This window comes from Pleurodeles waltl, chromosome 1_2 (genome assembly GCF_031143425.1).
Source record: "Pleurodeles waltl isolate 20211129_DDA chromosome 1_2, aPleWal1.hap1.20221129, whole genome shotgun sequence".
NCBI lineage: Eukaryota > Metazoa > Chordata > Amphibia > Caudata > Salamandridae > Pleurodeles > Pleurodeles waltl.
In genome coordinates, this window is record NC_090437.1 from 555,391,514 (window position 1) to 555,463,602 (window position 72,089).

Genomic DNA, 72,089 nt, shown 5'->3' on the forward strand with positions numbered 1-72,089 from the left:
ATTTCAAGAGGTGTCAAGAGCTGCCATGATGATGCACACAGGGAATGCCAGTGGAGTCCATCTCTGGTTCAGGGACCGCATTGAGGTCACCTCCAAAACTGTATGACCATCAGGGAGCATCGTTATCACCTCCATGATTGTATTGAGTAAGATGTCAAGTGCTCTGAGGAGGCATAAATACACATGAGATTCAATGCTCAGCCTTCCACACTGCCTGCAAGGGTAAGGTATTTGCCCTGGGCATCGAGCAGTGTTCGGGTAATTGACCTGGGGAAAGAGCAATGAAAGAGGATCACTACACGTGGGATTTGTTAGCATAATCAGCGTGATACACCCTGTCATATCCTTGTTGCAACAGGAATGGGTAGTGCATGACCATCAAATGCATCACTTGCATGATGGAGGAAAGGAACCAGAGGCCATATTGCAGCACAGTGGAGCACTTAACATCGTCTCATAGGCTGTTAACGTTCCACAACATAATTTGGGAAACCGCCATGATGAGGTAAGATACAAAAGCGAAGTGCAGTAACAAATATCAGGCAATAAAAAATGAGAATATACAACAAAGAAAACCTAATGCCCCCAACATCACCCCACCCCATACTTCATCCTGGGAAATCACCCCTGAAATTTTAACAGAACTCAAAGCCAGCATAGAATTAGATGTGGTGTGGTGGACCCTTCCTTAGCGTAGGATATGTAACATCCAACATTCCACAGTAATGCAGAGTTTACAAAGTTTCCCCTTGTGATGATTGTCTATCAGCGCTGTCACAACATGAATTCTTAAGGTGGCACAGACCCCTCCAGGGTCAAAATCCCTCCAGCCACACCATAACCTGGCAGCAGATCTGAGCCACGGGTTGGTGGCACAGATGTGTCAGAGTTTGGAAGGGTGAGCCCACATGAGCGTTGTGTTGCTTCCAGCGGGTGTTGACCCTCTTCTACCTCAAGGCCGTTGCAGAAGCCACAGCAGAGGGGAGAGGAGAGTTTGAGCCAATCCCAGGCAGACTCTGGAGTGTCAAAGAAGTGCCTTTTATTGGCATAGATCACTTTGAGCGGGCAGGAAACAGGAGCATGTAGGAGAGATAAGGGCCCTAAGCTTTCGTTTAACTGGTTTGTAGGAACAGAGCTTCACTTGCATTTCCTTAGTGTCATCCAGGATGATGAGAATCCTAGATTCTTGGCATCTCAGGTCCAGGAGGAACTGAGCTTCCTTCAGGAGAAAGTCTCTATCTTTGATGATGAGGATTTGGGTGATTATGGTCATAAGCGATTCTTGAGGAGGCGGTACAGGCGCGAGTGCCCTGTGAACTCGTTCAACTGCAAACCAGTGGGAGAGTTTGCCCTCAGGCATCCATGATCTGATCCATTGCTCCAGGAATTCAGCAGGTTGCATCAACTCTGCATCTTCTAGAAATCACACAAATCGGAGGTTCTTGCGCCCAGAGCAATTATCTGCATCCTTTGCATGGTGGAGGAATTCAGCCATCCGCGAAAGGAGATGAGCAACATTCTCTTTCTGGTCAGCACCTGAACGGCAAAAGTAGAAAGACACCGTGTGAAGATGTCTGTGAGGAGGGGTTTGATTGTTTATGTGTGAAAGTGTCCCTTCCTGCACATAAACAATCATTTAAAAATGACTCTTTGGCATTTAATTGCCAAATTGCCGTTTGTGATTGTTTATGTGCAGGAAGGAACACATTCCCACACATAAACAATCAAACCCCCCAACGCAGACATCCTTGTACGATGGTGCAAGGATGCCTGTTTTGGCGCTAGGCAGCTCAATCAAGCACCAGCACAACGGAAAAAGGAGGGCTGCACCATATTCTAGTAAAAATGGCACACCAATGTGTTTCTAAAGTGACGCAGCGTAGCGCTGCCAATTTTGGCACTGCACCGCGCTACACAACTTTTTTGTAAATCTGGGCCTATGTGTCTCCAGAGGAAATGCATTCAAGCTGAAGGCAATGATGGTAGATTTAATATCTCATTTGTGTCTTTAGCATTTTTTGCAGCTTGTAACTAACTCAAGTGTGGAAATCAATCACAATCTCCCCTCCCCTGCTGAAGATGACAAACAACACTAAGCCATTAAATCTCCCATATGTCCAGTTGTTCTGGGGAGCGGAGAGAGATTTACTGGAGTACAGGATACTGTCTCCCAATCTATATACTTATCACCAAAGAGTATGCTATGATCAACTCCATTCAGTCACTGACTGAACTCAGTTTTAAACAATGGCCCTGCTGTGTTTTATGTTCGACCATCACACGCCCAATTGGTGTCATGCTTTATCTTCAGATCTCTTCCTGGTCCATATAAACCAGGATGTATTCAACTGTTTTCCAGGAACCCCTTTGGATATTCCTTTCAAGGGGGTATACCAGAGAACACATGGGAAAAATAATACCTAAGGTTACCCCAGTATCCCTTTGTTTGGGTGTCTGTGATATGTTTAAAATCAGGCTTTGTGGGGGTCTTAAGGTACTTTAGTTCTTAGGAGCTGGGGTGGGGGTTGGGATAGTTTACTAGTTTATTTTTTAAGGGCTTAGGCTGGGTGGGGGCTCGGGGTAGTTTACATATTAGGGGGCAAGGTTTTAGGGCTCTGGGCAGGTGGGTGGTGTTGTGGTAGTTTTGGTTTTTGGGTGAGGGGTTGGGGTCGTTTTTATTAGGGCTCAGGGTGGGTGGTAGGGCTGGGGCAGTTTATTTGTAGGGGTAGGGAATTCGGAATAGGTTTTTTTAGGGCTCAGGGCAGGTGGGGGGTCGGGGCAGTTTATTTTTAGGGGTGAGGGAGTCGGTATATTATTTTTAGGGGTGAGGGAGTCGGGATATATATATATATATATATATATATATATATATATATATATATATATTTATTATTATTATTATTTTTTAGGGCTCATGCTGGGTGGGGGTATCGGGTAGTTTACTTTTATGGGGTGGGGTGTTGAGATTTTTTTTTATGTTTAGGGTGGGTGACAGAGTACTTTATTTTATAGGAGTGAGGGTGGGGGTATTGGGATAGTTTATTTTTTATGGTGGGTACGTGGGCGGGGTAGTGTAGGTATTCGGGGTGGGGGTAGTTTTGGTCCTCAGGGTGGGGGAATGGTATGATAGAGCAATGCATGCCGTTTTGCATGTCGTTTCCACACATAAATTTAATTGGTGTGCTTTTAGAAAAAAAATTTTTGTAAAGGCATGTGTGATAAAAGGCATGCGTGGAAACAACTCAGTCATTGTTCCGGCCATGTTATTAAGGCACGTGTGGTTCCCCACGTTAACTGAGAAAAAATTGATAATCATGATATCACACACATATCACAAAAATATTATGAAATATGATAAAACAAAAACCATTTATGTTATGGAGAATGCAATAAATATGCACATGCCTCTTAAAATGCACACTTCAAAAAGGACAATTAAAAAACTCATGACATTTAGGAGTCATTTCAATAAGGATTAGAAATTGAAGCATATTATGGCCTTCGAGATGCTACAGAAGATTGATGTTTTTGTTATGTATTTCATAATCACTAGTTTACCGCATTAGGTTCTATACAAATGTTACATATATACAATTAATTGATACCTCAGAAAATCACAGGAAATAAAAAAATCACCCAATTATAATGATGAAAGGAAATGATAAATAAACCAAAATATAACTTTTACAAAAACAAGTGCTTTAAGGTACCATTGCAGAGAGCTACAATATCTGCTCATCAATAAGCAAAGTCTCCAAGGAGAACCTTATGCTTCAGAGTCACCTAAAGACATTTGTAAAAACGTGTAGTTCACTAGACATTGAAATGCATTACAGCATTAATCACTTAACACTGATTGATTGACTTTGCTGTAAACCAAAGTCAAGAAATAAGTTGAATTATAAATGGAACAATGTGAATACCTCATGAGCTTTTAACCATCCGAAAACCTTTCTACCTGAAACATCCAAACATTTGTGTAAAATACTAATTATGGGCATTAGCCCACTATAAAGTTATTAGCACTCAAAAAAGTTAATGTTATAAAATGCATTTAACCCCTTGGGTGCGGCCCTCGGCCACTGGCCTACGCCCGCACTACCTCCCTGGTGCGGGTCACGACCAGTGGCCGACACCAGGGAGGGGGTTAATAAATCCTCAGGTGCGTCGCACCCGAGGATTTATTTATTTATTTTGTTCTCACCAGGAGACACAGAAGCTTTTCCGTGTCTCCCCCCGCCCCCCACCCGCCCCTTTGTGACTGACGTCACTTTGTTGATTTCCCCATCGGAGCAGGAAGCGGCTTGCGGCTGCTTCCTGCTCCGATGGGAAAAACAGCCCCAAACGGCCTTCCCCACGTTCGGGAAGGCCTCGTAAGAAAGGGGATATTCTTCCCTTTCTTACGAGGCCTTCCTCAAAGTGTTTCCTGGCCCCCGATCGCAGCACAGCACAGCTGCGACCGGGGGCCAGGAAACACCACTAGACACCAGGGATTTCAATTGGGGATTTCACCTTTGAAAACGGGCCGGCCCGCGCCCCCCCGGGCATTTTTTTTTTTTTTTTAAGGTAGGTGCCCCCCAGGTGCTAAATTTTATTTAAAAAAATAAAATAAAAAATACAATAAAAAGAAATGGACAGGGGGATCGCCCGTGGGCAGGGCGACCCCCTGTAGGGGCAATTTTTTTTGGGGTTGTTGTAGGGTTTCCCTGGGGGGCAAAATATATATATAAATCACTTTTGTCAATACATGTGTGGTTTCCCTGCGGGCTGCGATCGGCCCCCAGGAAAACCAGACCCACATATAAAAGTGATCTATGTATATATATATATATATATATATATATATATATATATATATATATATATATATATATATATATTTGCCACCAGTTGTCTTGCAGTTGCAGCTTGCGTCTTCAAAGCAATGCACATACTTCAACTGACGCATTTCAACTGTAGCTTTTAGGCAGAAATAAAAAAGTCAAGTAAGTATTGTGATTATGTTTCTGCTACAAAAGGGTCAGACTTTTGTCTAGTGGCAGTTATAGTGCCATAAAGAATTGCAGAAGGTTTATATGCCTACTGCAAAGAGCAAATCTGTATTTTATGTAAATAGCTGAGTACATTAGTAAAGTCAGCCATTACCTGCGCTATAATACAAATGAAATGTATGTGCGGGGTGGAGGGCGGCTATGGAGAGATGAAGGGCACTTTTGCTGGGTGGTAATGAGGGAATCCGAGGAGGAGGGAGTGAGAGCATCAATAATGACTGTTGGACTGGGCGCAGGAGGTGCTAAAGACTGTGACGAATGGTATGTGACAAGGTGTTTTTTGAGTGTCTTGAAAGAACGTGCTGATTGAGGGAAGAAGCGCAGGTAAGCTGGCCTCTACTGTTGCACGTATCTCACACACACCATCGATATTGTGACTGTCTACGTAGGCTAGTATTTTAGAGCAACAGTTTAGCCAATAGCAGAGATGGCTTCTTGATGGATGACTGCTGCCGTCACTCGGGTTATAGAGGACAGCTCTGACATAGGATCAGAGACAGCATCTGAGGGATAGGACAATGGTGCAGACTCTGGGAGTGATTTTTCAGTCGGAAGAGTCCCATTCAATAACTCCTCTTCCAGTAAATTATGAGGGCGGTGATGAGGACAGTCCTGCTGTCCCTTCGCAAGCACAGTCTGTGCAACGGGGTAATAGTGGGTAAGCCCAAGCCAGAGAGCAGGTGAATGCGGCGGCAAGCAGAGAGAGAGAGTGCTCTCTTGGGAGCTCCCCAATTTAGTTCAGCCCCAAATTCCACCGCCCAAATCGTACTGTGGAGACATCAAAATTATCTATCACAAAACAAACTGGTTTTGTATGGCAGGCACCTGTGTTTTTGGTCCTGGGTTCGGCGGCCATATAAAGAAACACACTAAACCCAAACATTTCTGGAAACTAGACTCTCGGGGGAGTCCACAGAGGTGTGACTTGTGTGGATTCCCCAAAGTTTTCTTACCCAGAATACCCTGCAAAGCTGAAATGTTGAATAAAAATTCCTACCACCCAGTGATTCCTCACCTGTCCTGATAAAAACACTAACCCACTTGAGTGCCTACACCTAGTGCCTGCGTCAGGAATGGATCACCCCAGGGTCAACAGCTGCCTCATGTAAGTACCAACATTGACCGTTGTGTGATCTATTCTTGTCGCGGGCACCAGGCCTACCCACACAAGTGAGGTACCATTTTTATCGGGAGACTTGGGGGAGCGCTGGGTGGAAGGAAATTTGTTGCTCCTCTCAGATTCCAGAACTTTCTGTCACCAAAATGTGAGGAAAAAGTGTTTTTTTAGCCACATTTTGAGGTTTGCAAAGGATTCTGGGTAACAGAACCTGGTCAGAGCCTCACAAGTCACCCCATCTTGGATTCCCCTAGGTCTCTAGTTTTCAAAAATGCAGAGGTTTGGTAGGTTTCCCTAAGTGCAGGCTGAGCTAGGGGCCAAAATCTGCAGGTGGGCACTTTGCAAAAAACACCTCTGTTTTCTGTCAAAAAATGGGATGTGTCCACGTTGTGTTTTGGGGCATTTCCTGTCGCGGGCGCTAGGCCTACCCACACAAGTGAGGTATCAATTTTATCGGGCGACGTGGGGGAACGCTGGGTGGAAGGAAATTTGTTGCTCCTCTCAGATTCCAGAACTTTCTGTCACCGAAATGTGAGGAAAATGTGTTTTTTAGGCAAATTTTGAGGTTTGCAAAGGATTCTGGGTAACAGAACCTGATCAGAGCCCAACAAGTCACCCCATATTGGATTCCCCTAGGTCTCTAGTTTAAAAAAATGCACAGGGTTGGTAGGTTTCCCTGAGCTAGAGGCCAAAATCTGCAGGTAGGCACTTTGCAAAAAAACACCCCTGTTTTCTGTCAAAAAATGGGATGTGTCCATGTTGTGTTTTGGGGCAATTCCTGTCGCGGGCGCCAGGCCTACCCACATAAGTGAGGTATCGATTTTATTGGGAGACTTGGGGGAATGCTGGGTGGAAGGAAATTTGTGGCTCCTCTCAGATTCCAGAACTTTCTGTCACCGAAATGTGAGGAAAATGTGTTTTTTTAGCCATATTTTAAGGTTTGCAAATGATTCTGGGTAACAGAACCTGGTCAGAGCCCTACAAGTCACCCCATCTTGGATTCCCCTAGGTATCTAGTTTTAAAAAATGCCAAGGTTTGCTAGGTTTCCCTAGGTGCCGGCTGAGCTAGAGGCCAAAATCTACAGCTAGGCACTTTGCAAAAAACAAGTCAGATTTCAATGTAAAAATGTGATGTGTCCATGTTGCGTTTCCTGTCGCGAGCATTAGGCCTACCCACGCAAGTGAGGTTCCATTTTTATCGGGAGACTTGGGGGAACACAGAATAGCAAAACAAGTGTTATTGCCCCTTGTCTTTCTCTACATTTTTTCCTTCCAAATGTAAGACAGTGTGTAAAAAAGAGGTCTATTTGAGAAATGGCCTGTAATTCACATGCTAGTATGGGCACCCCGGAATTCAGAGATGAGCAAATAACCACTGCTCCTCAACACCTTATCTTATGCCCATTTTGGAAATACAAATGTTTTCTTGATACCTATTTTTCACTCTTTATATTTCAGCAAATGAATTGCTGTATACCCGGTATAGAATGAAAACCCATTGCAAGGTGCACCTCATTTATTGGCTCTGGGTACCTAGGGATCTTGATGAAGATCCAGCATTGGTTTCACACCCATTCCTGTCACTAACTGGAAGGAGGCTGAAAACACAAAAAATAGTACAAATGGGGTATGTCCCAGTAAAATGCCAAAATTGTGTTGAAAAATGTGGTTTTCTGATTCAAGTCTGCCCGTTCCCCTGAAAGGTGGGAGGATGGTGATTTTAGCACCAGAAACCCTTTGTTGATGCCATTTTCAGGGAAAAAACCACAAGCCTTCTTTGGCAGCCCTTTTTTCCCATTTTGTTTAAAAAAAAAAAGAAATTCACTGTATTTTGGCTAATTTCTTGGTCTCCTTCAGGGGAAACCACAAACTCTGTGTACCATTAGAATCCCTAGGATGTTGGAAACAAAGCACGCAAATTTGGCGTGGATAGCTTATGTGGACAGAAAGTTATGAAGGCCTAAGCGCAAACTACCCCAAATAGACAAAAAAGGGCTCAGCACAGGGGTGGGGGGGGGAAAGGACCAGCAGCTAAGAGGTTAAACACTGACTTTGCTCTGTCGATACTAGTACTCTGTTTAATGATGATGATGGTTTTGAATAAAAAAATAGAGTAGAAAAGTAACCACAGTTTTAATGATTTCATGAAAAGATAATAATAACCAATCCCAGATAATTTGTCTGATCATATACAATCACACGAACGAGTTTAGTCACATAAATAATATTACAGGTATACACTATCCATCATTTATAACGGACTGAGAAATCATGTGAGCACTGCAATATTTCATGCATGCACTTAAAGTTACTTGCCTGGGCTGCACAGTGGCAGTCTCATAAAACATCCAGCAACCATCTTAGGTGCATGTCTTTACATAGAAATTATAACACTAGGGAGTGAAGACTCCTCCACATCAAACAGCTATTCAAGCACTTAACTGTTACTATTCTAGACACACTCATTGTGAACAACTACAGAGACATGTATTGTGAAGAATAACAGCCACAACAAAGGAAATTTAATGTATAATATACCTCATTACTGATTACTGCAAAATTGTTCCTTAAGGTGAAAACATGACAACAGAGAGGGATACATGTGGAGCACTATTAAGAATGTATTTCAGTGCATCCATGGAAATACACAGCTTAGTGACATAACATGAATATATTACATTTAAATTTGGTTGTCCAGGTCTTCCTTATTGCTGTAAACATAAGAAGACAAAAAGAACTAAAGGGCAGAATTTAGTTGAAATGCATTGAACCATCACAAGTTTGCTTTAGGTATCTATTATATTACTGCAACAAAATATCCACCCACTTTCTGCAAAGGAAACAGGAGTCTCATTGTAATTTAACAGTATTTAACTTTCATAAATACAGATCACTGATACTCATCAAAATTCAACAGCAAAGAAGTTCTTACTAAGGTGTTTTGATAGTTTTTAGTTTGAATGTAGAACCTTCACTCCATAATACATGTTTTACAGTAATTAATGTCTTTCCAATGTATGGTAGGTGACATGGGCACATGGTCAGCAAGACAACATTCTGTGTGGCACAAGCACGTATTCAGTACCACATTCACTGACCACAACAAACTGAGCTCCCTGTAATGGTTAACAAACAGAGCTCCCTGTAATGGCTAATGAGCATTTACAGCACAAACCACATGTAAAATCACTGTAAAACAACTCTATCTGTCTTTAACTGTAGCATTCATGATAATGTTTGGTTTCAGAGTGTGTAGCAGTTTCTGTCTAGTCCTCACATTTGTGTTAAGCAACAACAAGATTAGGCAAGTGGGATCTGTTCCTAACTCAAAGGTATGCCAATTTCATTTGATTAAATTAGTAAACACCTCCCTAACTGGATCATATATTGAGTATAACAATGCAATCTAAGTTGTTAAGTTTGATCAAACACATCTGGACACAATATTTTGCTCCTTTTTTAAATTGGCATTCTCTTTGGGTATCCATAGACTGTAAATGTGGCGTTTTGGTGTTAGAGGGTGATGGGCATAGGCCAGCAAACATGTACAGTCTCATGTAAGTGGAAAAATTGGCCAAGTGAAAGACTGTCTTTAAGACTGTGTTTTACGCTGTTGGGAAAGTGTACTTAAATATTTGAGAAAAACATTTCATATCAGTACATGACCTATTGATCATAATGAGTAAAGAATTAAATTGTCAGCTTCTGAGGATAATGTCGTGATTTATAAAAATTAAGGAGGCAACGTCCGCCATTGAGTATGAGGATGAATACTTTGGTTGGTTGGCATGTAAATAGCAGCAAAAATTTATCAAACTAAGATACAGGTGTATCTGAGGATCAGATTATTAAGGAAGTCTCTTACCTCAGGGTGAGAATCACCAGTAAGGATATGGTGCTGTTCAGGAATTATGAACTGCTATTAAAAGTCTGTATTCACACATACCTCACATCACTTGACTACTAGCCTGAATGAGTAATGAACCAGTGCTAAAATGACAATTCTCCTGAAGTTCCTTTTCTATCAGTTTAATCTTGTTAGTTGTGCAAAATATCAGATATAAGATATCCAGGTGGCGTCTGTGGTCATTGCCTCAGTTTAAGTTTTAATAGAATGCTGAACTTTGGGACTTTTTTCCTTGAAGCAAAACACCCACTATCATTTCAGCACAGAAGTGTCTATTTATGACATTCTTCTTAGAGTAACTGATACAAATTTCTCAAAAAAATTGTAGTTCAAGACAGTACAATCTGCACTTGCAACTTCTAATGCATGGTCTAAAATGTTTAAGATACAACAGTTATCTTGATTTATCCCTTTTTGGGGCGAGCCCTTGCTTCCCAATATTTTTAGGGATCACTTTTGTAATATTTGTGACACTTAAGGACGTCAGCAGGGTTGGCTGCTTATACAAGGAAGACACAATTCTGTTGTTTAGTGATTGGCAGATAACATATTAACTTCCCAGGACCAAATGTTGTTATTCATTTGCAATTCAGAGACCTTGTGGCTAACACTGGTTTTAGGAAAATCAACTTTAATAATAACCCACTGATGGAAGTGCTGATGCATGGCCCTAGGACGACTACTCTTCGAATTCTGAATCAAATGTTTCATACAACATTAGTCATAGTCATAAATACTTTATTAGATTATAGACATAATCATCGAAGTATGTGTGCAAATGATGCAAATCCACAAATAAAGAATACAAATAAAAAGTGCAGATGTAAAAGTTGAGAAATGCCATAGAACCTCGATAATTCATGATCAGATGATAAAAACATACAGAATCATAAAAATTCTTGTGCAATACATAGGTGAAAATATAAATGGAAACATAATTATAAACCCATTAGACACTGACATCTCAAAACAGATTTTAAGAAGGTCCCTATAGTGTGACATACTTCATACTAGTTTAACAACTGTAAAAAGCAAAGGGCAGGTCTATGCTAGGGGTGGACAGAACTGCAAGATTCTGTGGAATTACGGGAGCAGGCAGAAATCTGTACATCACACTGCGCACGCTGATTTGTAGCACCAGGAGCTTGTTCTGCACTGAAACATCAGATAGAACAGCCCCAAGCAGCATACTAGAAGGCACTACTGCTCAAGTTGGTTTTGTTGATACTCAAGTAGATTTTCTCCTCAAGCTGCAGCCTTTCCATTGTGAATGGTCATGACAGCCTGAGTTGGGAAAATCTTGCTGGATGCCCTCCTAGTGCCCTAAAATTTAACTAGGGGATGCCAATCCTTGCTTTCACAAACTTACAGTTGCCAAATCATGTGTGAGCAAAAACCCTGCCACTGGCAGAGTGTGAAAATTGGACAGAACTAGTGGCCAAAACTTCACTGGTGGACTGCAATGTTTTGCCCACCCCAGTCTACACTACCTCAGGTTGTGCTTTCTCAACCACACAATTAAAAAAACTTTGTATACATACAATAAAATCTGCAGAAAAAGACAAAGTACAATAACGATTGAGTGGGAAGTCCACCACAGGATCAAAAACAGAAAGAGGCCCTGTTGTACTTGCCCAAGGGGAAACACAGTTAGTTGCTTATGACCCCATATCTGAAATATGTCAGCAGGGTTCTATAGCAATATCCTACAACACAAAACATATACAGTTCTGGACCAGGTGATGTTTTGAGCACTGTTTAGTTCCTATTGGAGACTTTTTTCAATGCTTCCTGATCTTTGAATTCACAATTTCAACAAACAAAAGCTGAGTTTACCAAAGGTCTATCTAATTTACAAATGACAGAAGGCCTATGAAATAGGTGAGAGAGCCCAAGGCCTACAAAATCCCCTTTCACATATGTGAGTAATAATATATTGTGGCCCTTTTCATCATAGGCCTTCATTAATAATAAGACAGTTTAAGCTGTCTTGAGGATTTAGCCAAATGGAAAGCCGGAAGATAAGGGGGGCAATTAAATAAAATAGCATACAAATGGGATACCCAACTCCTCATGACACATATACCTGGGGCAGGAGGTAGGAAGATACTAAAGACAGTGGATTCCATGTTTCTCCTTCAAGTGCAGTGTGTCAATGTTGGTGTAACCCCAAACTCCAACCCCATATGAAATTACTGACAAACACTGTTGGTTCTAGATTTCAATCATGGGACAAAGTGTCCTATTACCTTTGACCAATGAGATATTAAAGAGGGCTCCCACATACATCCTACATTTTTAACAGTGAAAGGAAAGGTTACTACTCCAAGAATAAGAAGTATTGAAAACAATCCCCAAGAAGGAAATATTATGCACCCTCTGTATGCTATTGACCATGCTGCTAAAACATTTACAAGTGGAGCTTCTAGGCCTGCCCCCATAATTTGATATTTAAAATCATTGGTTTTGAAATATAAGTTGAAGCCAAATGCTCAAAGCTCCTCAGGGTACGTGCCAATAATACAGAATCATCTGTGTAAAGAAAAGCAGAAATCTGCTTACAATAGATTCTGGGTGCATCCGGGTCACTTTGTAGGAGAAACCTATTAAAGTTACAAATATAAAGAGAGAACAAAAAAGGTGCCATTATACACTGTGACAGACCCAGCACTCCAATCTGATTGCAGAGGAATGTTGCCCTTCAGACCCATATTGCACTCTGGCCTCCAGATGTCTATGTCGGTCAGATAGGAAGTGGACCAAAGGAGCATCAAGTCTCAACTTCTAAAGAATTGGCCACAATTTAGATTGATTGACTGGTCAAATTCACAGGTTAGGTCCATGAAGGCCAGGGATAGGGGACAACGGTTGACAACAACATATTTTTACGGGATTCAGGCATTATTCCACAGTACCTAGTCCTCCATAGAACCCATACTGGCAGGGATTGATCATATCATTATCCTTCATCCTTCTATTTAACCTTAAGGGAGATGGATTTGTAACACCCTGGGTGTAAATATTCAATTTTTTTTTTAAACTAGGTATAATTATAGTTGAGGACCATGAATTTGGGATATAATGCACACAGATGTCATTAAAAATATCTGTGAGAAAGGACCACAGACCCGTTTTGCTCTTACTTATGTCCATTTTGAGCCCATGTAGCCCAGATGCTTTTACGGAAGTACATTCCTGCATAGCTCGAGAAACCTTCTACATTGACAAAGTAAGTTTTGGGTCAGAGACCTCAGCCATAGAAGCAATAATGCAAGTGTTGTCACTAGGATTCTGCAGTATTTGTTTTAGATGTGGGTGACCCATTGTTTGGAGGTAAAATGCACAGATGAATAGGCAGATCTATCATTACTCTCTCTGAGATTATGCACTGATTTCCCCAAGGCCTTAGAATTAAAAATGACATAAGTTGCCAATGTCTGATTCCACCTAGATTCTTTGAGATCTCTCTTACTGGATTTAACGTTTGACTTATAGATAGCATGGCATTCAGAAATCAGACTAATATTTCTCAGTTTTAATTTGAATGCTTCCCTGTTGGAAAATGGGTTATTGGTAAGGGCAGGTAAGTACCTACACTTGGCAATAGGCCACTAACCTCCACTTAGGTCCAGTCAGGTCTCAGTAAATTAAACCTAGCTCAACCCTTGGTAGCTTGGCAACGAGCGACAAGGTTTAACTTAGGAGACAGAGTATAAAGCATTCAAATATCACAAAACAGTAATTAAATAAAACACAGGAAACAGTTTAAAAATTCAAAACCAATTTATAACAATAGATTACATTTTTATTATTAAAATTACACAAAAACTAATAAAATCAGATAAGGGGAACCGGAGATATGAATTTTTAAAGAATTATTGTTTTCTAGCTCCTAGAAAAAAAAAGCGCCAATCTGGTCATCTGGTCGCACCTCGACCGGGGCAAAGTCAAAGTTTAAGGCTGACCACGATGGAGCACGGCTCGGCTACAACCCGCGGGAGGCCTCGATCAAAAGTTTACCTTCGGACAACTTCTGAAGATTTTCTTCAGCGGGACAAACCTGCCAGTCCAATCCGACCGCATGGAACTCTTCTCCAGATACGCGTCACGGGAGCCCTCGTGGAGATTTTTACCTTCGGTCGTTTTTTTGAGGTGAAAATCCTTCGACCGGGGCAAACCTGGATCTTGATCCGACGTCCTTGGAGCCCTCCTCGGAAACGCTGGCTGGGAGGTCCCGGTCAACTTCCTACATTCGGACTTAGGTGGCCATTACAACGTTGGCAGTAAAAGCCGCTTACTGCAGTGCAGAAGACCGCCAACACACCGCCGCAGCCGCGGAATTCCACTGCGGCCATTATGACCCAAAGGCCGGAATCCGCCAAAATCTAGACACCCACACAAGTCCGCCACACCAAAGGTCAGTGATAAAATGGTGATAAGAAATCCTCCACGGTCACGCCAACAGGAATACGCCCACACTATGATGAGCCACGAATCCACGCGGCGGTCTTTCAAACGTGGTATTCCATTGGTGGTACACACTGCCGCGCTCAAAATACACACACTTTTACAAAACACAACCACATTGGACAATTCAAAATACACACACCTGATACACATATACACACCACTCCCACACACCCAATATAAAACACCCACCCACATCACCCACAAACCCCTACAACAACAATTGCGACTGAAGGTACTAACATCCACGCACCTCAAACAACACACCACTAAATATCACCCCACACATCACAACACACACCACCTCACACATCACCCACACCACCCCATGGCACTGCAAAGACACCCCAGGTTCTCTAAGGGAGGAGCTCAGGGTCATGGTGGAGGAAATCATCGGGGTAGAGCCACAGCTATTCGGATCACAGGTGCAGCACACCTCCATGGCTAGGAAAATGGAGCTATGGTGAAGAATCGTGGACAGAGTCAATGCAATGGGACATCACCCAAGATCTAGGGATGACATCAGGAAGAGGTGGAACGACCTATGGGGGAAGGTGCGTTCCGTGGTCTCAAGACACCACATTGCGGTACAGAGGACTGGCGGCGGATCCCCACCTCCTCCCCCACAACTAACAACATGGGAGGAGCAGGTCTTGGCTATTCTGCATCCTGAGGGCCTCGCAGGAGTAGCTGTAGTAATGGACTCTGGTAAGTCTAATCGTTACTACTATATCCCCCACCCTACCTGCATGCCATCACATACCCCCACCCAGGCCTTCACCCCCGTCACTCCTACTCCTCACACATGTCCCAATATCACAAACCACCCATCCCAAACCCAAGCCCTGCATGCAACACCAAAGCATGGACACCCATCACCAAAGCATGGCTACTGCACATACCCATACACCCCCCTAAACCATCATCACACAAGGTCCTAGACACGAATGCAGGCACTGGGGTACACGGTCACCCACCCATTGCACACCATGGCACACACAGATGCAATATGCATGCTTTTACACCCCTGCAGGACCCCTACCCAACGTCAATGGACAGGAGGGTCCAGACATGTCCACTCCATCCACGGAAGAGGCCCACAGTGATGACAGCAGCTCTGTCCAACTGGATCTAGATGACCAGCCTGGCCCATCTGGGACCTCGGGACAGTCGGTTCCCCTCACACTGGCACAAGCCATTACAGGGCTTCCCCCCTCTGGAAACACCAGCATAGCACCCACCCAGCAGGCCCATACCTCTGTCCCCAGGACACGTCAAGCAGCAGTGTGTCCACCACTACAGGGAACCCAGGCTAACCCACCACGCCAACAACAACAGGGACCTGGGGGAAGTGGCAGTGGGCACACAGTTCAGGGGACAGAGGCCCAGGAACACAGGAGAACTGGGAGGGCTGTTGTGCGACAGGGGGAGGACAGGCCCAGGGAACCCACTCTCCACAAGCCCCTCTCCAGCATCATGGGAGCCTACCACCATTCCCAGGAGACTATGGCAACGGTACTGGCCAAGTTTCAGGAGACCCAGCGGCTGCAGGAGGAACAGTATTTGGGCTTCAGGGAAGAACTCAAATACATCAATTCCACCCTGGGCACCATTGTAGGGGTGCAGAAGGAACTCGTCAACACCAGGAGGGACACTGTGACACAACAAGGGGCCCCTGACACTAGCCTGGACGATGAACTGCCCACCACCTCCACCGGTGCAAGTGGACAGGAGGCACCACCACAGGACCACCACACAAGCACCCCAACCCCTGCAGAGGGAGAACCACCCCGCAAACGGTCCCTGAGATCCAGGACAAAGACAGAGAACGATGCCAAGACCCCCGCCAAGAAATGAGACCACTCTTATTGTCATCCATTTGTCCCACCTTGTCACCCTGTCTATCCTTAAACTGCCCCAGCTCCACTTCCTATGCCCCTTTGGACAATGCACCTGTGAGACTAATAGACTGGACTCTGCCATGGACATTCCTCCACCATCACCCCTCACCATTTTACAACCCCCTCCAATATTGAGCACTTAAATAAACACCCTCACAGCACAAAACAATCTGGAGTCTGTCTGTGATTTCGAAATAGTGTATTAGCAATCACAGTGCCAAAATGCTCTTTCAAATGTAATGTCAACATACCTATGTCACACAGCTCTAGTCCATGAGAAAACAAAGCAGATGTCACACAGTGGGGCCCACATCTGTGAAATCGTGAGGGAAAGTTACAACTCAGTGACCATACACTGGTTGAAAATGACAGACAGTAGAGAGGTATTAGATTTAAATTAGATGTAGCAGGCAGGTTTGTCTTCTTACCTGTGTCTCACTTGAAGTATTGCAGGATCACCGTGTTCCTGTTGTTGATGTCCTCTTCTTCTGGTTCCTCGTCTTCACTGTCCACAGCTGTCACAAGACCTCCATCTGGACCATCCTCCTGCAGAAAAGGCACCTGTCATTGCAAAGCCTTTTTGTGAAGCATACAACAGGCCACGATGATCTGGCATACCTTCTTTGGTGAGTAGAATAGGGAACCACCAGTCATATTCAGGCACCGGAACCTGGCCTTCAGGAGGCCGAAGGTCTGCTCTATAATCCTCCAAGTTCGCCCATGGGCCTCGTTGTAGCGTTCCTCTGCCCTTGACCTGGGATTCCTCACTGGGGTCAGTAGCCATGATAGGTTGGGGTAACCAGAGTCACCTGCAAATGGCGAGGGACAACTGTTAGACACACACTAACTCATAGGGACATCCACAGACGCAGACAACGATTCCCACTGATTTGGGTCCATGTGCTCACCTAATAGCCACACCCGGTGCCTCTGGAGTTGCCCCATCACATAAGGGATGCTGCTATTCCGCAGGCTATAAGTGTCATGCACTGAGCCAGGAAACTTTCCATTGACATGGGAGATGTACTGGTCTGCCAAGCACACCATCTGCACATTCATCGAATGGTAACTCTTCTGGTTTCTGTACACCTGTTCATTCCTGCGTGGGGGGACCAAGGCCACATGTGTCCCATCAATGGCACCTATGATGTTGGGGATATGTCCCAGGGCATAGAAATCACCTTTCACTGTAGGCAAATCCTCCACCTGAGGGAAAATTATGTAGCTCCGCATGTGTTTCAGCAGGGCAGACAACACTCTGGACAACACGTTGCAAAACATAGGCTGGGACATCCCTGATGCTATGGCCACTGTTGTTTGAAAAGACCCACTTGCCAGGAAATGGAGTACTGACAGGACCTGCACTAGAGGGGGGATTCCTGTGGGATGGCGGATAGCCGACATCAGGTCTGGCTCCGACTGGGCACACAGTTCCTGGATTGTGGAACGATCAAGCCTGTAGGTGATGATCACATGTCTTTCCTCCATTGTCGACAGGTCCACCAGTGGTCTGTACACCGGAGGATGCCACCATCTCCTCACATGCCCCAGCGGACGGTGCTTATGGAGGAGAACAGCGAGCAGAGAGTCAACCAACTCTGAGGTACGTAAACACAGCTTACTCTGAAAATATTCATAAATCTAATTTTGCCTGTAATAGTGTTTAGGCAAGGCCTAGGTATTTGTGACGCAGTCAAAAATAAAGCCATGTGGGCCCCTGAAATGGCGGTTGCCTGACCTGTAAGGTGGGACAAGGGGATATGAGGTCCCTGCCCTGGCGTTGTACACCGTCGTGGTAGGCGGTCGAAGATGGCTGCGCAATTCTGCATTGGTTAACATTGGACCCTATGGGTCCCAGGAGCCAATGACAATGTCATCACCGCCGCGGATGTGACCGCCATTTTCTCTCTGTTCAATCACTCGATACCTGATCTTCGACAGGAGAGGACCTACACTGCAAGTGCTGCTGTGACCTCAGTCTGGAAGAGACAATGGCTCGTGTGTCTGGGGAAAGGGCCACTGCCTTCAGCACGGAGGAATTGGAGAAACTCATGGATGGGGTCCTCCCCCAGTACATGCTACTCTACGGTCCGCCAGACAAACAGGTAAGTACACTGTGAGCATTCTGTATGGGCAATGCCTGTGTGGAGTGGGGTGGATGAAAGATAGGGGAGGGGTGAGAATGAGGCACGCATGAAAACGATGGTGAGTGCATGTGCGTCATCGCAAGTGTAGGGATGCAGGCCAATGACTGTGATGGTGCAGTTGGTAATTACTACTCTTTTTCCCCTGTACAATTCCTGTAGGTCAGCGCCCACCAAAAGAAGGACATCTGGCGTGCCATCGCCAAGGAAGTCCAGACCCTGGGGGTTTACCACAGACGGATCACCCACTGCTGGAATAGATGGGAGGACATTCGCCGCTGGAGCAAGAAGACGGCTGAGGCCCAGCTGGGGATGGCCTCCCAACGTGGGGGGGGTGCCCGTCACCCCATGAGCCCCCTGATGTTCAGGATCCTGGCGGTGGCGTACCCGGAGTTGGATGGGCGCTTGAGGGCATCACAGCAGCAACAAGGGGGTGAGTACACTCTCATTCTGCTGATTCAGCGTGCATTGTAGGTGTCTGGGTGGGGGAGGTGGGCTGGGGGTTCCATTAGGCCAGGGCGAGTTTGGTAGTCAAGTTCCCCTCTTAAGGCAGGTCCTGTGGCACCCCACCCCACCTGTGTACACTGTCTGTGACATCCATATGTGCAGAAATCGGCCATAGCCTTGTAAGCCATGTCCCAGGGATTGAATAGTGGACCCAAAGTGCGCAGCTTAGTGCAGGGGGCTTCTGTGTCTGTTGTGTCTGCCAACGGTAGCGGTATTGCATGCACTGAACATGTCTTTCTTCTGTCTTCCCCCCCTTTTTGTGGTCTCCCTGTTCTTGTGTGCATTAGCATCATCAGGCGGAGGAGCAGTGGCACCGGAGCAGGAGGGAGCTGCATCCCATATGGCCCTGGAGGGCGAGACTCCGAATTCACCAGTGGGACAGAGGGCGAGGGGAGCTCCACGGAGGGGACAGGTGCTGACACCAGCGATACAGACTCGTCCTCTGATGGGAGTTCCCTTGCGGTGGCGGCTCTATCTGTGCCCCCGCATCTACAGGTACAGCCGCCCCCCCTACCAGCACCGCCCTCCCAGCAGCCCCTCAGCTTTTGCCCCGTGCCCGCTCACCCAGGAGGGTGAGCATCACCTTCGCCCCAGGCACCTCAGGCCCTGCCCCTGTCACCCCTGCTGCCCTCAGTGAGGAGGCCATTGTCCTCCTAAGGTCCCTCACTGTTGGGCAGTCTACCATTTTGAACGCCATCCAGGGTGTAGAGAGGGAGTTGCAACACACTAATGCATTCCTGGAGGTCATTCATTCTGGTCAGGCTGCCCATCATCGAACCATGCAATCTCTGGCCTCAGCACTGGTGGCAGCCATTGTCCCTGTGTCTAGCCTCCCCCCTCCAACTTCCTCCACCCAGACCCAATCCCCTGTACCCCAGCCTATCCCAACCACACCATCAAACAAGCATGCACACACCTCAACACACAGAAGTATCTCAGGCAAACATAGGCACCACACATCCCACAGGCACTCACACAAGCATCACCCACATACAGACACACCAACATCCACTGCCTCCACTGTGTCCCCCTCCTCGTCATCTCCCTCCTCCCTCCCAGTCTCGTCTACACTCACACCTGCATGCACTACATCTACAGGTACTAGGACTCGCACCCGAACACCCAGCACCACACCCCGCTCACCTGCACTCACCACCCCCACTACCATTTACACGTCCCCTGTGTCCACTCCCAGTGTGTCTGTGACGCCCCCTCCCAAAGTACACGAACGCGGGCACCCACACACCCAACATCCATCCACCTCACGACAGCCTCCAGTACCTGCACCTGCACCCAAATCACCTAAAGTTACACCTCCTCTTCCTCCACTCCCAGACCCCCTCCAGCTACCCATCCCAGTGTTCGTCAGAAACTGTTCATCAGCAACGTTGACCTCTTTCCCACCACCCCCACCCCTCCAATTCATAGGTCCCGTAGTAGCACCTCAGCCAAAAAAAGTCTGGTACCAGTGGTGCGTGTTAAAGGTCTGTGGAGTGCACCGGCCACCAGGGCAGCCAGTGTGACACGGAGTCAAAGCACTGCCAGTCCACCCCCTGTAAAGCACCTTAAGTTGGAAAGTGCCCAACGGGAGAGGGTGAAGACTCCTGCCGGCAAAACAGCTCACAAGGGTCCCGGGGGGAGTGCCACGTCAGCTGTGACTCCTCCCAAGGTGGTGAAGGGGCAGAGGAAGTCTCCAAAGTCTGGTAAGAGCAGCACAGCGGAGAAGGCCGCCATCCTCCCCGCTGGCCGGGACGCCACCACCAGCACTATCGTCACTGGTCCGGAGATCACCGCCAGAGTCAGTGCCCTGGATGGCAGCAGTATCGTCACTGGTACGGAGACTACCGCCAGAGTCAGTGCCCTGGAGGGCAGCAGTATCGTCACTGGTCCGGAGACCACCACCAGCGTCAGTGCCCTGGAGGGCCCCGGCAGCCACAGCCCCGCTGGGCACTGAGGGACCGTCATGCCACACACCGCTGCACAGGTCAGAGACAGCAAAGGCAAGCACCGCTGAACATGCGAAAGACCGCCATGGCAAAGCACCGCTGAACAGGTCAGAGACAGCAAAGTCAAGCACCGCTGAACAGGGCAGAGACCGCCATGGTGAAGACCGCTGAACAGGGCAAAGACCGCCATGGTGAAGACCGCTGAACAGGGAAAAGACCACCAAATCAAGCATCGTTAGCCCATGTGCAGCTGGGACAGTGACGGAACTGGGACCGTCACGGGGAGCCAAGGACTGAGGTAGTGGATGTAACTATCCACTGGTTCTGGAGGGGGCCTTGTGCCCAGAGTGCTTCATCCTGCTCGTGGCGGACTCAGTAGCGTCGGAATCATTGGCGCTCACTGGCCTGCAGTGCTGCTTGTGGCGGTGTCCTGGCCAGCGGTTCAGCTGGTGGCAGTCTTGTCCTGGCCTGCGGTTCAGCTGGTGGCAGTCTTGTCCTGGCCTGCGGTGCTGCTGGCAGCGGTGTCCTGGGCAGCAGTTCAGCTGGTGGTGGTGTCCTGGGCAGCGGTTCAGCTGGTGGCGGTGTCCTGGGCAGCGGTTCAGCTGCTGGCGGTATCCTGGGCAGAGGTTCAGCTGCTGGCGGTCCTGTCTTTGGCAGCGGGGCTGCTGGCGGTCGTCTCATGGGCAGCAGGGATGCTGACGGTCGTCTCCTGGGCAGCGGGGCTGCTGCTGGCGGTCCTGTCTTTGGCAGCGGGGCTGCTGCTGGCGGTCTTGTCTTTGGCAGCGGGGCTGCTGGCGGTCGTCTCCTAGGCAGTGGAGCTGCTGCTGGCGGTCTACCCCTGGGCAGTGGGGCTGCTGGCGGTCCTGTCTTTGGCAGCGGGGCTGCTGGTGGCCATCTCCTGGGCAGCGGGGCTGCTGCTGGCGGTCTTCCCCTGGGCAGTGGGGCTGCTGGCGGTCCAGTCTTTGGCAGCGGGGCTGCTGGCGGTCATCTCCTGGGCAGCGGGGCTGTTGCTGGCGGTCTTCCCCTGGGCAGTGGGGCTGCTGGAGGTCCTGTCTTTGGCAGTGGGGCTGCTGCCAGTCGTCTACTGGGCAGAGGGGCTGCTGGCGGTCATCCCCTGGGCAGCGGGGTTGCTGCTGGCGGTCCTGTCTTTGGCAGCGGGGCTGCTGCTGGCGGTCCTGTCTTTGGCAGCGGGGCTGCTGGCGGTCGTCTCCTGGGCAGCAGGGCTGCTGCTGGTGGTCTTCCCCTGGGAAGTGGGGCTGCTGGCGGTCCTGTCTTTGGCAGCGGGCTGCTGGCGGTTGTCTCCTGAAGAGCGGGGCTGCTGGCGGTCATCTCCTGGGCAGCGGGGCTGCTGCTGGCGATCTTCCCCTGGGCAGTGGGGCTGCTGGCGGTCCTGTCTTTGGCAGTGGGGCTGCTGGCGGTCATCTCCTGGGCAGCGGGGCTGCTGCTGGCAGTCTTCCCCTGGGCAGTGGGGCTGCTGGCAGTCTTGTCCGCCGTGCTGATCTTCCCAAACTTGCCGGTTTTACTGTGCCCCTTCCCCACCTTGGATGGTGTCGCAGCTGTCTCCACACTCCCAAATGGACCCCTGGGAGTGGCTTTGGTGGCTGATTTCTTTCCCCTCTCCCGCCGGGCACTGCCCAACTTTTGATGCTTGACAGGTGGGGGACTGTCCGTGCTGTGGCTCCTTGCCACACTGGCTGCCCTGCTGCCTGGTGCACTCCATAATCCAGTGACTACTGGCACCACTGGTCCCGCCGATGTTGTGGCTGAGGTGCTAGGTTGGGACCCAGAGAGTCGGGCCCTAGGAGACTGAAGGGGTGGGGGAGGTGAGGGAAAGAGGTCAAGGTTCGACAGGAAAAGTTTCTTAGGAACACTGGGACGGGGAGCTGGAGGGGGTTTGGGAGTGGAGGAAGAGGTAGTGGTTGTAGGAGGTGTACATTAGCTGACTTTGGGTGAAGGTGCATGGGTTGGAGGCTGTTGTGAGGTGGATGGCTGTTGGGTCGGTGTGTGGCTGCATTTGTGTACCTTGGGAGGTGGCCTTACAGACACACTGGGAGAGGACACATGGGATGTGTGAATGGTAGTGGAGGCGGTGACTGCACGTGAGCGGGGTGTGGTGGTGTGTGTGCTGGTGACGGACGTAGTGGCTGAGGATGTAGTGCATGCAGGTGTGAGTGGAGACGAGACAAGGAGGGAGACGAGGAGGAGGGGGACACAGTGGAGGCTGTGGATGTTGGTGTGTCTGCATGTGTGTGATGCTTGCGTGAGTGCCTGTGGGATGTATGGTGCCTATGTTTGCCAGAGCTTCCCTTGTGTGTTGAGGTGTGTGCATGCTGGTCTGATGGTGTGCTTGGGATAGGCTGAGGTACAGGGGTGTGGGTCTGGGTGGAGGAAGTTGGAGGGGGAGGCTAGAGACAGGGACAATGGCTGCCATCAGTGCTGAGGCCAGAGTCTGAAAAGCTCGCTGAAGGGCTGTCTGACCAGAGTGAATGCCCTCCAGGTATGCATTGGTTTGTTGCAAATGCCTCTCTACACCCTGGATGGCGTTCAAAATGGTAGACTGCCCAACAGTGAGGGACCTGAGGAGGACAATGGCCTCCTCACTGAGGACAGCAGGGGTGAAAGGGGCAGGGGCTGAGGTGCCTGGGGCGAAGGTGATGCCCATCCTCCTGGGTGAGCGGGCACGGAGCGAAGGCTGAGGAGCTGCTGGGAGGGCGGTGCTGGTAGGGGGGGTGGCGGCTGTACCTGAAGAAGTGGGGGGCACAGATGGTGCCGCCACCACAAGGGAGCTTCCATCGGCGGACGAGTCCGTGTCGATGTTTGGTGATCCGGTGACCGACGTGAATCTCCCCTTGCCCTCCGTCCCACTGGTGTATTCAGAGTCTGTGGTGTGGCCCTCCATGGCCATGTGGGATGCAGCTCCCTCGTACTCCGGTGCCACTGAACCTCCGCCTGATGATGCTGATGCACAAAAGAACAGGGAGAGCACAAAAAGGGGGGGGGGGAAACAGAAGAAAGACAGGTTGAGTGCATGGCTTACCGCTACCGTTGGCGGACAATACAGACACAGCAGCCCCCTGCACTACGCCGTGCTCTTGGCCTCTACAGATGCAATTCCTGGGATATGTCCTACATGGCTATGAGTGTCATCTGTCCATATAGATGACACAGGGCCATGAATAGCTGTACTTGGCACTCTACAGAGGTGGGGTGGGGGGCCACAGGGCCATGCCTTAGGAAGGGGCCTAGCCTACGTTACTCGCCCTGGCCTAGGGAAACCCACAGCCCTCCTCCCCCACCCAGACCCCTCCACTGCACGCAAAGTCCGCAGAATGAGAGTGTACTCACCCCCTTGTGTCTGCTGTGATGCCCTCAACCGCCCATCCAACTCAGGGTAAGCCACCGCCAGGATCTGGAACATCAGGGTGGTCATGGTGCGACGGGCACCCCCCCACGTTGGGAGGCCATCCCCAGCTGAGCCTCCACCATCTTCTTGCTCCAGCAGCGAATGTCCTCCCATCTTTTACGGCAGTGGGTGCCCCGTCTCTGGTGGACCCCCAGGGTCCTGACGTCCTTGGCGATGGCACGCCAAATGTCCTTCTTCTGGTGGGCGCTGACCTACATGACATGTACAGGAGAAGAAGAGAAGTCATTACCAACTGCACCGTCAAAGTGAGTGGCCCCCATCCCTATCCTTGCCATGTGGCACATGCATTCACACTCCTTCATTGTCGCAGAACTCTGCCCCCTTCCTACTGATATCCAGCCCTCTCCACCAAGCATAGCCCATACAACGTGCTCCCTGTGTACTTCCCTGTTGGTCTGGAGGACCGAAGAGTAGCGTGTACTGGGGGAGGACCCCGTCCACGAGCTTCTCCAACTCCTGAGCAGTGAAGGAAGGGGCTCTTTCCCCAGACGCAACAGCCATTGTCTCTTCCAGACTGAGGTCACAGCAGCACTTGCAGTGTAAGTCCTCTCCTGTCGAAGATCAGGTATTCGAGTGATTGAACAGATAGAAAATGGCGGTCACGTCCGCGGCGGTCACGTCCGCGGCGGTGCGTATCATCACCGCCGGCGCACTTCATCATTGCCTCCTGGGACCCATAGGGTCCAATGTTACCCAATGCAGCATTGCGCCGCGGTCTTTGACCGCCTACCTCGACGGTGTACAACATCAGCGCAGTTACCTCACATCCCATCGTCCCAGTTTAGAGGTCAGGCAGCCGCCATTTCAGGGGTCCACATGGCTTCATTTACTACTGCGTCACAAATACCTAGGCCTACACTCAACACACATATAGGAAGAGTTTTGTATTTGGTGTCGTGTTCTGTGTAGCTGTGGGTACATACCTGAGAATTTGTTGACTCTGTGGTCGCTGTTGTCCTTCTTAGGCACCGTCTGCTGGGACATTTGAGGAGATGGCGGAATCCTCCGGTGTACCGACCGCTGGTGGACCTGTTAACAATGGAGGAGCGACACTTGATCAACACCTACAGGTTTGACCGTGCCACAATCCAGGAATTGTGTACCCAGTTGGAGCCAGACCTGATCTCACCAATCCGCCATCCCACAGGAATACCCCCTGAAGTGCAGGTGCTATCAGTGCTCCATTTCCTTGCAAGTGGTTCCTTTCAAACAACAGTGGCCATGGCATCAGGGATGTCCCAGCCTATGTTTTCCAACGTGTTGTCCAGAGTGTTGTCTGCCCTGCTGAAACACGTGAGGAGCTACATAGTTTTCCCACAGGTGGAGGATTTGGCTACAGTTAAAGGTGACTTCTATGCCCTGGGACATATCCCCAACATCATAGGTGCTATTGATGGCACCCATGTAGCTCTGGTCCCCCCCGCAGGAGTGAACAGGTTTACAGGAACCGGAAGAGTTATCATTCGATGAATGTACAGATGGTATGTTTGGCAGACCAGTACATCTCGCAGGTAAATGCTATGTTCCCTGGCTCTGTGATTGACGCCTACATCCTGCGGAATAGCAGCATCCCGTATGTGATGGGTCAACTCCAGAGGCACCTTGTGTGGCTATTAGGGGACTCTGGTTACCCCAACCTGTCATAGCTATTGACCCCAGTGAGGAATCCCAGGACCAGGGCAGAGGAACGCTACAATGAGGCCCATGGGAGGACTAGGAGGGTGATCGAACGCACCTTCGGCCTCCTGAAGGCCAGGTTCAGGTGCCTCCATATGACAGGTGGTTCCCTATTCTACTCACCAAAGAAGGTGTGCCAGATCATCATCGTCTGCTCAATGCTTCACAATCTTGCTTTGTGACGCCAGGTGCCTTTTCTGCAGGAAGATGGTCCAGATGACGGTATTGTGGCAGCTGTGGAGCCTGTGGACAGTGATGAGGAGGAAGCTGAGGAAGAAGACATAGACAACAGGGAGTCAGTCATACAGCAATATTTCCAGTGACACACAGGTGAGAACAATTTTTTTACTATTACATTCACTTTCACACTTCTACCTCTATCCTGTCCGTCAATTAGAAACAGTATTTGGTAACTGAGTTGTACATTTCCATTACGGTTTCACAGGTGTGGTTACCAACGTGTGTCATCTGCTTGCATCCTTCATGGACTTGTGATGTGTGACATAGGTATGTTGGCATTACATTTGAAAACGCATTTTGTCACTGTCATTGCTAATACACATTTTAAAAATCACAGACTGACTCCAGATTGTTTTGTGGTTCAAGGGTGTTTATTGAAGTGCTAATTATTGGAGGGGGTGGCAAAATGGTGATGGGTGATGGTGGAGGAATGTCCATGGCAGAGTCCAGTCTATTAGTCTCACAGGTGCACTGCCCATATGGGCATAGGAAGTGGAGCTGGGGCAATTCCAATCTGGACAGGGTAACAAAGTGGGACAGTGGGAAGACAATCAGGGTGATCTCATTTCCTGGCGGGGGTCTTGCCATCTTGCTCTGTCCTGTTCCTGGATCTCAGGGACCGCTTGCGGGGTGGTTCTCCGTCTGCAGGGGGTGGGGTGCTGGTGTGGTGGTCCTGTGGCGGGGCGTCCTGTCCACTAGCGCCGGCGGAGGTAGTGGGCAGTTCATCGTCCAGGCTAGTGTCAGGGGCCCCTTGGAGTGCCACGGGGTCCCTCATAGTCTTTTGTATGTCCTTCAGCACCCCTACGATGGTGCCCAGGGCGGAGCTGATGGTTCTGAGTTCCTCTCTGAACCCCAAATAATGTTCGTCCTGCATGCGCTGGGTCTCCAGAAACTTGGCCAGGACCGTAGCCATCGTCGCCTGGGAGTGATGGTATGCTCCCATGATGGAGGAGAGGGCCTCGTGGAGAGTGGGTTCCCTTGGCCTGTCCGCCCCCTGTCACACAGCAGCCCTCCCAGTTCCCCTGTGACGTTACGTAGTGGTCCTGCAGGGGTATAAGAGCATGATTATTGCATGTGTGTGTGTCATGGTGTGCAATAGGTGGGTGAGCGTGTACCCCAGTGCTAGCATTCCTGTGTGGGGGCTTGTGTGATGATGGTTGGGGGGTGTTATGGGTATGTGCTGTGAGCATGCTTTAGTGATGGGTGTCCATGCTTAGTTGTGTCATGCAGGGCTTGGTGTTGGGATGGGTGGTTTGTGTTATTAGTACATTAGTGAGGAGTTGGAGTGATACGGGAGGGGGTGAGGGTGGGGTTGTGTGATAGCATGCAGGTAGGGTGGGGGATATGATAGTTAAGATTTGACTTACCAGTGTCCATTCCTCCACCGAATCCTCCAAGGCCCACAGGATGCATGATGGTCAAGACCTGCTCCTCCCATGTTGTTAGTTGTGGGGGAGGAGGTGGGGGTCCACCGCCAGTCCGCTGAATCGCGATGTTGTGCCTGGAGACCACTGAACGCACCTTCCCCGTAGGTCGTTCCACCTCTTCCTGATGTCCTCCCGATTTCTTGGATGCTGTCCCACAGCGTTGACCCTGTCGACGATTCTTCGCCATAGCTCCACCTTCCTGGCTATGGAGGTGTGCTGCACCTGTGATCCAAATAGCTGTGGCTCTACCCGTACGATTTCCTTTACCATGACCCTGAGCTCCTCCTCGGAAAACCTGGGGTGTCTTTGGCATGCCATGGGGTGGTGTAGGTGATGTGTGGGGTGGTGTATGTGTTGATGAGTGTGGTGATGTGTGGTGGTGTGGGGTGTTTTGAGCGTGGATGTTGTATGGGTGATGGTGTTGTGTGCCTCTGTGTGGTGGGGTTGTCTATGCTGTGCAGTCTCTCTGGCCTTCGTCAATAATTTTTGGTCGTAGGGGTTTGTGGGTGATGTGGGTGTGTGTTTTATATTGTGTTGGGTGTATTGGAGTGTTGTTTGTATGTGTACCAGGTGTGTTTATTTTGAATTGTCCAATGTGGCGGTGTTTTGGAGATGTGTGTGTATTTTGAGCGCAGTGGTGTGTACCGCCAATGGAATACCACGGTTGAAAGACCGCCGCGTGGATTCGTGGTTCGTGATAGCCTGGGCTTGTTTCTGTTGGCGTGACGGTGGAGGAATTGTTTTCGCCAGTTTATCACTGACCTTTGGTGTGGCGGACGTGTTTTGGTGTCTGAATTTCGGCGGATTCCGTGCTGTGGGTCATAATAGCTGTGGCGGAATTCCGCGGCCGCGGCGGTGGATTGGCCGTCTTCTGCACGGCGGTGAGCGGCTTTTACCGCCAATGTTGTAATGACCCCCATAGATTTCAAAGGAGATATCACTGTGCTCAATTAACATGGACCATGACATTTTAAGAGCTGCCAATCTGAAATGATAACATTTCAAATCAATTATTAGAGTACATTATACTTCTTAGTATTTGTTCAAATAGAAGGGCAAAAATAAGTGCAAAGGATAGTTTTGTGTGGGAAGGTGTACCTTCCTGAAGAAAAACTATCCTGACCGCAACACATGCACCCTTACACCATGATGCAGCCATAAGTGCGCAAGCTCTAATAGAGAGCAGAACTGTGCCATACCTTTGGCACTGCTATGCTTTCTCTTTTACTTAAGGCAGCAACTTCCCTTTCTGCGCTACGTTGTCTGAAATGTTAGAAAATATACCCTTCAATAGAGATCCCCAGTTTCAAAGGCGTACAAGCCCAGTTTTACTAACACTTTGTGCTGGATCTGCATTGAAAATGTGTTGCAAATCAGGTGCAAAGTGTTGGGTGGATTTTTAATTATAAAGTACCTCAAACGCATGCATTGTTGCATTATGCAACATGGTGTGCTATTATGCACCTAGCATGACTGGTAGGTACATGAACAATACCATGCAACCACTTACGGGTTTTGATGCAAACGCCTCTTAACTAACTTTTGTAGACACATGAATTTGCACAAAACCTTATTCCTCCTTGAGGTAGGTGTAACAAGGAGAAATATTTCTCCTTATTTTTCGAACTTAGCATGTGTGGCGCATTACACAGCAAAAAGATTGGGAAAACATTTAATATTTTTTGTAGTGGAAGGGAACCCTTCTAGCAAAAAACCTACGCTTTAGAGAATGCACACGCCATTGTACTATAGTGCAAGGGCGTAGGCAAGGATGCATGTCAGCCAAAAGAGCCCTAGCCTGGGGAGAGAAATAAAATGTGAACTATTTTACCAGTTGCAGCACGCGGCATACAAAAGAGGCGTTGCGGCGGGGGGGGGTCGGACGAATTAAAAAAAATAAAAAAAAACGAAACCACTTACCTCCGCCACTGCTGCTGCTCCATCCGCTCATCCTGCTCCTCTGCAGGCACAGGCTCCCAGCCTGCCCTGCGTCAATCCTGACGCTGCTCATAGCAGCGTCAGGATTGGCTGGGAACACCCAACCAGGGTGCTCCCAGACAGACTGGGAGCCTGTGCAGGTTCTTTCCAGCCCGGCCAAACACACATGCGCTTTGAGGGGAAGTGCTGTGCACCCCCCACTGCTCATCACCACTGAGGCCCCGCCCCTTTTCTTAAAAAATGATATTAAACACAGTTTATTATTGTTTTTTTAGGCCAAGGTTTTCAGCTGCTGCTGCTGACGGGGGAGCGACACTCCTCCACCCGAATGCAGGAGTCACCCCTTTATGTTACTACTTATGGAACATTTTTCTCACTCTCTTTGACACAAGGTAGTGCAGCAACTCCGGTTGCTGCATTGCATTGTGCCATTCATTTGCAAATGTGGACACTATTTTTACACTTCAGCCCATTAACACAAGTTAAACTGTGTATCAATGTTCACTGTGTCCTAACTCTAGAAATTTTACAAGAAACATACTTCAAACACAATTGGTTTTCCTAATGTGTAGAGATACTTCAAATTGTATGTTTTTATTGGTAAAGTGGGTTACATGTAATCTTCATTCTGTTACATGATCTGTGTATGACTGACTTTAAGAATCTGTATAAATAGGAAACTAGTTGAACATTCAAGAGCAGAATACCGTGAGTAGAAAATAGAATATATGGCAGATGGATAATACCCCGGGGAACTAAAGTCAGAAGGTAGCTGCTCTTTTGCTTGAAATAAATTAATTGAAATAATTATGGATGCTGAAGTTGTGAAATATGGATTGAATCAGTACGGAATTAACCCCATGAATATATTTGGTTGGAGTGTTCTGTATACTCCACACAGACACGAGCAAATGTTTGGAAATTCAGAACACTTTGAGCAATCCATAATGTGAGTTACAAAGCAAGTAGTTTAAACAATCATTCAGTTAATTTCATATATTACTGTTTAAAAAACGAAGGATTTGAACACTTGCATAAACATATTTCTGGGCGCTTGCCCATGCAAAACTGAGAAATGCAATCGAAAAATACACAATAGTGTGTGCTTTTATTTTATTTTTAAAGCTCATGCACATTATTGAAAAGGGAAGCAAACTTGTATTAAAGTAGATACTAATAAGTAAGTTAAAAGATCGTGTAGTGTAAATTGAGGGGATAGAATGTTTTTTATATCAACACATGTATAGCTAATAACTAAAGAAAACAGTTTCACTTATTCACATATTAGTGTAAGTGTTAGGTAAATATTCAAAGCGAATAAATTAATATATTTGGTTATTATGGTAAATGGAATTAGCATTCTTAATGGACGAGTATGCCCCAAGTGCATAAGCCGCAGTCAGAGCTTTGTCCGCTTTACACAAGTTATCTGCATCATTGCTTTATTTCACCTACCCTGCTCCTTCTCTAAAGTTAAAACCACTAGCACATAAGATCTGTAGATTGAATAGATATTTTCTCATTTTCATGGATTATATGTGCATGAGTTAAGGGCAGTCAGTGCTGGTCTACTTTCTCCGTCCGAAAATGTGGGTACTTCCTATGTTTGGACAAGATTGCAAATGATTACTAAACAGTGTCAATGCTAATACCTCCTGTTTTTCCTGGAACCAAATTATGAGACCAACACACCAGTGAATTGAAGAATAGGGCGATTACTGGGACATAGAAATGGACACTAGAACTCAGTATCAGTAGACCTGTTTTAAAAGGATAAGACATAAGGACATGCAAAATTCCTAGAGTAACCAATCAGCCTCTTTAAACTTGCAATACTATGCACCTCACTATCTGGAGTGTCATGTTCTGTTGGTGGCAGGGGCAGCTCCTCCATAAGGGTGGAGGAGCGTCACCACCCCCGCCAGCAGTAGCAGCTGCAAACCTTTTCCCAAAAAACGATCATAAACTGTGTTTATGGGAAAAGGACGGGCCACAGGGATGCTCCCAACCAATCTTGATGCTTCTCTAAGCAGCATCAGGGTTGGAGCAGGGCAGTCTGCGGAGCCTGTGCCTGCCTACAGCAAGACTGAGGAGGTAGAGGAGAGGTGCGGCTTGGGAGCAAAGGTAAGTGTTTTCTTTTTTTAATGTATTACTTTTTATTGTATTTATTTCTTCTACCCCCCCCGCTTGCGCCACCCCGCCCTTTCCAATTAGCGTGAGCCTCGACTGGTTGGTGGACAGAATAGGGCAGTCCTGCAGCTGTGCGATAGACCACCTACAAAAAATCCAGAACTGGAAAATGGAATTCAGCAGGAGCAACAATTCTACCACCCAATGAAAAGACAAACATGGCAAAGGCGCTGGAATGTGAATCTGAAGTCTGATGACATCAAATGAATCTAACTCACAATGTTGCCAAGTAGCGAGAAACAATGTGTGCCACTGCCTGTGCTGAGACAAGTACTGCAATTAATGGTAATGGCCACCAGTGTGCAGAAACTACATATTAAACACACACTTACAAATGATATTTAGAACACTTGCAGTGCATATTTCATTTTGACCAACAGATATTTACTAACTTAATGAAAATAAATAGAAAGCGAGAGAGAACGAGGTAGAAAGACAACTGCACAGAACACTCATCACATAGGGCCACATGCATGAAACCCTTTTCCCAGTCACAAATGGCCCATCTGGCCATTTTGCGACCGGCAAAAGGCTTTACCCAATGTAACAATCCTATTCTGTGATTCAGTAACCTACTACTGACTCGCAGAATAGGTTTGAGAGTCGCTATTGGGAAGGGGTGTGACAAGGGCGTTCCATACCCATAGAAAGTTGCTGGGGATGAAAGATTGTTTTGAGACTGTGAATGCGGTCGCAAAACAATCACAGTTAACACAACCTTCAAGTTTTGGGTAACCCATTCGCAACTGTTTGTAAATGGAGGTGAAAATATTTTTTCAGAGCAGGTAGTGGGCACACAGACCACTGCCTACTCTGAAAAAATGAAAAGAAAACTTTGCATTTTTGGATTGATATGCATCCCATTTTCATTCAAGTTGGACAGGCTGCAGGCCACCATCCCTGTGAGAGCAGCCATTCCCAATTGGGTTGCAAATTGTGACCTACCTCATGAATATTGATGAGTAGGTCATTTGCGGCCCCATTCGAAATCACACTGTTATAAAACCCAGTTTGTGATTTCCTAATAGCGAATCACTAAGATTCACTATTAGGAACTTGCAAACCCAAACCTACATACATTTGGCCCATAGTTCATACTCTTGTTAGGTTGGCGTGTCATAACATCAACCACTCCACTGCAGAACACCACCGTCTGAAAAACACTCACCCTATAAATCACATCTCTCATGCTTTTGTACCAGAAGAGGATGTCTTGCAGTGCTGTAAAGCAACGTGATGGGGCTCCTTTTAGGATGAGATGAGGGGCCATTCAGCCTCATATATCTCATAGAGATGAATTTGCATTGGGCTGAATGGAGGTCCCATGAAAGGTTGAGAACCCTCCTGAAGGGCTGAGGGCACACCCACATCTTGGAGGCTGGTGGAGCCTGCATCATTCATCTGATTTCACAAGCTCTCACTCCTACGAAAGAAGTAGCTCACTGGGGAAAACTGCGTTTCAAAACTCAGACCCACACTTATAAAGCCCTTCTGCCGAGTTTTCCTCATTTTATGTAAAGCAACAGCAGTGTAAACCACTAAATCATATTTATGAAGCCACTCAAAGCCACTTTGCATGGCTTTAAGTTGTCTCAGAAATATGAAGTAATGCAAGGCAGCGCAATTTGCTGTGTTGCATTACCCTGCTTTAGGGAGGCATTCCATGGGTGTTGCAGTGGACGTTCCAACAAAACACCCATGGATTATGATGCATCCCCAGATTTACAAGACCTCCTAAACCTGGGGATGCTCCAAAACCTTACACCTCCCCAGGGGAGGCACAAGGTGGAGAAATATCACTGTTTCTCCTTGTTTTTTCTTCTTTCTATATCTGCTGTATTCTGCAGCACACATTAAAAGTGGAAGCATCCTCCCAGGATCGTTTTTCTGCAGGATGGTGCCCTTTTCTGAACAAAAACAAACCTGCATGCAATGCAGACATTATTGCATCATGGTGCAAGGGTGCCTTCTTCAGTGTTAGGCAGACCAAAATGTGCCAGCTAAGGGAGAAAGAAGAGGAATGCGCAGTATTGCTTAAATATAGTGAATTTTTGCCCTTTCCCTTTGACTCAGAGCAGCACAGCAAGGATGCTTGCAGTGCTACCCAATGCTAAAATCCGATAAATATGCCTCTCAGTTTGCCAAGAACCTATGGACCATCTCACAACTCTATTTTGAGCAGGCAAACACGCACAGGAGAATTACTTCTGCCTTTTCTACTAGTGATAACGCTATAGTTTATTCGCTCATTTATTAACATGCAAATGAGTTAGCTTATGCTCTCTGCTCATCATAGCTTAAAATATAAAATGACAACCACTTCTCCATTTTTATCAAGTCATAACCACTAGAGAGCTGATTTGTTTGTAATGAGTGCATTCCTCCTGTCTGGTTTCATTGAAGGGAATCAAGATCTGGCCCAAAAGGAATGTGATTTATGGCACCATAAACTATACAAAATTGTGCAGTTTTAACCTGAAGGCAGGGGTGAAGAGGGATACGTGTTTGCCTGTGAAACTTATAAACTTCATACTATTCCTGTTGAATTAGTTACGTGTGTTTCAAAGACCATAAATGAAGGCGCATGGACACCAAATGGCGCAGGTTGGATTTTGAGTATTCAATACTTCAGCAAGGCCCATGCATAACGTAGCATTCTACGCAGAACATAGGCAGAAAACCACACTGTTTTGGAAAAATAATGAGATCCTGGTTTAGTTAGATTCCACTCATTGGCTGATTGTAATGCCAGTGTCTGCAACTTCTATTTCACTTGCAGGATGGCCGAGGACTGTAAACCCAGAACCTGTGGGTCTGTGTAACCAACTGAATAGCTGGGCTTGGTGAGGTCACATGAATGCTGCCATCGGGTCATGCTGGGGGCTCTCACAGTACTAGGCTGGGTTTCCCCTCACAGGAGACAACATAACGAAACTCTTTCTCTTACAAGCAATACTTCAAACAAATGGTAGGCACTTTGATTACATATTAGAAGGAACTGAGGAACGCTCAGCTATCGAGCTGTGTAACACAGGTTTATTATCTGATATAACTTTCTATAGGTGTTAGTCCGTCAGCCTTTCTGGTATCCCGTTGTATTTCTTGTACAGTGGGGGAAAATATCATTGAGGGGGTCAGGGAGTGAACGATTGCAGTCAATTTACCAGCATAATAACACATCTTCCTTTCGAGGAGTGGAATCATGAGTAACTGGGGGTAACATCTAGCAGTGGTTCAACAATGAGTAACTGGGGGTAACATCTAGCAATGGTTCAACAATCAGTACTTCACAAATGCATCTTGCCAAGATTTATTGAGCACAATATCTGAAAAAGATCTAAAGTTGAAAACATAAATCCTGCTTTCAGGATTAACGAAATTAACACATTTCTCTAAAACCTTCTAAAAATAATTGTTGAAAATCTCAAAGCTCATTTCGTTTAGCACTAATGATGTATTCCCAATCCTCGGATTTTTCTCCATGTTTTGAACGAAGACTACATCATAAAAAGGGCTCATGTTGTCCATAAACGATTGACCCAATGGAGTCATTACGGTGAGTACAGATTAAGCCTTCAGAATCTGTTCCGATGCAGACAACAGTGTACAGTTCGAAGCTACAACCTATTACGTGTGTGACCATTGACTTATTGAAGTATGTAGGAAAGAAACTTAAATGAAGTAGGTAGTACATGAGAGTCATTATGTTTATGTTAGATTTGGTATTTATGAAGTGCAACATTTATCCTACAGAACATCTTTGCACTAGATAAAAAAGGAACCTGTTATCTGATACCTAGAGAAACAAATAGCACTGCAGAGGTCAAAGAGCACTGTGCAAGGATTCATAATTTTTGGAAAGAGCCAGGTTTTCAGGGCTTTTCCAAAAGTGTTAAAATTAGGGTCATATTTATAGACAAGTCATGTGGTGCAGCAAGTCACCTTGCTGCACTGTGTGACAGGGAAAGGGCAGCACATTTAGAAAGTGGAAAAAACAAGGAGAAGTGAAGGTATTTCTCCTCTTTACCCCTCACCTGTGTAAGAACGCCTGACCTTAATAAGTAAACCTACAAGGGGATGCGAATAGGTCCTTGAACCTTTGGACTCGCAATTAAGATGATCCCACCATAGCTCCAGTTCATGCAGATCAATAATCCATAATTAATTGATAACATTAATAATCAATAATAATCAATTACATTAGTAATCAATTGGAGTCAGTAATTGTCACACACCATGACCTTTCAGTCATGAATAACCACACCTTTTAATAAAGTTAGAATATTTATTTCCCTATATTAACAATGCTAATGTCATGTAAATTAATCTCAAAATCTAATGATACACGTACAGATACAACACTGGCTGTCCAAATCTACGGAAGAAACGTAATCTAATTAAAGCTTGAACTATTACACATTCAAAGGTTATGGAGCAAATAAATAACAGGGACAATTGTGCCAATGATATCACATACATCTAGATTCAGCAGAGCACTTCATCAAACATTATTTCCTATTAGCAGATTAAGGAAAACCTTATCTAACACCAGATTAGCATTGGTATGTTGGGCTTCATGCAAAACAATTTAGTAACACAAATTTGGAACACAGCTAACTATGGCTCTATCAAAACAGTGCAGTTGGTACCTAGAAAGTTAAAGAAAATATGCATAACATACACATAGGTACAATAATACCTCTCCTCAATAGGGTCAGCAAGCTAAGATAGTCTTCATCATCAGGACATCAGTTCAGTCATCAAGGCATCAGGATTCAGCATCAAAGTTCAGAAAACGCAATGTCTTTAAGCATAAAATTTAAGCACATTTCTTGTCAAGATGCACAAGAAAATGGACAAGAAGGGGCTGTCTTCCCTCGGCACAGTCCTGTTAAGCTAAATTCCCTAAAACTACTTCCCAAATGCCTATTGGTGAAGGGATCACATGTTCGCATTTTGTCCAATAAAACTAAAACTTCAAATCTATGAATTCTATCACTACTCCATTCACATGTCACTGATTGGTTTCTTCTGCAATGTTCACATAATCCAGCTCGTCAGGGAACAATATTGTTGCAGCTTCTACTCCAGTCAGTGTCTCCATTGTTCTCCTCCTGAGAAAGTCAGTCTCACACACATTACATACATATTGTTACATTTAACAAGAACAGCATCTTCTAGCAGTCGGTTCTCATGAGAAAAGATTCACAGCTACAAAGACATTTACACAATACAATGGAAAATCACAATTTAAAATTCAAGGATAGCCATTTTATTAAATGTTAAGAAATACAGCTTGACATGAGGCCTGGCAACTAGGCCAATACCTTTGCTAAGTTAAGGCCTACAATTAATAAAGCTAATACATAATGCATAGCACTTAATGAGACATATTACTACATTAGTCAAACTTATGCTCAACATCTCATATTAATAACTTTTATTAAGTACACTTTGTGAACATTGACAGTCACTCATCGTGATCACATTGTCCAACGCATGCATTATGTTTCTACGTTATTATTTTATCTACACAAATCCATTACTCTTAATACATGAACACCTATTAATAACTTTCTATTAAAACACCTGCACAAGCAATCCCTTCTCTGATGACTAAATGTGTCATCACACTAACCTATCACCCACAAATGTTTGCATCAGCTAAAATTCTGTAAATTCAATCCCTTCATACTTTTGTTCCCTTTTTGAATTTTCCCTGAACAATTTTCCCTTTTCTTTTCTTTCCTCCTCTGATCATTCTTTGACTTCTTCAATTTAATTCTTCTGCATAATTTACTTACTATCCATATTCCAACTAGGCAAACCACAATAATTAATATCCCTTGCAAGATTTTCAATAGAATACCATTCCAAATGATGCTGAGTCAAATTTCCCATTGAAGCAAAACCTTTGCCAACCTTTTCCAAAACACCTGGTTCTTTCAATTCTTTCAAATCTGCACTTTCATTATTCAGATTAGCAATTAAGGGCCAGATGTAGCAAGCAGTTTTGCCCATTCTGTGTCTATGGGAAAATGTGTTCGTACATATGGCCCTAATTCTCTAATTTCTTTACTATTATCAGGAATATACAAGAAACAATGTCTAGAATTAATCATTCTACAAACTCTGCCATCCTTCGCTAAAAGAATGTCTAAAGCAAGACGATTCTGAAGAGTCATAACTCTTTCAGCAGCTAATTCAGTATCTATCAGGAGTGTGGCCCCTGAAAGATTTGTCAGTGTGTTATCCTCAATAGTAGACAACTTTTGAATCTTGATTGAATTCAGACCAACTCCTACTGAAGAAATCATTGCAACAAACATATCTCCCACTATACCAGAAGGAGACTTCCTCATCTGTCTCATATGATGTAATTTAGTCACTTTCAGAAACTTCTTCAAATCAAAATGTTTCAGAAAACTATCCCCAAGTAACATGTCCCAAACCATCCTCTTGAAAGACAGTAATAAGCATTAAGACCGCAGATGTAAGAAATCCCAGGAATTGGTGAGCCCTGTCCATTCAACATAAATGTCCATTTACTCTGAAACAAAAACACATGTTTACATTCACTTGTTCCCACAAAGTGTCAGTGCATGATTTAGCCCTATATATAAAAAGTTTCCCTACATGTTGCGCATCTAAAGCTAATTTCACTTGCAGTTTAATTGCACTATAAGCATAATCATTCCTGTAATTCCTCTTCTCTATGCCTTTTTCAAACATCTCCTTCAATGCCTTTCGCCTGTCATCTGTGTGATCTAAGAAGCTCTTCTCTAAAGGTGTAAGCAAGCATGTTGAATTGTTGCAGTGTGCATAAGCTGTGCCAAATGTCAATGTAGGCTCAAAGAAACCTTTATTACTATGTCATTATCCGTAGAAACTCTACTCAAATATCTAATTATAGGGACAAATGACAACACCACATTGTAATTCGAGTAAAAGTACTGAAAGGACTCCTGGTTATAAAATGTTGTTTGTAGCAGACTACAACTTATTCCATCTGTTAGTGGCAGACTATGGAAAGAAACTCCTTCCTCAACTGATGAAGGAATCTGCGTACACACATAACAATTCCTCACATCCATCATCTCAGCATACTCACTCAGCAAGCGATAGAAGACATTAGAAGAAAGTTCTTCCTGCGCATTAGTACCCTCATGCAAATATTTCTAATCGAACCTAAACATTTCTACTGCTATTAGTACAGTAGTTGCCTCAAAAGCAATAGTATGGTTGGCTTCACTCTCCAAGAACAGACATACCCACAATCAATACCAAAAACAATATCCCGCACATAACTATCAGATCAATACTCATGTATTTACAGTGCCTGGTTTTCCTACCAAGCTGGCTAATGTCACTCATGATCTGTAAGGAATCAGAAAGCAGAAGAAAATTTAGAAAAACTACAGCAAGATCAAAACAAACAAACTCTCCTTTCAGCAGTTTTTTACAGCTCTCAGTTTCACTTCCAGGATCCCTTGTCAAAATTTGTAAGCAGCTTGTCAAAATCAGGTTTCAAAAGTCAAATCAGGTTATCAAAGTCTTCTCCAGTTACCTTCAGCAGTTTCTTTCTCAAAAGTTTTCTCAGATTGTTACAACAGTTCAGTTCATCAGCTCCCTTCAAGTGCCAAAATATTGACCAGGAATGTCTCTATCAAAACAAAAAGACAAAAATTCTTGCTGCTATTCACTTGTAGTTGCGTATGCCCATTCAGGACCTGCGTCTTTCTTGTCAGCTTTCGATCACCATTCAATTCTCCTTCACCTAGATCTTCTCTCCTTGTGGTATTTACTTCTTCCTCGATTGTTATCTCAAAAAACACTTCCTTTCCCTTTCCTTGCAACTCTGGCCACTTATCTCCTTTCAGTGGACTGTTTGTCAGTGTTCTCTTCAGAGTCGAACTTGAAACTTCCCCTTGTTCTGCGGTGTTTTCTCTTGATGGACCTGCAACAGGTTCAGGAAGAGTCAGACAACAGTGACTTTGATCTGCCTCAACTCTTTTCCCCTTGGGGCCTGGCAATTGCTCTGTTTGTCTCTCAAGATCGTCTGCTTCTGGGAAAGCCCTCCTCTGACTAGGCTCTCCTACTGCCTCAATTGAGATAGGTTCTCCGCCACCCTCCTGTAGGTCTTCTCCTTCGTCTCTCACAGAAGTGACTGAACCATCCCCAATGGGCTCAGATCCGGTCTCAGTTCCTCTTTGTTTACTTTCCGGCCCTGAGACTTGTTTCGCTGTTGTGGTACTTTCAACAACTCTTCTTCATAATCCAGTGGACCTGCCACTTTCTTCGTGTGACTGGCATGGATCCAGTTCGGAATTCCAGCGCACTTCACAGCTGTGTAGTTGTCATAACTACCTGGAAAGGTCCTTTCCAAAGAGGCTCCAAACTCGTTTTCATCACGTGTTTCCGGACTACAACCCAGTATCCGGCTTTTAGGTTGTGCCATGGGTCATGGATCGGTGGCAGTGTGGTAGCCTCCACCTGCTGAGAGAAAGAGCGAACCACATCAGCCAGACCTTTGCAGTAGTCCAGCACCATATCATCTGTAATGTTGACAAGTGCATTTGCAGGCCCTCTGCCAACCTCATGGCTCGACCCACAAGGATCTCATGCTGCGGCCATCCTGTTTTTCTGTCGTGTGTTTTTCTCATTGACATCAAAACTTAAAAGGCAATGCATCAGGCCATTTCAAATTCGTGGACACACACACACATCTTTGCAACTATTGACTTCAAGGTACCATTCATTTGTTCCACTGGTCCTAAAGCTTCAGGGCGGTAACTACAATGCAACTTCTTCTCTATGTTCAATGCTGCACACAGCAATTCAATTACTTCATTGTTGAAGTGACTTCCTCTGTCTGATTCTAAAGAGATCAGAGACCCAAAACGTGGTATAAGTTCACTAAGTAGCAGTTTTGCTACTGTGAGATTGTCAATTCTTTGTGTAGGGTGAGCTTCAATCCAGTGACTAAAAATGCAAACAATCACTAACACATATCTCAAATCTCCACACACATGCATCTCAATAAAACCCATCTGCATTCTGCTGAATGGACCTCCTGCTCTTCCAATGTGGATCAAATTAACCACTTTCTCCACGTTCAATTGTTGGCAAATGACACAACAATGGCAAACTGCTTCAGCAACCTGTCTAAACCTTGGGTTGAACCAATCATGTTTGAACACCCAAATCATGGCATCCCTCCCAACATGTGTTTGACCATGATAATACCTAGCCATTTGAGACAACAGACTGTTTGGCAAAATCAACTGACCCTCTTCAGAAACCCACAGCTCAGCTTGTTTTTGCACACATTTAATTTTACCCCATTAACATTTTTCCTCCCTTTCAACGGTATTCTGCAACCTTTTCAATTCCTCCAAGGTGTCAGTCACTTTCAATGCAAAACTTGGACGTGTTTCGTCCTCTTCAGGTAACAATTCCCAGTTATCTTTGAACGATATTCAGTTCAATGCGCAAAATCTTGCGACTTGTTCTGCATATCCATTTCCCAATGACACGAAGTCCTGCGACTTCAGATGTGCACTGCATTTCACGAAGGCAGTCTTTCAGGCATTTGAATAGAATGTACCAGTTGTTTAATCCTTTCACCATTTCTCACAGGTGAACCAGAAGAGGTCATGAAACCTCTCTGTGACCACAACTGGCCAAAATCATGGACTATTCCAAATCCATACTGGCTATCCATATAGCTTGTAACTTTCATCTGAGCAGAAACATGGCACACTCTAGTAAGGGCTACCAGTTTCGCTACTTGGGCAGAATACATTCCTCAAAGCCAAGATGCTTCCAGAATACCAGTAATTGTGCACACAGCAGATCCTGATCTCAGAGACCCAGCAATGTCTCTCTGACAAGAACCATCAACAAAGATAATTTGGTCATTCTCTTCCAATCGGGAATCTCTAATGTCAGGTCTCAGTTTTGTGCACAAGTCAGTTACTTCAAAACAATCATACTCAATGTCTTCCTTTTTATCAATTTCATCATTTTCATTAGGGAGTAAGGTTGCTGAGTTCAGCACTGTACATATTTTCAATGACACATTTGCTCACCCTAGAATACTAGTTTCATATCAGGTCAATCTCACACCAGTCAAATATTGGGTTTTTGTCCTTGTAAGTAGAATCTCAATAGAGTGAGGGACCATTATAGTCAGGTGATGCCCCATCACAATGCCTTCACACTGTGTAAGGCTTTGACCAACCGCTGCAACTGCGCGCAAACAACCCAGTAAGGCTGCTGCAACTGGGTCCAAAGTAGCTGAAAAATATGCAACTGGGGGGTTTACTCCTCCATGTACCTCTGTTAAGACAGACAAAACATGCATCACGTTCATGACAAAACAATGTGAAAGGTTTTGTGTAGTCAGGCATACCCAAAGCTGGAGCCTTGCACATACTGTCTCTCAATTCCGTGAATGCTTTCATTCCAGCCTGGTCTAACACTATGGGATCAGTGACTTCCTTGTGAGTCAGCCTCTGCAATGGTCTCGAAATGACTGAAAAATGTGGAATCCATTGTTGACAGTAACCTACCATCCATAAAAACATTCTGACATCTCTCTGTGTGGTCAGGGGATTTATCTGCAATATGGTTGTAATCCTTTTTCTGGAGATCTTTCTTGATCCTTTCTCAATCTGGTGACCCAAATATTTCACTACTATTTGACAGTATTGGAATTTAAGCAGAGATACTTTATGACCATCCTTTCCCAAATGGTTCAACAGGGCAATCGTATGATACTGTACCAAAGTCGATTGGAAAGGCAATTCTAACGACTCCAAATTCTTTTTCAAGATCTAATGGAATATGGAAGGTGACTCTGAAAACCCTTGAGGAATTCTGCATGAACAATAACCTCTGTCCAAAAACTTGAAACAGAAGAGAAAGTGGCTGTCCTCATGAAAAAGCATAGAAAAGAAGGCTTGCGACAAATCAATAACAATGAACCATTCAGCATCACATGGAATCTGGAACATTATCACGGCTGGATTTGGTACCATGGGACAACATTTGACAACAATCTCATTTATTTTTCTCAAATCTTGGACAATTCAAACTTTCCCACAGGGCTTTTGCAAACCCATTATCAGTGAATTACATGAGCTGCTTGTAGGAGGCTGGCCTGGCTTACAGTGGGTACCTGATGGTACCTACACCTTGTGCTAGGTCCAGTTATCCCTTATTAGTAGATTAGTAGTGTTCTAGCAGCTTAGGCTGATAGAGGTAACTATAGCAGAGCAGCATAGGCTGAGCTAGGAGACATGCAAAGCTCCTACTCTGCCACTTATATCAGATAGGTACTATATCATAAGAAACACAATACTCAGGGTTACTATGAATAAATGTACTTTGTTTTAGTGACAATGTGTCAAAAATATCTCAGAGGATATACTCCCTTAGGAGGTAGGTAAAATACACAAAATATATTCACAAACCAAAATTAGGTAAGTACAACAGTCATAAAATAGTGCAAACACTCGAGAATACAATAGGATGCAATAGGCCTAGGGACAACACAAACCATATACTAAGAAAGTGCAATGTGAACCACAAATGGACCCCTAGGCTAGTGTACTGTGTAGAGGATCACTGGAAGTGTAAGAAAACACTAAGGGTGTCCAAGATACCCCACCCCAAGACCCTGGAAAGTAGGAGTAAAGTATTGCTATTTCCCCAGAAACACACTAGAGTCGTGATAGAGGATTTTGCAAAGACCACAACAGACTGCAAAGCACTGCAGACAGATTCATGGACCTGAGGACCTGCAAAGGATGGGTACCAAGTCGAAGAGTCACGAAAGTGTCCAGCGGGGGCAGGAGCCCACTAAACGCCAGATGAAGGTGCAAAATGGTGGCCTTTGGGTGTAAGAAGCTGAAGATTCTGCAACAAAGAAAGGTGCTAGGAACTTCTCCTTCATGCAGAAGATGTCCCATGGAGTGCTGGAGGATGTAGAGTTGTTTCCTTGTCAAAATACTGCAAACAAGCCTTGCTAGCTGCAAGAGTCATGGTTGAAGAAAAAGGGTACTGCCTGGGCCCAGGAAGGACCAGGATGTTGCCACTTGGAAGAGGAGACAGAGGAGGCCCTCAGAAAAGTAGAGAGCCCATGCACAAGAAGGTAGCACCCACAGAAGTACTTGAACATGGGTTCAATAAGTCTGAACACAGTGGTTGTCTCAACACTACAGTAGAGGGTCCCACGAAGCCGGATATCAACTCAGGGAGCTGAGCATCGCAGGACAGAGTGCTGGGGACCTAGGATTGGCTGTGCATGAAGGATTTTGGGGAGATCTGCACAAAAGCTCTAGCTGCTGCAGTTCACAAGGTGCACATGATTACTGTCTGGAGAGGGGAGACAAGGAATCACCTCCTCCAAATTTGGACAATTGAACCACTGGACAGTCTGGGTCACTTGGGTCCATGACCTGTGTTCCAGGGGCTACGCTTGTCTGGATGAGAGGGGTCCCAGAGTACTGGTGATGCTGAAGTTTGGTGCCTGCTGAAGCAGGGGGAAGATTCTGTCGACCCACTAGAGATTTCTTTGTGGGTTCCAGTGCAGGATGAAGGCAGGCAGCCCCCACAGCATGCACCACCAGGAAACAGTCGAGAAAGCCGGAAAGATTAGGCGCTACAATGTCTTCTTGCTACTTTGTTGCAGTTTTGCGGGTGTCCTGGAGCAGTCAGCAGTCGATCCTTGGCAGAAGTCGAAGAGAGAGGTGAAGAGAGAGGTGAAGAGAAACTCTGGTGAATTCTTGCAAGTCGTTATCCGAGACTCTGGTGAATTCTTGCAAGTCGTTATCCGAGGAAAAGCCCACAGGAGAGATCCTAAATAGCCCTGAGAGGAGGATTGGCCACCTAGTCAGGTAAGCATCTATCAGGAGGGGTCTCTGACGTCACCTGCTGGCCCCTCAGAGGCCTCCAGAGTGCCCTCACATCTCTGGATCCAACATGGCAGAGGTCTGGGACACACTGGAGGAGCTCCGGGCACCACCCCTGGGGTGGTGATGGACAGGGGAGTGGTCACTCCCCTTCCCTTTGTCCAGTTTCACGCCAGAGCAGGGACTGGTGGTTCCCTAAACCGGTGTAGACTGGCTTATGCAAAGAGGGCACCATCTGTGCCCTTCAAAGCATTTCCAGAGGCTGGGAGAGGCTACCCCTCCCCAGCCTTTAATACCTATTTCCAAAGGGAGAGGGTGTAACACCCTCTCCCAGAGGAAATTCTTTGTTCTGCCTTCCTGAGACTGGGCTGCCCAGACACCAGGAGGGCAGAACCCTGTCTGTGGTGTGGCAGCAGAGGTAGCTGTAGAGAAAACCCCAGAAAGCTGGTTTGGCAGTACCCGGGGTCCATAGTGGATCCCCGGGGATGCATGGGATTGTTACCCCAGTAACAGATTTGGCATGGGGGGATAATTCCATGATCTTAGACATGTTACATGGCCATATTCGGAGTTACCATTGTGAAGCTACATATAGGTATTGGCCTATATGTAGTGCAGGCGTTTAATGGAGTCACCGCACTCACAAAGTCTGGGGAAATGGCCCTGAACTATGTGGGGGCACCTTTGCTATTGCAAGGGTGCCCTCACACTTAGTAACTTTGCACCTAACCTTCAGCAAGTGAACCTTAGACATATAGGTGACTTATAAGTTACTTAAGTGTAGTGAAAATGGCTGTAAAATAACATGTGCGTTATTTCACTCAGGCTGCAGTGGCAGTCCTGTGTAAAAGTTTGTCTGAGCTCCCTATGGGTGGCAAAAGAAATACTGCAGCCCATAGGGATCTCTTGGAACCCCAATACCCTGGGTACTTATGTACCATATACTAGGGATTTATAAGGGTGTTCCAGTGTGCCAATTGAAATGGGTAAAAGTAGTCACTAGCCTATAGTGACAAATTTAAAGGCAGAGAGAGCATAAGCACTGAGGTTCTGATTAGCAGAGCCTCAGTGACACAGCTAGTCACTACACAGGTACACACATTCAGGCCACAAACTATGAGCACTATGGTCCTGGCTAGCAGGATCCCAGTGAGACAGGCAAAAACAAACTGACATACATCTAAAAATGGGGGTAACATGCCAGGCAAGATGGTACTTTCCTACACTGCTCAATACTTCCTTCAAAACCCCTTGCTTCACAAAGTCTGTCATTATTTGGGCGACCTTCTTAAGGACATCTTGCAGCATGTGGTACAGCGGAAATTGAGGAAAAACTGCATTGGGCTTTGCAGTAACTTTAACTGGCTCAACTCCCTTTATCAGACCTACTTCTTTTCCTGCCAAATCCCACACTTTCTCTTTAACCGTTCCCTGCAAATCAGGATGAAGCCCCTTCACTGTAGACATCGGTAAAAATTCAAACAGAGGGTACTCCTCATTTGTAGTTTCACCTTCTATCTCTGGGGCTTGGTTGTCTGCATCATCACTATTCGTCTGAATCTCAGTTCCATCACTTGAACAAGTAATCGAGCATTTGGTCTTACACAGCAAGTCTTTTCCCAGTAGGGATACTTGACTTGAATCACAGACTACGAATTTGTGCAATCCCTGAAAGTTGCCCATTTTAACCTGAACTGTTCTGTAATTGGGTGTGTCAAATATTGATTTGCCACCCTACAAAACTGAACTGTTTTATCTGAAAGGCGCAAGTCTGGAACTTCTGCACTTCTCACTGTAGAGAGTGTAGCTCCTGTGTTCACCAAAAATGAGACTCTGTGACCCACAGCATTTCCCTTCACATAGGGAACACTCTGATCTACTTCGAAGGAGGATGAAAGCACACATGGCTCCTCATCTGAACTGTCGCTCATCCAATCATCGTTTATTACATTCTCACTGTGTAACAGGAATTGGTGTACTGTGTTCTTACTTTGGTTAAGCCTCTGACCTGTGACCTGTTGAGAAAGCATCATCTGTTGCTATTCCATTGGGGATTGAGGTATTTGAATTTGCTGTCTAGGTACCATGGGAACCTGCTGCTGCATCGGTTGCAAGTGCGTCATTTGTACACATGGCATTTTTACCTGCTGCATGGGCTGAAAATACTGCCTCTGATTCATATTATTTTGAAAATTTGGATTAGGACCTCTCACTCTCGTTCCTCTAATGTTCTGGAACGAATTGATGTCATTACTCTGCTGAACGACACCTTCCTGCACCATCATCGGACACTCCCGTTTCGAATATCCAACGGCTCCGCAAACGTGACATGGCAATAACTTCTTCATTCCCTGCACATCATTTTGAACCAACACAGTACCTAAGTCTGGACCACGATTCACATTTCCTCTGTGAACTCTAGCTCTCATCTGGGGCTGAAACATCATATTTCCCTGCAGCGGCTGTGATAACTGTAACAGGAAAATGTACTTGCATACCCAGCTGAGCAACTTTAATCTGCATCACCATTGCCTTTTGTTTCAGCTCTCTCTGCTTCAACTCAATCTCATCACTTCAGTATTTTGTATACTGCAACACCTCATCAATAGGCTTTGCTTGCCAGCAAATCAAATGACTCTTAATCATCTGGCTATTTTTTTATCTCAATCCTTCCACAAATCTGAACACAAAATTAATCATGTCCTTCGTCTCAATTGTCTCTGTACCACTGTAATGCTTGAACGCCTGTAACAATCTCTCATAATATTCATGTAACAACTCCTTTGCTTCCTGAGCTGTCCTGTCAATCCTCTACCAATCAATATTCTTGGGTGAAATTCTCATTTTCAAAAACTCATTCACCTTATAGTAATATTTCATTAGCTCAGGAGACGGTGCACCTGTATTCTTGTCTCTCTCTGGTTCGATTGTTGGTCAATCAAAACTCCATTTACACTCTATCCACAAACCAGCTGGAACCACTATCTCTAGCAATGTGTTCAAGTCCTCCAAAAAGGCACTTCGCAAGTTTCACAAACCTGTCTGTCTGCTGGTACGACTCAACTGGCTTATCTCTCAATTTTGGATGATCATTTGTAAATGATAGAATGTCACTTCTGCTCCAAGGGACATGAATAAAATTCCCTCCTGGAATCTCTCTCATTGGTAAAACCTTTGCTGGATCTTTATCCTGCTGCACATTTGCAGTCAGCTCCACAGAATCCCTTTTTCTTTTGTCTCTTTCCTTCACCCATCTGCCTTCCCATTTGTCTAATGCTCCCCAAGTCTGGGCACTTTGAAGCAATTCCTTAAGGTGTGCTTTCATTCTGGTTGATCTCATGTGTTCAAAATCTTTAGATTCAAAATCGAATCTATAACTCCTTTTCAAATGCTTCATCTTCTCTATTTCTATGCTGTATTTCTCTGCCAGGTCTACTAGTTTCTGATGCTCATTGCTCACTTCCCTCATAATCTTCATGCATAAATATCTCAACTTGGCTTCTGTGTAGGATTCTAACCCATTCACACCCATAGTTCCTTTAATGAGCTCACCTGCTTCCAAGCTTAGCCTAGCATAATTCAAACACTCCTCTCCCTTAGGAACACTCTTCGGGGTATTAAGCTTTTCTAACCATTCAGTGAACCCTTGCAACAAGATGTTACTGGCTTGGACTGATGGCACCTGCTGTGCAACTGCATTAGGGGAATGTGTTGTCAACAATTCCAAACTCAGGCTAATGTTTGACCCTACCATACTGTCTGGAAGTGTTACAAATGGACCAAGGTGTAACAGTGATCTCGATCCATCAAAAGTCTGTCCCACAGGAGAGACTAGTTAAGCATTGTCGTTAAGTACTCCCCTCATTACATTCTGTGTCAAGACACCCTGTTCACCTACACTAGGGTTCTTTTGTCAAATAGGGGTATGGCTGGACCAACATTAATAGGTAATGATATAGAATCTAGGGTTAGTCTGGCACTTACATTCTGTGTGAGAGTAACTCCGATATACTTATTCATCATTGAAGTAATCTCTGACTGTGTCCCTGTTACTGGAGTGAATCTCGGCATGACCTGTGGCTGTATTCGGGGCTGCAAAAGTGGAGTTGGTTCAGTCTGAATAAACATCAGTCTCGGGTAAACCTGTTCCATAGGCACCATTAAGTTTGAAGTCATTTCCATAACGGGAACATCAGGGTAAATTCTCTGAAACTGTGGTGGTTGCACCTGGCTTTGTACTACTGGAGTAGTAGGTATGTTAAGACCACTCTGCATCATTCTATGTCAGGCTAGCATTAAACTGCATCAGGCTCACTATCTCATTATAGAAAATCAGCGATACACTGTTCCAATCATATAAAACAGAAAATAAATAGTGACCGGGGTCCTAAATTCTAGGAGCAAGGGGCCTCACACACCCATGGGGTGTCATGCTTCATCATAGGCGCTGCTCCTCGTCAGACTGGCGCTGCAATTTCTGACGGCACCACCCCTGACGGGGGGGCTTTTTGCCGGAGATCTTAATATGTGGTGGTGCCGTGACCCCAAAGGTGACTAAAGAATCAACGGAGATCAAAAGCAGGTAAGTAGTTAAAATTGACTCTCAAAACTGCCACTGGGACTGTGGATTTTATTGGACCCAATGAACGGTCAGGGCCAAGGTTAAAAATTAGAATCAAAAGAGTGAATAAAGAAGTTAAGATCAATCACTCTTGTAATGTAGAACATATCAATGAGAGGAGTCTGGCAATTCTCCAAAGACTACCACCTCATGGGTCAACATGTTTCACATCCTGGTGGTCCAAACGGATCCAGTGATGCTTCATCAGGACCTTATGTGACTATATGTATCTCCTGAATAATAAGGGCCACATATATTTATCAAGAAGTTAATACAAGTGTCTCTCAACCAGCAATTAGTAGGGAGGTGTAATAATCACTTACATAAATATGGAATAAATAATTATAACTCGAGCCCGTCCTAAAATTGAAGGCGGGCATCCTAGGATTACACGGACCAATAGTCCAGCGCTAAACAACGTTTGTTGGAGCAATGCTGGCCAGGAGGAGACCTACCCGTTCCCGGGGTAGGTCTCCTCCTGGCCAGCACAGTGTATCGTTGATTTTCTATGTTCACTTAAGGAGGATATACACTGGACCATAATTCCTCCTGATCCCTCCCTTATTCTCAGTCACTATCTCATTAACCTAGGTCAGAGCTGTAGGATCAGCACTGGTACTCCGCCCACTCTCATGTGCTGCACATGGTGATCGGTAATTTCTCAGTAACTGTGTAAGAAACTTATTATCGTCTGACTCTTCCTCCATTGTCGAAGACTTCCTAGCCTCTCTATTTTCAGACGGGCTTATATTAGTTTTTCTAGTAGCTTTCCTTCCTTCCTTCTCATTGTCCTGAGTAATTGCTGGAAACAAATTAATTCCCTGCAAAGTCTCCATCCTCCAAACTCTCTGATCACTATCCCACCTGATCACTGTTAAGGCCTTTTCTGCCTTTCTCATCCTCCTCTCGAATTTCTGTTGCTGTTGCTGTATGGCTACTACCTCCCAAATCGCTAATGCCTCAAACTGTGCTGGTCTTGGAAGGGGCTTCAATTCATATAGCACCATCCTTAAATACTCCAAGACCCTCAAATTGAATGTCTTATTTATAGGGAATGCTAAGTTCCCAACCTTCTCTGTCACTTTGCACCACTGCCTTAGCCAAAGAGATGGTGCGACACCCTTTTCTTCCATTGCAATATAAGCTGGTGTACCTTCTGACGGTGTAGCTTCGCATATACTAGTTTTAATATACATATCTCCCCTTAAAGCACTCTTTAAAGCTTTGAAAAATGTCATCTTTTCGACTTGTTATTCAAAATCAAATCAGGAAATGACTTTTAATCTGACAAAGTCTGACAAAGTCTTGTGGCTTGTCCTCCCAAACTACAATTCACACAAAACAAATGCAAAAATTGTGCGCACTAATCAAAAACAAAAAACAAATCTACTGGTTTACTACATGAAAGGTAACACAATTGCTTCAGAAACTTTACAGATTTTTCACTGACGGTTGTTTCCGCACTTACAGTTACTCCTTCTTTCTCAGTCTCCCTGACTAGCAAGCAAAATTCGACCCGCAAATTTTACTCTCAACTGATCCGTGGGTCTGTCCTGGTGCACATAGGACTCACCTGATCCCAGTCGAAAATGTCTTTCACTCACTTTGACTCACACATAAAACCAAGTGTCTCATACACTTTTCAATATACTCCGGAGTCTCTAGCCATGCAGGGTCCGTACATCAATAACCAACTGGGCGAATATTTTAGTACAAAGCGCACACACACATGTGAAGTTTGACGACTTCCCTACTCTCATACTGCGGAGTATGCACACTCCTTCTACAACTTCATTTGGAGTACGCAAACTCCCTAAACACTCACAAACCTTACAATTCACCTGCGATTTGCATAAGCTGTGGAAGCGCAACCTACTTCATTTACACTGGCACTAGAACGCTGAGAACATCCTCAAACAACCATCAGCAAGATCCGAGATTCTGGGAAAGTCATTTCTGGACTTAGGGAAAATGTTTCCCTGTCATCTCTACGCAATGTGCATCATAAAAATAAATCCAAATCTCAGTAATAATGAACTCTCTAAAAAGACCAAATTATCACGCTACCACCATCTCTGGAAACACCTATAACGGGCTCTTAGGGAGACGAACTGTCTCTGCTATCTTCTCTGTACCGGACGTCTATGGTGAGCTCTTAAGGAGACAAACCATAACCTCTCTGCTATTACTCTGTACCGGATGTCTATGGTGAGCTCTTAAGGGTACAAAACATCATCTCTGCTACCGTCACTGTTATGACCTTAAAAAGTTAACTTCAATAGGGCACATGAATAGGTTAATGAACCTTTGGACTTGCAATTAAGAAGATCCCACCATAACTCTAATACATGCAGATCAACAATCCATAATTATTCAATAACATTAATAATCAATAATAATCAATGGCATTAGTAATCAATTGGAGTCAGTAATTGTCACACATCATGACCTTTCAGTCATGAATAACCACACGTTTTAGTAAAGTTAGAATATTTATTTACTTACGTTAACAATGCTAACATCATGTAAATTATCTCAAAATCAAATGAAACACGTACAGAAACAGCTCAAGCTGTCCAAATCTATGGAAGAAACGTAATCTAATCAAAGCTTGAACTATTACACATTCTAAGGTTACATTTCATATTAATAACTATTAGTAAGTACACTTTGTGAACATTGGCGGCTCATCGTGATTACATTTTCCAATACGTGCATTATTTTTCTACGCTATTCTGTTTTCTACACAAATCCATTACTTATAATACATGAACACCTATTAATACATTTCTATTAAAACACCTGGACAAGCACCTGTGAAGGTGCAGCATTTTGGCACATTCCCAGGTCTACTTCTTCCGGTAAATCTGGGAATACGTCAAAATCCATGGATGTTTTGTGGGAACACCCATGCAACCCTCATAGAGTGCCTCCATGGGGCAGAGTTACACAACACAGAGATTTGCATTGAATTGCTCTACTCTGGATTTATGAAGCCACAGAGAGCCATGCAAGGTGTCACATCACTGGCCACAATGCCTCAGCCATACATTTTTAATCACCTTCAGCACCACATGCCTCACTTAAGCCATAGTCCCTAAAACACTCCATTTCTGTAAAAATACATGCAATTGCAGCCTTACACCCATAGATAGTTTTCACCATTATAACAATCCCTAGATTTTCACCATTCAGTCCACAAGAACTGCAGCCATGATCTTCACCACTAGAGGTCACAAGTCCACCACCTTAAACAAGAGTCCCAGCTGTGACTGTTTAAAAACAAATTGGAACTCTTGAGGGGTCACTCTTTCCAAGTTCCCTGAAACTGAGAGTGAGGACACTTAATAACTTCTTGGGAGGAGGCTGGACTCCTCCTGCAGCTCCCCCTGCACTCAGTGATCATTTTGGTGGTGACCCCTCGTCTTGGAGAAACCGCTGCACCAGAAACAAACTAGCATTTTTGGCTTGCCCCCCCAGTGCATTATGGGGTGTGGGGGGAGCAGTCATAGCTGATGATCAGTTTTCCTGCTGCACCAGGAAGAGCTGTTCTGTGTCCTTCCTTGTGGAGTTGCACTCTTCCTCTGGGGTGTCCTGTCCTGCCTGGACACCCCACATCATGTACCTTCCATTAGGGAGCAGAGCAGGGAGCCCATTCCCGGGCTGCTCCAGCCAGCTCCCTGCCTGGCCACATACTCCAGTGCTGCAGTGGGAGCTAGCACTCAGCTTCGGTCTACCCGCTCCTGCAGGCAGATACCTCCTTGGCTGCTGGTCATCTGGCAGCTGAATGGTGACTCAGGGATGGGATCCTGGGCCCCTCCTTCTCACAGGGGGAGTGTGACAGCTCTCCTCCACTTCAGTTGCCTTCCTGGGGTCCAGGGATGGGGTCACGTGCCCCAACCAGCAGGCTTCATGGGCTTCACTTTGGGCTCAAAGCACCTCCTGCATTTTTACAGGGAGATCAACTGCAGCCCCTGACTTTGCCTTCCTCACTGGGCATCTTCACGGCTTGACTTCTTGGCTGTGGTCCCAGGGATGGGGTCTTGGACCCCTCTTCCTCCCAACTGAGAGGGCTCAATGGTGCTCCACTAGCCACTAGCCTTTTTGTCGGGGACGTGCAATGGTATTACCCTGCCACCAGATCTTCTTTGGGACATCCCCCCAGGCCCTGGCCCACCCCAGGGGCAAGATGGAGGTTGGCAGGTGAATCCCATGTGCTTCATCGCTGTCTACAAAAAATGCCAATGGTCACCAAACATTGCACAGGGATATGTCACACCCCGTAATGCCAAGTGTGACGATCTTTGGCTCATTTTGCTCCTGTTGGTGAGCCTTTGCCAACTGGGCACTTTCCTCAGGCCTTCTTGCCTCAAAGTTCCCCAACTTAGTAGGGACCAGTCCCAATGACTCCCGGAGCAAGCTTTCCATTTGGCTGTGTTTCTCTCTTCTGAGCAGTGCCCTTTCCTAGCACTAGAGCACACACAGTCTTTCCCCAACTGGTCCTCAGGTAGAGTAAGGGGACCAGCTTACCTGGTCCTGGGGTGTGCCGCACTAGGTCTGGGGTCATTCAAGCCCAGAGTCCTTACCACAGTGGGCAGTCAGGGGATTGTTCTTGCCAGGTGTCTATGACACCTGTCTTCGGTCCTGGTGTTATGCAGAGAAGTACATCCAAGAAAGAGCTCTCTCTCCCCTGTGCAACAGCTTTTAAGTGGGGGTGGAAGTGTCCGGCAGGGTGGCGCCTCTAGTCTATCCTGATGTACCACATCACTTCTCCACCGCTGTCCAGACCTTCCTGCACATGCTCCAAAATAGCTCAAAATGACATTGTCCAAGAGTCAGTTGCCACATGTGCTGTGAGAGACTCTGCCCCCCTCCTTCCTGACATTCTTGCTAGGGTCTCTCCCAGCAGTTCCTCCAAGGAACCCCTCCTCATTGAGGGACCTGGGGTAGGGCCGGTTGCTGGCATGGAATTACAACTGACTGATTGATGCAAGCCCCTGCCCTTGCAGCTGGAGACATTAATTGTCCCTGATCCAGAGCTGAGTCAGAGAAAGATGACATTCCTAGATGGCCCATCAGCTGTACAGTTATGCTTTTGTAACATACTGCATTGCTCTTTTCATAAAGGTTACAGTGTACATTGGTATGACTCTGAAGTCTGTGGATCTTAGGGGACTGGAATTGTGCCTTAGGACAGGCTTTCCCATTTGCATACAATGGAGTGTCACTACACTGGAGACAGTAAGCACAACTGACTATCCCCCACATGTGTATATCCATCTCATAAGGCCTAGTCCAGGTCACCACCCACTCTGCATGGTCCCTTCTGCATCAGGTTACCTAGGTGCAGTTTTTGGGTTGTGCACGACAGGACTTCTCCCCACGCAGCCCTCTCATGGGTGCGCACACATGTGCACATGTGATCACATGTAATCATCCCTGGGCCTCCTACCCTTTCTGCATCACTTCAGCCTTTGCTTAACAAGACACAAGCAGAAATGAACATGCAGTCCATTTTACCATTAGTTTATTTTGGGTGAGTCCCAAACTATGAGGCTCCCTCACAGTAAAAGGTCGAAAGCCAGGTGAACCAAAAGCAAAAAAATATGGGCGGACCAGATAGTCAGAACTGTTTTTTCACAAATGATGAATTTGCTTTCCTAAAACCATGTTCATAAGGCAATTAGGATTCCATAGAAAGCGCTTTCTGGCCTGATTATCTGAGGTGACAGCATCCACCTTCACTGTTCTCTTCTACAGCCCATGTCAGGCCTTAAAGCTCAACCTCAATCTGTTAACAACCCTTGGAAAAGTTAATAGGTCTTGGCCCTAAAAAGCAGAGATATTGGCGTTGCTGATGCATTTTGTCATTCACGTGCAAATGTGTGCCATGATTTGCTGATGCCTTTTGCCATTCACATGCACACATGTATAGTAATGTAGGGTGTACATTTTTATTCATGGGTATAGGGTGGAAGGCAGCCATATTGAAACAGTGTATAAATGCGTATAAAAGTGCCAGAAAACAAAGTGTGTGTCAGAATTTAAAAAAATGGAGTTCGCACCTTGGCAGCACTTTGCAGTTGCCAGGTCCTCAATAGAAACAAGCATTTACCATGCAATAGGTCTCGCATTTGCTCAAGTTAAGCTATTAGCGTTGTAAACTCCTAACCAGACTTTTCTTGCCATATAAATTCAAAATTAAAAGTAATACAGTTTCACATAAGCGAGACGATTCAAAGCGCCATGGCATAAGCGTGAAGGAGCACACAAAAGGAAAACGAATTTCGCAGGCACTCAGAGGTATCAGCAAAAGTGCAATTAGCCATGTAACAGGGGTGATGTCCATGGCGGTAACTAAATCGGCCCAGCGAGTGACAAACGTAAAGCATTTGCCAGCGAAAATAAAGTATTTTGAAGGGCAAGCCCATGAACGAGTGACAGTGATGGGGGTGCGTGGTTAAAATCTCAGGTACATGCCAACACGCCTGACCTAAAAATGTAAAATGGGAGACGCAAGGAATGGAATGTTAAGCAAGGAATTGAGAACAGAGAGCCCAGTAGTACATTGCAGCTAACCGGCTCCCATCAAATTATTAAAAGAAAATAAGCAGAGAAGCAGAGCAGAAATCATGTAAACACCTGCATTTCTATGGAGTGCTGATACATAAAATAATTTCATCAATGAGGCAGCCGGAGAAAATATCCCATTCAATCAGAACACTGCGAGACCGAATTGCTCTTTAAGGGACAAACGCACAAACAGTGAAAACAACCATTAAATCAAGGGCTGACTTGGAGATGGACAACAAAGACATATATTCATGAACAAGAGCAGCCCCATACCACAATCTAAGCATATGATGTATAAGCTTATGATGTATGTTAGAAACAACAGGCCTGCCAACAGAAAGCTAAATCTGCACGTAAAGCTAAGACCCTGTGTTCATAACATGGCTAGCCGGTATGGAGAGAAGTTACTGTCATAAAATCTCACAAAGGTCAAATATGATACAAAAGGGATTTGAAAGGAGTCATGAGTCAACAGCAGGGGTATGATTTTCAGAGTAAGAGCGAAAGAGCTACAATGTCAAGAGTTAGTCATTTCCACATTTAAACATATAAAACCATCTAACTTTAATAACAAGTATCCTGATGACTACATCAGCCACTATGAACAAACTAAAATCAGATAAATTCCCATTTTTAGATAACAGGACAAATAACCTTCATGGCCGGATCTCTGGGTACATGGGGCAAACAGGCATGCACGCTTTTAATAGCCTGCATATCTCGTAATCAATTCACATTAGTAAAGTTAAATCTATCCTCTTAACTCCGTTTAACTCAAGAGGCTACCTCTCCAGTCCATTAGCAACGCACGTATTGAATGTACAAATATATATTTTTATAACTTTTCCTTTGTGTAGGATGAAATTATTCATGGTGTTTTTCTCTATGTTCCTGTAATGGAGAAAGCTTTATGACAGCAGAAAACAAAATTGACCAGTACCTTGGACTATTTGTTCTTCGAAAATATGTAACATACAATTTTGTCACCAACAAGGCTCAGAAATTCACCATGTTTACTTACTAGACTGCCTTCACGTAAGCCTTTGCCAACTTCCACCTAAATATGCATATATCTCAGATTCTCAAAGGTCTCCCTTATTGCATTCACGTAGGGATTTTTCATTAAAAAATAAGTAAACTATAGTATTGAAATTAGGTAACTCTGGACTGATGTATGCATGGAGGGTAAACAGTGTACTCCTTTTTTGATTTCACGAGCGCATGAATATCGTGCATATGGTGATTTGCATGCAAAAAAAAAAATGCGCTTAAAAACTTGCATACTAAAATGTTGTAAAAAATATATTTGATATTTGATTTCCTATAAAACTGCCTCAATGAATAATTAAAATGCAAATGATTTCAGATATCTACATATCCCGTCACTGCGTGATCGATTACTTCTCTCTGTCTGGCCTTTTTTCAGGAAATCTTCTCCATTTTCCAGAATCATCATTGACTGGGCAATGCATCAATACTTTTAATTCAGATATTGTATTACATCATTACAGTAAGATACATGCCTTCGTGGAATGTGTAACTCGCTGGAAAGTCAAGGCCGACCGAGAATTCTCTTTTAAAGTAATTCTGTCAGCTTGTGTTTTCATATCTGACCTCGATGGAATATTATGTTTGATCGAAATAACGTTTGATTTTTCTTGTTTTATTAAACATATGCAGAAGGCGAGAGGTCTTCTATGAGTTCTGTTCTAACAAAGAAAAGACGAATAGAGATATACTCTATAGTTACCGATTGGATGTACAATTTACTCCTGGAAGGTTCGAATTTGTCAAAACGTTTTTAAAATATTTTTTAGGGGACTACTCACTTAATTAATCACACGTAGTACAAAATATGACAGACAGCATAGCCCATGTGATCCCAAATCAACTCTGTTGTGGACTTAAGTAAGATTTGAAGAATAGGAAAAATACAATTATGTAATGCTTTTACTGTAGTAGGTCTGATTAGATGCTCTTAAACTGCCTGAAGTGATATCAAATTTGAAGTTTGTTGATTACATTTGCATCTTTTAATTTAGTAATGATCATCTGCGTGAAATTAATAGTCAGATTTTTTAGCTAATTGATACCATATATGTCAAATTTGTCAAAAGCACTTTTTATATGTGGATATTCTAAAGTCGTCACCAATTAACTTAATTTTCTCTAGATCTGTACATGCCCGCATAGGTCGTGGCTCTCGGTGAAATCCACTGTCGGATGAGCAGTTGAAGAGCCGTCAGATTGAAACAGAGTAAAAGAAAATCATTTACAACTACAGTGAAAGTATGAGGCAGTCAAATTGTACTTTGTGTGAAAATAGGTTATATATATATATATATATATTTTCTGAGTGCAATATTTTTATCTAAAGACAAATCTGGAGTTGTTAAACATTAAAATGCATAATTATATTAAATTATATATTTGGTGTCTGCACGTAATGGTTCAGCCGAAATCAATTTAGCATGCCAAAATCAATTAGAAGAAAGTACGGTCTAAATACACATACAAAATCTCTCTCTCTCTCTCTCTCTCTCTCTCTATCTCTTTCTCTCTCTGTTTCTCTAACCATGTCGCCCTGGACTACATCCGCTGTGGTCTATGGTTACCGGGTCATGCCGTACCCTCAATGTCCCTTGCACTTTGGCCCATTCCTGGCTCAGGTGCGGTGGCCAGAACCTCAGTCAGGCCGTTCACCTATGCTTCGCATTTAGGGGAATATTTATACTTTGTTTGCGCCGGATTTGTGTAATTTTCTATGACGCAAATCTGGCTCAAACTTAACTCCATATTTATATTTTGACGCTAGACCCGTCTAGCATCAAAAAAATTGGAGTTAACGTAATTTTGTGTCTGCAGAAAAGTACCTTGCGTCAATGAGATGCAAGGTAGGTGTTCCTAGGCAAAAAATGACTCTAATGCCTTTGCGCCTTATTTATCCTCCCATGCAAAAAACACCCACGGGAGGAGGAGGGCCTTAAATAATGGCACTATGCCTGTTTAGCGCGATTATTTAACGCCTGGGTCAGGGCAGGCGTTAGGGGAACCGTGGGCCATTTGCCATGTTTAGAGGCCATGGAAACAGCCCACATGTGCCCTTCCTGCACCCAGGGACACCCCCACCCACCCCCACCCACACCTGGAGGACACCTAAGGATGGGGGGACACATCCCCGGTAAGTCCAGGTAAGTTTTATTTTTTATTTTTTTTATAAATGCCGCAGGGGGGCCTAACTTGGGCCCCCTACATAGCACTGTGCCCAATGGCCATGCCCAGGGGACATAAGTCCCCTGGGAATGGTTATTGGGCAGGGGGCATTACTCCCATCTTTACTAAGACAGGAATCATGTCCATGGGGGTTGTGCATCAAAAAAGGACACTAGTCAGGTTAGATTCATTTTTCCGACTCTAACCTGATTAGCACCATTCTTTAACACATAACCTCCTGTTTCCCCTACGCCTCCCCCACCCAGTTAGCATCATTAATTTTGACGGTAATCGTGCCGTTGCGCCGTCTAGCATAATTCCTGAAATATGACACCCGGCTAATGTCCAGGAATGGCGCTTGCCTGCTGTAAAAATTTTGACGCAAACCTGCGCCAACGCAGGTTTGCGTTCAAAAAGTATAAATAAGGGTCTTAGATGCCGTAGTTCTAAAGTATCTTGTGGTACTCTAATGGAGGAAGGGGGTCAGTGTGAAGTGGGAAAGCAGTGGGACTGGAGAAAAAGGGGGGAATTTCCTTTACGGACTAGGTGGTCTCACACACTATATAGTGTCATGCTTCATCATATGACCACCTAGCCCCACCCAGGTAGGACAGTGCCACCTGGGTGGACTCAACCTCGCTGTTAAAAGAACAGGAGGGAGTGCGTAAATCAATTCTAGGTCTAGAAAGATCGGGATCCAGCTAATCTAGGGAATAAAAACACCTAAACAGATACCTGTGTGAATTTTTTAATTGTAGGGTCTGTTTGGTGTGGTTAAAAGCGTAGATTGGGACACCTTCCTCCATTAGAGGACCACGAGGAACCTAGGGCACAATTGGTGCACCAGGTGTCTACCCCTTCATGCAATAGAAAAACCCCGTACTCCATTTGTGTGTTTTCAGTTATATAGGAAGTTGAGTACGATTGTGTTCCCTTCAAAATCCCTTTCTCCCACATACTCTCTCCATGTGTATTGGTAGTTCTAAAGTAACCTGCACATGGACTTAAGCCGTGCAAATCGAGCTCTTATTACAAAGTAAAGGCTGTGGCAAGTTGCTGCTCTCAGCAGTTCTGCTCCAACAGCTTACCGGACTGCTGCAGTTGCCAATGTGGCAGTCTGGCCTCCACATTTTGACCATGGGGAAAGCACCACAGTCCGAACACCTGCACCACCAGGTTGTCATCGTTTGACAGCCTGGTTGTGCTCGAGGTCTTAATCTGCCAGGGCACCGCTGCAAGCAGTGCTGCGCTGGGGATTATGACCATCCCATGTCTGCCAGCCTTTGCACGGTGGTGTACCATGCAAAGGCTGGCAGAGACGGGGTGCAGAAGCCCCCATAGGGACCCTTGCACTGTCCATGCACTTGGCAGTGCAGGGGCCCCCATGGACAGCCTCATCACGCTTTTCACTGAATGCACCGCAACTTTGCCACCAGCTCATAATCGAGCCGGCATCAATGTTGTGGTGAGTTTCCTGATGGGCCATCAGGTGGAAACGCTGTTGCCGCCCATTGGCCCGGTGGGAAACTTTTAATAGGGACATCAGGCGGAAGACTGGACTGGCAGTTCTCCATCCTAAGGAGTTTGGAGGGCAGCCCCCGCCACCCGCCAAACTCTTAATCAGGCTCTCAGTCTGCGTCAAAAGTCATTTGGGTTCCGGTGCAAGCCCTTCACTCAGACCTTACACTCAGCACTTCTTTCCCAGAGATCACTGTTAATACATTTTGGTGATGCCCACAGTTGTGGGTTTGGGGCCTGGGAGCCAACGCTGTGTACTCACCACCCAGTCACAGGCAGTTCACTAGTGATTACTGATAAAGATGATGTGAAATATAATGACACTAGTGATGTCATTGATGTCATATGCAATGTCATCTGTGATATGGTGGCAAATGTTTTTATTAGTAATACTCCGGAGGGTTCTGGTAGCTGAGTAGGTTGTAACAAAGGGCAAGGTAAGTTGTGAAGCCTCATGGCACACATATTCTCTTCCAGGAGTAACACAAACTATATACCACCTGTAAATTGTAGGTAAAACATGTATTAGTGAACACTTTGGGAAATAGGAAAGGAGGAATAGTGATGTTGGCTGCCATTCATCCTGCCCCCAGTTTGAAGCCCTGAAATTCCCAGATAGAATCAGTTGTCAGGAAGACTCCAGTTGACCATCACAACCTACCCAAATTTCCCACCCCAAAAAATATCGGCTGGGCTGTAAGTGCCCTGCAGCACCCTCCCCACTCAGCACCAATGTCAGATAACCAGTGTCCTTGGCAACACTACCAATTCCCTCAAATCCCAGTAGTGCCATGGGTGCTCTCCTCAAGGTTTATCTTTTCATTTTCTACTCCAAGATACCCTGCTTCCTACAGCAAAAAAATACATTGACAAATGGCCACATGTATGAAGATCCGTTTTTGCGAGTCGCAAAACCGAATGTACAACAGTGTCAATGACACTGTTTGCGATTCGCAATGGGGTCGCAAATTACCTACCTCATGAATATTCATGAGGTAGGTCGCAATTTACGACCCCATTGAGAATGTCAGCACTCACAGGGATGGTGGCATGATAGGTATTGCATTTTTTTTTTTTTTTTTAAATGCAGCCCGTTTTCCTTAAAGGAAAACAGAATGCATTTCGAAAAAAAAATGAAAAGGTTTTTTTTTCATTTTTTCAGAGCAGGCAGTGGTCCACGGAACCACTGCCTGCTCTGAAAAAAATGTTTTTACATGCATTCACATAGGGGGACCCCTTACCTTTTGGAATTTAGTTATCTCCAATTTGAGACTGGTGGTAACTGCAATTGTTTTGTGATCGCATTTGCAGTTACAAAACAAACATACATTGAACTGCGATTGGCAATTAGGAAGGAAACGCCCCTTCCTAACTGCGACTCCCACACCCTTTTTACGATTCATCAAATAGATTACTGAATCACAAAATAGGGGCTGTACATACCAAAATGTTTTTTTCCTGTTGCAAATGGTCCGATTCTGTGAATTGGTCCGCTTGCGACAGGAAAAATGGTACATAGATCTGGCCCTAAGATGTGGTAACATTAGATTCAGAAAAATTGTTTGCAAATCTCATGCCAACATTTTGTGACTCTAGAGAGATTTTGTGAATTGCGTATGTACTACTTGATTGGTTCACAAAATCACACTTCAGAGTGGGTCGCAATCCAACCTACCTCACAAATATTAATGAGTTAAGTTGCAAATTGTGAGTTACTCCATTAGAATGCCCTCCCAGGGGTGTTGGACTGCTGAGGTCAGAAGACCACCATGTGATTGATCATCTTTTGATCCTTGAAGGAAAAATTACTAAGGGCCAGATGTATAATTTTTCCTAATAACGATTACCTAATTGTGAATTACAATTACGTAATCGCTATTTGAATGTAGGAAACTCCAGGAGTTTCATTTAGCGATTCCCAATGGCTCGCAAATTGACCCACGTCATTAATATTCATGAGGTAGGTTGCAATTTGTGACCCATTGTGAATGGCTATAATCACAGGGATGGTGACCTGCTGGGCTCACCAGACCACCATGTCTGTGATTGCTTTTAAATAAAGCAATCTTTTTTTTTTAATGCAGTCAGTTTTCCGTAAAGGAAAACAGGATGTGTATAAAATGTAAAATGAAAAGTTTTCTTTTCATTTTTTAAGAGGAGACTGTGGTAGGTAGGAACACTGTAAAAACGTTTTTGCATGCATTCATATAGGGGAAGGTGTCCCTTGGAGACCCCTTCATGTTTGCAAATGGGTTACCACCTACTTGAAGTAGGTGGTAAAATGCGAATGTTTTCCAACCGCATTCGGGTCACAAAACATTCCTACATACCACTGCAATTCGATATTAGAAGGGGGCGCCCTTGACATGCCCCTTCCTAATACCGAATCGGTGTGTAGTAGCTATTCCAATTTGTGATCCGGCAACAAGTTGGTATGTACTCATACATACCAAAATGTATTTTTTCGATAGCAAATGATTCGATTGGGTCATTTGCGTTTGCAAAAAAGCATGATATATGTGGCCCTAATTTTTGTTTTTAAAATGTACTTTTTTTCCTAAGACGTTTGTTTGAGTGTCTGAAGTGGCCCCAGGGTGACTACCTACTCCCCAGCAAACTTGTATTAACACTAACAAAGGGCAAGGTATAATTTGCAAATAGGTTCCCACCTCCTTTGAGGAGTCAGTAATTTTACAATGGTTCGCAACCATTGAAGTCGCAAACCGTTGCTACATGGCATTCTGAATCAAAACTGGGAAGTGATAGCATAAACACACCCCTCATCAATTGTGATTCTTTATCAATTTCTAACCCATTTCATGATTCAGTACCCATTTATTGAACCGCAGAATGGATTTATTACATAGTAAAAAGCCATTTAGCTTGGTTCAACTCATATTTTTGGAAGCTGTGCAAGTGTTTCCATAATTAAGCACAGTGTTAAGCAAAACAATAGCATCCATAGAAAGTGATTTGTAGCAAAAATGCAAGGTTATTATATGTTTTTTCCAGAACTAGGTAAGAGCCATCATACCATTTAACTACTATTTGCTGATTTGTGTTTTGCAGTATATGATCATTACCTGTGCACAGTGGGAACTGGACCCTGTGCCAATTAAAAACACCTCACAACCCATTGTTCACAGTCTTTGGACTTATACAGTTGCCACTGGTCTTGTATTTTGTGGAGTACGTGCCTTTGAGCCTTACACATATGTATGTTGGCACAGGATGCAGCTTGTCTGTCTCCTGTCCTGATTTATTGTCCTTATTTTTTGGACATGTGCAATGGACTTGGTTCAGAACCAAATAGAACCGGCTGTGAATAGGCATGGCTGAGTGAATGAGACAGTGAACACCGTTCCTGCAATCCTAAAAATCATTGCACTCATCATCTGTCCATGTGCAGAGGCCTTTAAGTGCAGGTTACAACATTTAGCTTAAAGACTGTGTCAATGACCCTTCAAACAGAGCCATTGTGCTTAGCCTTCAGCTGTTCACAGTATGCACTGGGTAAAAGTAATTGCCTTTGGCCATGTCTAGCTCCAGGTTACATGGTCTCAAAACCTGTCAGAGACAGGTGTTCACATCCTGTGCCTTTTAGCTGATACTGAGCACATCATGTGGCAAATTTCTTTGCCCCACCTCCCCCGAGATACCCCCAGCAATTGTCGACCATAAGGAGTAGAAACTATACACAGACTAAAATGTTCAGGTTGTGCAAGCTATCAGATAGAAGCTGCAAGAATAACAACATGGCTGCTGACAAAAACATCTCCCCAAGACTGTTAGATCCAATTTAATTTTGAATTGCTGTCTGCAACATGATTGAATCACATTCAGATTGCAAACTGAACATCTAGTACTTTTGAAGCAACCAGAAAAGCATCAAGTGTAATAAAAGCTATCTCTTCATGCTGAATTGGTGCAATTCCATTCAGCAGTTTTTACCTTAGAGAAGGCAAATTTTTCTCAATAAATTAACTGGCAACTACAACAATAGATGAAGAACAAAATGATAGAAAACCTGAGACGCAGATAATACTATATTTAACATTTATCAAAGTTTTAGTTTGGTGTAGATCCATTCACCCCTTTTGAGATAGTCATTTTTCAAAAGGTGTTGGTCTATAAAGATTTTAACTTTTGAATGTTTTTAGTTACAAGAAAATGAGAAGTGCCTGAAGGATGCAGAATATGTTAACTGTATGGAGCTAGGCAGGCTGTCCTACCAGCCATTTTCTGCTGTTGCATGACGTTCCTTACCTGCTAAGAGGTATGATCAAATATTCATGATAGTAAATGTTCATGGGGCTGTGGGAAGAAAGGCAGGTGGGCTTGGATACACCTTCCTGCCTAGGAGGGATGGAGCGATTAACAGAAATGTGTAAAATAACCGTTCCAGACAAAACACTATAGATAGCCAAACTCTTACGACGTGCAATTTAATTTTTAGAGCAAATTTACATCAATATGCAAAACATACAGCACTCTCTCTTAAACGTTAACACTACCCCAAACTCTAAGTTTAACATTTGCCCTAATCCCAACCCAAACTCTATTCCTAAAACAGCACATAAAGTGACGCGATCAATATTACCATATTGTCGTTCTATTCTCCAGCCGTAGAGTCTTGCCTTGTTCTCTGTACCAGATGGTACTTGAGCATGCTGTTATAACTTGCTGCCAGAAAAAATAATTTGTTTACTTGTCTTTGACTTTGCATTATATGACGAATCTATGCACAATATGCCCATTTACACTGGATATCTGAAAATTACATGCAGATTGGTAAGGGGGCAGGATGTTAAGGGGGACTGAAACATACGTTTTCCACTGAGATTCCCATGGGGAATTATTCATAAGCAAGAACACGCAAAACATTTCAAAACAACTATGCAAAATTGATATGGCATGTAGTTGAAGGTGACACCATGTGGAAAGTGCCTTTTGAGAATGGCTAAATACTGTGACCCTTGGGCAACGGGTGTGGAAGGAGTGGGTGCACTTCAAGGCTGCAAGAACATAATCTGCCCTCTTCGGTACCAGTGGCGGCTGATGACATTTGAAAGTGGTGGGGCGTAACAGTTGGGTATGATTTTTATGTAGCGAGTGAAGGGAGCAAGCTTAATTGACAAAAGTGGGGTCCAAGTTGAGTCCTCCTCCCAACAAACAATTTAAAAAGATTGACAAATGTTGCATTTGAAAGCAAATTAATTTAGTGAGAAAGCAAGGTTTAAAAAGCAGTGGGAACATATAGGGCCTCATTCCGACCCTGGCGGTAAAAACCGCCAGGGCCGCGGACCACGGAAAGCACCGCCAACAGGCTGGCGGTGCTTCCTGGGCCATTCTGACCGCAGCGGTAAAGCTGCGGTCAGAAAACCGGGTCCGGCGGTTTCCTGCCGGATTAACCCCGGTTGGCCCAATCCTCCATGATGGCGCTGCAAGCAGCGCCGCCATGGGGATTCCGACCCCCTTCCCGCCAGCCTGTTTCTGGCGGTTTTCATCGCCAGGAACAGGATGGCGGGAACGTGTGTCCTGGGGCCCCTGGGGGCCCCTGCACTGCCCATGCCACTGGCATGGGCAGTGCAGGGGCCCCCTAACAGGGCCCCATTAAGCTTTTCACTGTCTGCATAGCAGACAGTGAAAAGCGCGACGGGTGCTACTGCACCCGTCGCACACCTGCAACACCGCCGGCTCCATTCGGAGCCGGCTTCAGTGTTGCAGGCCCTTTCCCGCTGGGCCGGAGGGCGCTCCCTTGGCAGGCGCCCGCCGGCCCAGCGGGAAAGTCTGAATGGCCCCAGCGGTCTTCTGACCGCGGAGCAGCCAATTGGCGGTTCCCGTTTGGCGGGCGGCAACCGCCGCCCGCCAAACTTAGAATGACCCCCATAGTCTTGAAATACTAAACACATTAAAAACCTCCCCATATCTGACTACATTAACACGTTCAACAGTTACTTTGCTGTGCAAATTGTACAGCGTGACAACTTCAGGCCCTTTAAAGTGTGTGCTTGCCAAGTGTTGTGCACTGCATGCAGCATCAACTTTGGAACAAAATGCTCTAACCAGGCATCAGGAGACACCCACAGCTGCTGGCTGCAATCAATCATACAGAAATATGTGCAGAGAGATCTTTAGTTTGATGAAAAAAGTGGGGGCCCTCTAAAAGGGGACATGTAAAACAAAGTTCTGTGATTCCCATAGTGTGCCACCTGGCCTATATTTTGGTTTTTCTTTGAGATGCCATTGCATCCAGAAATATAACACATCAACTAACATACACCTAAAATCTGTAAATACTATTGGCTTTGTCAATGGTTGGTAGCTGTTTAAGATAAATGAGTAAGAGCAATAATTAATTATAAATAATTAACATTGGAAATGTTTCAAGTCTGAAATTGTGAGACTGTGAATTAAATATTATTGAGGCCTGTGGACGGAGTATGCCCTTCAGTTATGTGTACTTTATTTTAGATATATATGCCCTTTTCTCTTCACATCTCATCCATCAGCACATTTTCAACCCCCCTGAATGCACTCCCTTGCATCGCCCTCATTTTACCAACACAAACATACACTGCACTCATCCAAACATACACTGCACTCATTCACATTTAATCACTTTATCTCATTTTGCTTTTGCCTTCTAAATATGTTGACCTCTAAGCAATCCTTCACACATATTTATATTGAATTTAATTTGCAACTGGAATACATGACCATTGTTCTGTGTGTTCTGCAGAGAGACCACTCCACTGTCAGTCACTTTGCTTTGCCTTCAGCCTCAGCACTAGTGCTCTGAATCAAAGCCCCTCATCAACACCTGGCACAAGTCAAAGTATGCACTATGCAACAGTGATACAATGAACAGAAACAGCATGATGTAACAGCTAACTCTCTTAGAGAATGCAACAGTAAGTAAAACTTGTGAAATAAGAGGAACTAAATGGCTGACACACATTACATACATTTTAACACTCATTGTTCGCATATCAATCCATGTTTGTGGCATTAATGTTAAAGGTGTGAAGACAGGGCTAGTTTTAATGCCATACAGCAGATAACTGACTTTACTGTAAGCATATCTTTCTCCCCTTGCACATGACTGCATCCATTTTGCAAGGGAGCAAGAATCCTGTTCCTCTTTTAAAGCTACTTGAAGCTACTTCTAAAGGAGCCAGAGATCTGCAGCCAGGCCTTAGGGTGTCACATAGGGGAGGTTAGTGTGACAAGGGGTCTCAGTACAATAAAAATAACACAAGATTAGCATTATAACATTTACTGTTATAGAAGACAAGGCACTAAATCACACGTGCTTGCATCCACTCCTACTGCGTGACGAATGGTGAAAGGGTCAGTTAATGACAGATGGATGCCCTCACACAGGGATGAAGACTCCAACGCCCAAAATCATGACACTAAAAGTGTCACTGGCCTAAAGTGGACACTGCCATAGACCACAATGGAAATGAAGGGCTTTATATCAGTCCACCCTTGTTGTGCGTCACAGTGTAGAAAGTAGATTTGCTGCCAGGCTTTAGTCTCCTGCTTCAAAGTGAGGCAGGGCAGTCAACCTGAGACAGTCAGCCCAGACCTAAATACATTGATTTGAGATACAATCATATCCCTGAACAAATCGATCTATTTAATATTTTTATATGAATGAGTAGGAATTTCGAGGGGGGGAGAACTTCAGCCTAAAAGAGAAACCACCTATGGCTACTCCACACACAGATAATTACCAACCAGCTGGTAAGCAGAGCCTGAGCCTGAAGGCAATGGTGGCTGCTCGCAATTGACTTAGTAAACTCAAGCTCGTTAGTATAGTTATAGAAGACAGAGAAAACCTGCAGTGTTATGGCAGTCACATTTGGGGTAAAGTTAGAAACTAAGGTCCTGATTCCGAACTAGATGTTACATTCTGATGCCGGTGTGAACGGAAGTTTGTGCTGGCATCAGAAATCTGCGTTGTGTGATAGCTGCAACCTGTCTTTTCTCTGCACATTTTGACAGGTCAGACATGCCGAAATGCATGAGGGGAAAGTGGGGAAGGTGCTGATAAAAGCCAAGGTATGCAGAATTCGGTGTATTATCTATAGATTCTTAATGTTATGCCTTTTTTCCAAGTTCAAAACTCAGAATAAGGGGTATGGACCACACACACTAAATTCTTAACCCTGGTGTAATGGAATGTACGTGGTGTTTGAAAAGCCCACTCTATTCCGCATAATTCATAATGTTGACTTCAGTCGGGGTTTCCAGTAGATGCAGGCTGCAGGGGGATGCTGATTCTGTCCCAGTCATCAATGTGTGCAAGCAAAACGCATTACACTAAATGAGTATCTAATTTAAAAAGGGAGTCTAGGGAACATGCAAATGTTAAAATACTCATTTGTAAAACCATTGCTTTTGTTTAGGTAGCTGTTCAGAAGCTGAACACTGTGATGCAATAATGGTGTCATGGAAATTAAACTGTGATGTAACAGGGCAGCAAAGACAAGGACAGCAGGACGGGGAGGTCTCCAGGGCAGCTTGGAAAGGAGAACCCGCTATAGAGGACTATAGTCAGGCAGGACAATGTCTTCTCTTGTTCATAGCTAAACCGGTTTTAATGGCCTAATACCTACAATACTGCATACTGTTTGCATATTCGAGGTTAGCCGTGCTCCCCTTTTCAACTTGAAGCGGATAGTTTCACCCATCGTCCTCTTGTGATGTCACCATGACATGTAGTAAGCTCTCCATTGTGACGTGCCAGTCGTATATAAGCCTGGGTACCTGGGGGCTGCAGCCCTGAAGACTTCGACACCAGAGAATGGGGGACCACTCCTGGAGGCTGGAGCTGGGCTGACCAGTCCCTTCAAATAAAGAGGGTAAAATGTGTCAGCGACAGAGGTGAGTGAATAAATAAAACAAAGAAAAACAGAAATGAAGAGTAAACTGAAACTAAATTGAACCCACCTCCTCCAGCTTCACCCTTAAACCCAGTTCTCTACCACCTGTCCTCCAAACCCACTTGCAACATCCAGGAACCAGTCCCTCGCGGCTCTCCAGCCCCACCCTCCATTATCATCCACCAGTGTGTAATTCACTTCCACTTGTTCGTAATGCCTGCCTGCCTTCAGTCACATCCCGTTTTCTCCATTATCTATTGTCGCTTTCCTTCCCTTCCTACCCCTTTCCTGCTTCCCTTGGCCTTCTCTTGATCTTTCACTCCACCAGTTTGCCGCCCCTTGCTCTTCTCCTCACTTTCTCCCTGTGCACCCTTTTCCTTGTATTCCTTCCTTTTCCCTCCTGATGTCTTTCTATCTAATCTCCTCAGCTCGCTCCTTTCCCATCCCATCTCCTCTTCCCGTTCATCTTCTCCTTCATGTTACCCCTATATTTCCACTCTCTCCACTTCGTGACTTTCACCCTTGCCAATTTCTCCCTTCTCATTCCCTTCCCTTTCCTTAGCTTCACCCTTTTCCCTTCAAATGCCTTCATTATTTTGCACTTCTTTGGACCCCCGCTCTGATTTTGCTTTACATTATTAGCCCCCTCCCTCTCCTCTCTCGTCTCCTTCCCTTTCCCTCATTCTTTCTTTTTCCTCTTTACTCCCGTCAGTCCATCCGCCCATCCGCCCCACTCCTACTCCCATTCCCCTTCCTGCTTCTCCTTGCATCACTTCATTTCAGCTCCCCTTGCCATGTCATTTGCTCTTGTCCTTTCTATACACCTTCTACTTACCCCTGCTCTTCACCCACCTCCATCCTCTATGTACCATTCCACATTATAGTTCCTCTCTCTAACCTCCTCTCCCTAAACCTTTCTCTTTCTACCACATCATCCCTTCCATGCCTGCCCTTGTTTTATTTTCTGCTTTTCTAACTTATACACCTTTCCCTTCTCTTTCTCATCCCCTTTCCTTCTCCCTTCCCTTTCTCATCTCGCCCACATCCATTCCCTCTCCACCCACTCACATGCTCTCTTCTTCACCCTTTTGTGCTTTCTCCACTTATATCGGCTATTCCCCTTCCTCCTCCATTTCCCTTCACCGTTCTTTTCGCATACCTTTCTCTAAAGTCCTTCCTGCCAGTCACGCCATTCTTTCTTCCACCGCTCATTCTTACCGCCACACTAATCTCTCCCCTCTTTCCTCTGTTGCCCCCCCCATGTTCTTCCTCTTACTTTCCGGTTCCCTCTCAATTTCCCAACTATCTCTCCCTCTCATCACACCCTCCTTCACATTGCTGTAGCTCACTTCCTTTCACCCTAACTATCTTTTCCTCTGGTCCCTTCCCCCATCTATTATGACCCCTTATTCCACTCCTAATCACCAGTCCTTTGTTCCCCTCTGTTATTTTTCCCACCATTGCCCCTTTTCCTGCCTACTTTATGCTCTCTCTCAATTCTCCCTCGATTCCTCTCTTTCTGTTCTTTCTGCTCCCATCTTACTTTATACTCTTCTTCCAATCTAACCCTCCTCCATCTCCCTGCCCTGTCAGAGTCACCAGATCCTCGGGGTCTGTGCACGTTCCCAACACGTCCACCACTGAACAGCTCCAAGACTCTGATAGATAAATCACAGAGACTGAGAGAGTTCAAGAGGGGAAGAGGGGATTAGGAAGGGGACAGCTGGGAAGGAGACCTATAGTAAGAAAAAGGTTAGAACACACAATATGAAAATTATATCTCCTGAAATCAATACTAGACTATGATTCTAAGCCTAGTCACTCTGAAAACATGAACAATCTAAGAGTTAAGTTTAAAATGACTAAGTTTCAAGATGGACGGATACCTGTAAGGGAATCAAGATGAATTAAATGAAAACTTTCTTATTCAAGTACTTTCCTTTAAATTTTAAACCAGTCATATAAATGCTGTTTTGAGAATGTATACTGGGACCATACAACATTGCATCTAGAAACTCTGGCCGTCTGTGTACTCTTAAAATGTTTCAACACAAATTGCACATATTGCAGATATATATATATATATATATATATATAGTAAACACCATAAAAGGATTGTGCACCATGAATAACACAATATGGATTCAGGAAACAATCACATAACTTGTCAACTCGAATATTACATAATAAATATCTTAGAATAGTGGCATACAATAAACAACATGAAATAAACTCAAGGAGAGAATTGTGCGTCTTGCCGATTCGAGTGTTACCATGTAAAATACCAAAAAATTGTAGCATGCAATGAATATCAAAGTCAAATCATCATTAATCGAATTGCGCGTCTTGCTGATTCGTAAAACACGATGTAAATGTCAAGAAATAACAGCTCACAATAAATAACAAGATCAAAGTAC